This window comes from Rattus norvegicus, chromosome 17 (genome assembly GCF_021556685.1).
Source record: "Rattus norvegicus strain SHRSP/BbbUtx chromosome 17, alternate assembly SHRSP_T2T, whole genome shotgun sequence".
NCBI lineage: Eukaryota > Metazoa > Chordata > Mammalia > Rodentia > Muridae > Rattus > Rattus norvegicus.
The window spans coordinates 25,707,270-25,768,569 of NC_141550.1; the positions used below are offsets into that span (position 1 = coordinate 25,707,270).

Below are 61,300 nucleotides of genomic sequence, written 5' to 3' on the forward strand. Positions count from 1 at the left end.
CCATGAGCCACCGAAAGAAATACAGTTGAGAATAGTCAAAAAAAAATTCCATGAGAATATTGTTTTTCTTTTCTCCTCCGTCCTTCAAGCATTCAGGATCTGGCTACCATGAGAGGCAGGTCTATGTTCACAGTAAATTACCTTTCTGTATCACCACCTTTTAGGTGATAAATATGCCAGGTTCGAATTCCTACAGCTGTTTGCAGCTAATTGTATGCACTCAAAGTTGTCTCACGCCTATTCTTTCAATTCTACAGACATTTCATTCTAAGCAAAAAAAAAAAAAAGTCACATTAAACCAATGTTTTCTGGGGAAAATATGCTTAGAAATAATATGCATTTATACGTGTATGTGTATATATCTTCCATGTGAAGTAAAAGTACTTAGAGGGAGCCAGAAAATGACTGCCCGGGTGACACTTAGAACTCAGATTGTGAATTTTTAACTCATTTATGTTCGGTTATAAAGCTAAATACTGATTGCAGCATAAGCTATGGGTCTTAGTCGACTCTCTGCACTGCTTTTAATAAATTTCGGACAATTACCAATACTTCTGATGGTGACATATTTTTCAATCATCTCGCAATTGGGTATGGCCTTTCTCGCCCTCTTTATATGACTCTGCCATAAAGAATAAAGCCCAGGGTGGTTATTATTAGCTTATTATACTAAACTCCCACCAAAGAGAGAGAGAGAGAGAGAGAGAGAGAGAGAGAGAGAGAGAGAGAGAGAGAGAGACGCTCCTCAGATTTTACTTTTGGACTCTGTTAAAAGGCGTGTAAAGCATGCAGGCATTGGCTTTGAGAAGAGGTAATTGTGATATTAAATTTTATTGAGATTTCACAGGTCCTGATTTGTGTACAGCCCTGTGCTCCGAGTTCCCACGAAGCAGTAAAACGTTTAAAATACTGTCTGTGCAAATGCAAAATTTATGAATTCACACATCTCTGGTTGATTTATGTGAAATAATAACACACTATTTAATGCTTAAACATGGCTAGGAGCGATACTCGCCCATCAAGATGTACAATGGAATAATAGATTTATAAGACAGATAACCTTTCTGCCTACAGAAGCTTGTTTAAGGTGCTGTACAGATATATTAAACTATATGTAATTTTACACTAACTTAATGCTGTAGGCCTCTACTGCAAGCAATAAAAGATTACAGCCCCGGCATTTGCAATAATAGAATGATCTGGCTATTCAACATAAGGTATCGGAGGACTAAAAAGAGATAAGGAACTTGCTTCAAACTTTTGTCCCTTTTCATGCCTGGCACTTCGCAAAATATTTCTTTTTCCTTTATGTGGCCAACATAAATCCAGGGCCAAGTGCTTGCCTCCCACTGCCTAGCAGAGGGGAAGAGGCTCTGTGAGCTCTTGGAGGGTGGCAATCAAATGATTTCAGGAGGCCTCCAGGCACATTTACTTGACTCCTGATTTGCTAAAAAAAAAAAAAAACAGACTGAAGATGTGTTCACATAAAGTATGGCAGATACAGTGGGAAGTTCTCTGGTAACCTATCCTGTTTCTTACCAATTTTAGGACATAGTAAAAGTATTTTTCATCGTTATTTATTTAGTGTGTATGTGTGTGAGAGAGAGACAGACAGACAGACAGACAGACAGATGGCGGCAGTGCGTGTGGGACAAGGTGCTCCTGGTGAGGCCACAATACAGCCTTGCAGCCATAGTTTTTCTGCCTCCATGATGTGAGTTCCTGGGATTGAACTCATATTGTCAGGTTGAGCAGCAAGTCCCTCTACAGAGCAATCCATCTCATTGGTCCATACATTTATTTTCATCATAGAAAAAAATGATTTTTAATTTTTGGATCATTGTATGGTAAACACTGTAATTGAACTAAGCAAATTTTGATGTTCAGATGTGTTAAAAGATGCAGAAAACAGTAAATATCTTAAAGTATGGCATCCTCTCAGATTTCAACCTTCTTTCCCGCACTAAGCTTGAGAAAGGACAGAATATCCACCTAAAATACATAAATATGGAGATAAACATATAAAAATTATTCCCAGTCACATTGCTGTTGTGACCAAATTTAACACAGGCATTCATTTATAACCTACAAAGAGGAATTCAGCATGATCTTCGTAATCTGAGTAAAATTTGATAAGAAAATACCCATAGATAATGCAGAATGTTAACCTAAGCTCTTTCGAAGGGATTGTAGTTTGGTAAAATATCAATTTGGATGCACAACACTTTGCGAAGATTGCCACATCTGTCAAGATTGCCACATCTGTCAGTCAAGAGCAGTGGTTCCTAACCTTCCTAATGCTGCTTCCCTTTACTACAGCTCCCTCTTGTTATGGTGACCCTCAACTAAAAATCATTTCATTGCTACCTCATAAATGAAATTTTCTGCCGCTAAGAGTCGTAACTTAAATACCTGATTTGCAGGATATTTGACATGCAACCCCCAGTGAGGGTAGCGACTCACAGCTTGAGACCCACTGGTGGAGAACCTTACTAGTACACCAGCCCCCCAAAAGAACGTATTCCTTCCTTCGTTTCTGCAGTTTGGAATTCAGAAGCTCCAGTTGCAACCCATTAAAAACTGAGTGACATTTTCAAAATGCTCAGGAAGAACCATTTTCACTCAGACTTCTAAAACTTCCTCGTATGTCTTTGTCCACAGCTCTGGCTGGAGACGAAGCTTCCCAGGACGAAAGGAATGTCACGTGTATGAATTTCCAATCGGCTATGTTTGCCTGGAAACTACCTGCCAGTATGTTCACTGTCGTCTCAACTCCCTTTCTAAAAGCTAAATTTCAATAGCTATCATTAATGGGGGTTTTAGCAACTTGTAGTCACCGTTTACAGTGGGATCGCATAGAACTAAAGCACGTCTGGGGGTTTACAATGTGGGCCAATCATTGATGGATGGTTTTCAACACTGCCCTAAGGCTGTGAATCCTCCCTGAGCAACCAGAGACCCTGTCGCCAGTTACAACTTGCCAAAATATGTGGTCATTCTGACTTTGGAAAACACTTGACTTTCATCCATTGCAAGCAACATCTGCTGGCTTTCCAGAGCCTTACCCCGCAAACGAGCTATCCCGCAAACGAGCCATGGCTGTAAAATTAAGATAGGCGAACAGAGACGGCAGAGCTCGCCAACCTTTGATTATCAAAGGGACACAAATGCATGCTTCTCCAGAGAAAGGAAAGAGCCAGCCCGAATACAAAGGGCAACTAGAAATCATATTATGTTTGGATTGTAAAAACAGGCTGCCTCTCTTTGAATAGCATCAGCACAAACAACGCTGCCTCCTCCCCATACGCCACCATCTTTCTCGGCCATCCCACTGGGCTGAATTGCTATGCAGTATTTTTTCCCTCTCTTTACTGTTTGATTCCCCCTAGTAACATATATGCTTCAGCAGATAATGCAACTCAATGGTAGAGCATTCGCTCAGCACGTGTGGGGCCCTGGGTTCAATTTCTAACACAGGAAAACGTAATAAAATACAAAATAAGAAACGTGAGTGCTGTGAGCCCGTGGATGAGCCCCTTGTGTTGGCTACTGTGTGAGACCACACTTGGCACCTCCCAGCGTTCAGTTAGGAAGTGTTCCCTAGTCAAATGCTTCCCTTCTTCTAATGCTGCAGTCTTGAACAAGTCCTAGAAATGGTCCGGGTTTCATTCTCCCTGTAATTTCTAGAATGATGTAATTAGACTGAGTGGTAGCTCAAGTTAAAAGGTTTTGATTTGAGTGAAGTGTTTTAATTTCATCCAATAGATCTTTACCTTTAAATTATAGGATGTTTCCATGAATTCATCTAGGCGATATTAATTTTCCAAACACGGCTGATTATGGTTGTTGTGGGAAATTAGAGCTTCACAGACGCTGACTTCTTCGTGTTAACGATTTACATTTGTCTTCAGTTATTTGGGTTTTGAAAACTGAGTGGTTGTGTTAACTAGCATTGTATCCCTTTCCCAAGCCCAGGTTTAACTACCCTTCCTCCCCCTGCACTATTCCTGAAGCTGGACCCTCTAAGCGGCTCTCCGGAACCTACTGATGCAATTCTAGGCATTGCCAGTAGAGGGGGCTCGACAGACATTGCAGGAGAAGCCCGGAGGCCTTCACCGCGGCTGCCCGCTGTGTGTTTTCCTGCCTCTCTTCTGCAATGTCAGCCAGGGAGGGAATGTGCTTGGTACTAAATTACCCGCCAAGTTTCAGCAGCAGCAGCCCTCCAGGCAGCATCACAGTAAGCTCAGCTGGTGCCAGAACCATCATCCCAGACAGACTGGTAGGCAGCCCAGTGTCTCCCTAGAGGTCCCAGTGTGCTATCCTCTTTTCCAGTGCTTTCCCTGGGCACCCCAGCAGGAGATTTGCTGCTTGTCAATCAGCAGCACCTCAGTGATCTTCCCCACCCAGTGAGCAGCAGCCACCGGCTCTCCTGTTCCTGAGGAAGGTACTATGCTGTGTCAGTCTTCTTGGGCACCTGCCTGAGCCACAAAATAAGCCCACAATTCTCTGTGTTCCTATCAACCACTTACCAAGGAGCCCTACTCGCTATTTTATCATTCTTGATTGTTGGTGCTGTGTTATTTGATGTTTTCCATTGATCAGACGCTCTTGCTATCTACAGCCCGCGGTAGTAGGGAACATGACCCAGGTCTCTTGTTCTCAATCCTCCTGCCCCTTCCTCCTGAGGTCAGAGATGACAGGAATGTGCCAGTACGCCTAGCTTTAACATTATAGGTTGTTTTATTCAATACGGCAACGAATTATAACTCTTTCGTTTATTTTCTTTAAAAAAATATATTTGCAATGTTGGAGTCCCCTGCATGCCAGGAACTGTAATCCCAACCCTCTTCTTTTAAGGTCTCAGTCTGATTATTATCTAACTGGCTTTGAACAGGTCTTGAAAGTGTGAGATCTTGCTTCGCCCTCTCAAGGAGCTGAGATGACAGACATGGACTCCCACAGGCATCACGTTTCTTGGTTTCGATTCATTTGTGCAGATCATCCCGTGTTTTCTATTTTCTGAAGGACATAGTGATTCTTTTAATAGATAAAAATACATGGATGCTTTCACCTTACATTGAGTTAATGTTTGTGATTGTATAGTTTGTAAAGACTTTGGAAGTTGATAGATTTTTTTTTAAATCTTTTTATTACCGTGAAGACCAACGAAAACCCTAAATCTAGAAGTCTATTTCTTTAACTTCTAATTTTATACACAAGTATTTTTTTTAAAGAGAGGTTTATCTTCTTCGTGAGCCAGCAAGAAAGACTGGGTTTTTAAAGTTCATTAATTCCTAGATTCCAGAGCTGGAGAGATGGCTCAGTGGTTAAGAGCACTGATTGCTCTTACAAGAGGTCCTGAGTTCAATTCCCAGCACCAGCATTGTGGCTCCCAACCATCTGCAATGGGATTTGATGCCCTCTTCTGGTGCATCTGAAGATAGCAACAATGTACTCCCATACATAAAATAAGTAAATTTTTTAAAAAAATAGAAATAAGTAAATCTTTAAAAAAAAATCCAAGATTCCAGTTCCCTTATAGCAGAGGATATATTAGGCTCCAGTGCACTTTACTTAAAATACAGTCTTTCTGAGATCCTGTGCATCTTACGGGACATCAGACATTTAATGCAGAGCATGCAATAGATCATATAATGAAGAATTTTTTTTTTCAGAGCTGAGTACCAAACCCAGGGCCTTGCGCTTGCTAGGCAAGTGCTCTACCACTGAGCTAAATCCCCAAGCCCATGATGAAGAATTTTTTAATCCATTTTATATCACATATTATTCTTATGCATCCCCTCTCTTTAATTCTCAAAAGCTAAAATATATTGAGACTTCTGAATGCTTGACAGTTTTCTCACTGATTGGGAGAGATGCTGTCATGTGACAAAACTACCCACACCCTCCCCTGTGTTTCCCAAGAGCTGTGCTTCAGTCTTTATAGGAAGTGCAGTTGTAATATCAACCAACCATTCCCCACCAGAACTCCTAGAGATTAAACCACTAACTGAGGAGTACACATGGAGGGACCCATGACTCCAGCCACATATGTAGCAGAGCATGGCATTGTCCAACATCAATAGGAGGAGAAGCCCTTGGTCCTGTGAAGGCTCATTTCCCCAAAGTAGGGCGGTCAGGTGGGAGTGGGTAGGTGGGAATGGGAGCAGCCTCATAGAAGCAGAGGGAGGGGGTTATGGACGAGGGGGGAAGGGGATAACATTTAAAATGTAAATATATAAAATAGCCTAGAAAAATAATTTTTAAAAAGAAGCACAATTGTGACTGGAAATGGAGAACCAAGCACCAAAGTAACCTCCAAAAGAAAACGGAAAAAAAAAAGAGTTGTTTTCAAAACCACAGTAAGACATGCTATGTATTATAAGCAGGGTGGATGGAAAACATCAGCAGGAGATATGGCACACGGGAGCTGCCGCTGCCTGAGTGCATGGGGGGAGATGAACGTGTTCCTACCTAGCAAGACCCATGATCCTCCTCCGAGGCCCCATCATCGTCTGATTGTTCCGGTCCTTCCCCTACAAGCCCCCTGCCATGTCACCATCCTGGCCCATGGCCCTCATTTTTAAAAAGGCATGGGGGAAACTAAGGTCAAATCCAGGTCATGACTGATTAATGGAAATGAATTTTTAATGCATTGATCACTATAGCCCTTGTCATCAAAATCATCCCAGGGGCACTGTGGCAGAGAGGCAGCGAGTGGCCTCCAAGAGTCCAGCCTCCTCCGCAGCCTTAAAACAAAAACTCAGTTCATAGATACGTTCATTGTCTATCTAAACATTGACATGAATAAAAGATTTTACGCGTGGATTCTAGGAATTATCATTAAAGGTATAAATTATGTCCTTTCCCACTTCCTGGATGTTTCTTGCCTAATCAGTTAACACTAACTATCTCTCATTTTAATATGACACAGCATAACAGATCTTTGACGTCATAGCAGCAGCCTACCAGCCTTGGACTATTCGCCTCAAGAACAAAATCACTGCATTTAAGCCACTAGTAGACACATACAGAAACTCTCGCCTTGGCCACTACTTGTGATTTTAGGTTTCCGATTCGTAGCTGCTTTTGCAAGCTAGAAAAACAAATCGTCATATCCCCGATACATGGGTTCAATGACCAACCAAGGCACTGTTACTCATAGTACAGTTCACCGGCTGGCAGCAATAACATCTGTCAGTTTAGCAGAAAGTTCCTATCGAAACAGAACCTGTGTGCTAACAGGATTCTTGGGTGACAACATCTATATACATCTAAGTCTACGAGGCACAGCTCTAAGACCTCTGCCTGTTGTAACCAACCATGGACAGGTACTGCTGGTATTTTTGGATGTGAGCAATTTCTCAGCAGGATCTTCCCGTTAGGATCAATAACAAGAGTTGGCCTTTGGCAAAATATCCAGGTTCTAGTTGATGTGTTTTAGTCACTGGTCAGTAGCGCTCTATCAAGGGCTATATTTTCCAGTTAACGGATATCAAATAAACAATTGCAAACCTAAGTGTTCTCTGTTTCAGAAAGCAAGGAACACAAATGTCACCAAGTAGTTTTAACACGAGGAAGTGTTCACCTCTTGCTTTGTTTTTGGCCATATACAAGACTAGTTTCTTACAGAAATGGACACACTGTAATCTAGAGGCAAGTTGCTTAATTCTAGGGCGAAAGTTTCCCCTCTTGCTATGGTTTCTTTGTACAGAAAGAAGCAGAAAGCATGTATAAAAGGTTGGTGTGTCTAGAAGACATCGGGTAAGTTTGGCCCCAATCACATAGCACACAAGATAGAAGTTAGACTCTCATGGGCCTTGATGCCAATGTTCTTTCTCTAAGAAAGAAAGAAAGAAAGAAAGAAAGAAAGAAAGAAAGAAAGAAAGAAAGAAAGAAAGAAAGAAAGAAAGAAAGAAAGAGAGAGAAAGAAAGAGAAAGAAAGAAAGAAAGAAAAAAGAAAGAAAGAAAGGAAGGAAGGAAGGAAGGAAGGAAGGAAGGAAGAGGGAGAGAGGGAGAGAGAGAAAGGAAGGAAGGAAAGAAGGAAGGGAGGAAGGGAAGAAAGGAAGGAAGGAAGAAGAAAGGAAGAAGAAAGGATGAAAGAAAGAGAAAGGAAGGGAGGGAGGGAGGAAGGGAGGGAGGAAGGAAGGAAGGAAGGAAGAAGGGAAGAAAAGAAAGAAAATTGAATTGCACCAATTTTGACTCTGCAAAATCTCTTCCAAATGCTATGTATATGTAAAAGCACAAAGCTGTGTGATGTCCATTTTTTATGGATAACTACAGGTGTAGAAATGTAGCCTTTCTGGAGATATTGCTTTATTGACGTCTTGGTCCTCTAATTATTAGAAATAATTGTTATCCGGAATTGGCAATGCTTAAAATTAAAAGTAAGATTTAAAGAGCAGCTTCCTAAGGGACCCCAACATGAATTTGTTTCCCCTTACTTTGTTTTGGGTTGGCTTATGCCTGCTCTTGTACCAACAGTTAGGGGAACTATGGTTAGATCCCACTCCTGCCCAGTGTTCTTAGTGAAGTAGCAGCAGATGAGGTCAAAGACACGGGAGCTAGGATCAGACAAACCTATGTTTATAACCCAGGATTTACAGTATGTTAAATAGACTATCAATTTTCCTATGCTTAGCTGTGCTTTAACGTGTATCAAATATGGCATATTAAAATGTATAATCTAATAACTTTGACACATGTGCACCCACCCATAAGACCATAAGACAATGGGTATACCTATTAGCCAGCCTCAAAGGTTTCCCGTGTTACTATTTAATCCCTGTCCTTTTCACCACAACACCCTGGTCTCTAGCCATGTCTGGTATTGCTTTCTGCCACTCATGTGAATCCCCTAGTAACAGCACCATGCGGCTTCTTTCAGGTACCCGATGGTTCTTATGATTGCCTGTGCTGGTGAAGAATGAATGACTGCTCTTTTGCTGTTAAATGCTATTCCGCTGTAAGACAGTTGTAGGCACCATCCCTTCTCCACTGACCCAGCCTGCTGCACATCTTATGACCACGGAGATCGTATATGCTGGGGCTGAGGAGTCTTTACTCTGTTCGCCAACACCACGTGTTTAGCCTCCTGTTTGCCAGTATTTTTGGCTCTTTCCAATGGTTGCTATGAGTAAGTCTTTGCGTCAACGTACGCTTTTGTTTCTTTTGATGGGATTTCCGAAAAATCGCACAAAGGAATACTTAAATTTCCAAGATACTGCCTAAGAAGTTCCCCATTTTAAACTCAGAATCTGAGAGAAGTCTGCCAAATCAAGTTTCACAGCTCTCTCACCAACCTTAATGTTCATTCATTCGTCTGTCCATTCACTCGTTCAATTTTTCAGTGCTGGGACTCAAACCCGCATGCATCCCAGGCACGCGTTCTACTGATTGATCTCGCTTCCAACCCGCTTAGCATCGGTCTTTCTTTTTACTGTCATCTTCGGGTAATAGTAATATTCCTTTCTATAATCACTAATGAAGTTTTTGGCCCATGTTTATGTGCTCTGTGCATGTCTCATCTCTTTCGAGTAAACTTTTAGTTCTAATCTTTTAACGTTTTTAAGTCCTGTGGCTCGTTCTGCGGTGGCTGCATTTGGGAGCTCGTTCATGCCCGGCTATAAGTGCTTTAATGCATTTCTTGCTTGTAAGTCTGAATACGCCCAGCCCTAACCTATTCAGTGCATCCTCTTGACAGTTCCCTTCAAATAAGTGAGTTCTATGGTGATAGAGACCAATTTGGCTGGCTTTTTTTTCTTTTGGGGGTTACGCTTTTGATTAGTCTAATTAGTGGCTACCTCGATTTCACAGTGTCTACCTCTAGGCATTTTGTATTTTTAGATGCTTAGTGCCACGGTGTTTGGGGTCCCCTTGGGTGGGTGCCCAAATCTCTTGTTGTAGGAACTGTCCCCTCTCCGTTGACCCAGCCCTGCTGAAAATCTTTTGACTTTTTGATTCCAGTGCTTGCTTTTGGAGGATGCTACCACTGCCAAACCGTGTGACACTGACCATGGCAAGAAACTTCTCCGAGAGCAGAACCAAGATTCCTCAGCTCCAATGTATTCTTTGCTGTTTCCACCGTTGCTCAAGGGCTGCACCGTGTGATTTCTGACTCTGTGCTCGTTTCCAAATCAGTGTGTTAGATTCTGCCAAGTGTCTGTGAGGATTTTGAATGAGATCGAATTGGATCTATCAATCAACTAAAAGAAAACACCATCCTAAGAATATGGCGTTCCCAAGACAAGGACATTGCTCTTCTTTCTCTCAGCTCATTTAGGTTTGAAAACTTCTGCCAACAATCCCGCCTCAGTTTTCAGGCCCTGACATTCGCACCATTACTTTTGTAAAATTTAACTCCAAATATTTTCTTTCAATGCTCATTTAAACTCTATTATTTAATTTCTAATTGCTCACTGCTAAACTGTAGAAATAAAAGTGGATTTCATTCACCTTCCATTTCAGTTGTAACTTTACTTTGTCCTGCTTTATAAAAATAGTGACGGCTGTCAACAGACATGAAGCCCCAACAGTGATGACAGTCACAGGTCTTACATGAGTCTCTTTGCCAGGATAAGCAATATTTTCTTTCTTTTTTTTTTTCATGTTTTCCTAAAAGCTGATCAGGAATCAACATTGAATTTTTTGTCAATGACTTTCCCAGTTCTACCAAGATGGTCTTACGCTCTGTTAATTTTCTTTACTTTCTTTGAAGTGGAAGGAGTGGTTTATCCACACAAAGAATTACGTGTATTGAGTTTTAACTGTTGCTAACTGTCTGCATCCCCAAGATCAAGTTAAGTGGATCAGGCCGTGTTACCCTTTCTAAAAATAATTGTGGGTTCTACTTGGAACTTCCCTTAATTCATTTTGTATCTGAGTTCACTGATCAGGCTGTAATACAGTTTCTTTTACCACGGCTTTTTTTTTTTTAAGATTTATTTTATTTATTATATATATAAGTACACTGTAGCTGTCTTCAGATACACCAGAAGGGGGCATCAGATCCCATTACAGATGGTTGTGAGCCACCATGTGGTTGCTGGGAATTGAACTCATGACCTCTGGAAGAGCAGTCGGTGCTCTTAACCACTGAGCCATCTCTCCAGCCCCCTTGTAATACAGTTTCTTATATCTTTTCTGGAGTTTGAGAGTTGAGTGAGGTCTCTCTCAAAGAAAAGGTCTGTAAATAGCTTCCCTTTTCAATTTTCTTCAAGTGTTCTCATAGACTTTGTATTGGAAAGGCTAGAGCTTTCTTTGTGGGCAGGTTTTAAACTCCAAATCGCTGTCTAAAGGTCATCTCTGGAATGCTTTCTATTATTATAATAGTTTCATAGAGGCCTCTAGTCATCTATCTATTCTAGGGTAATTGTGACAAGAAATTGAGCCACTGTGGTTTAATGTCTGTCAGGGTGGGTGCTGACAACAGACCAAAGAATCAAGACTGCCAAGTGAACCAACGAGGTTACTGGGGTGTCTTACAAGCGCATCAGTAACTCAGGTAGTTGTAGCGTCAAAAATCACCATTATACCAGCACTGGCAACTCATGAAAGCCAGGTCCCTGGAGTCCCCACTCCGGCTTGCAGGCAACTTCCCCAAACTCTCCTCCACAGCTGGTTTACTACTTCTCTAACCCTGGGAAAGAGCCCCATGAGTCTTGTAACTTTCTGGCCCTCCTGTATCTTGTAAGTTGGTTTTGCCTTCTAAGCCTCCCTCCTTCTTTAAAATGAAATATTTCAATTTGAGAAAAGAGCTACTTGACAGTGTCATTAGATATAAAGTGGACTTTTTTAAAACAGGCAGTATATAAGGGAATTTTTCATCAAATATTCTTAAGTATAAACTTCTGTCTTACCATTTGCTTCTCTTTGGCCTCATCTGCATTTTTGCCTTTCTCTCTGCCTTTGTTTTTATCTTTCAATGGTCCCGCTATATTTCTTTGGTTAGCTAAAACTATACAGCTTTGTTTTGATTCTTTTCAGTCATTTATTTGCAGTTTGGGGACTATATACTGAGGATGCGTATCCCAAGAACAACGTAAGAACCGTACAATTGTTGGTTCCTGTTTCCACCTCCTGGTCTTTGTGCAACCAGTTAGTTTTCTTTCACACGTTACCCACTCCAAATTTCTAGTTTTACTTTATTTGATTATCAATATGGTGAACAAATTAAAGGATGGTGCCACGGCTGGCCCACTGTATCTTTCCCATATAAAAAACAGTGGCTGGATTCAAATCTAATTTCTGCCTCTGACTTATGTACTCTGTGTGTGTGTGTGTGTGTGTGTGTGTGTGTGTGTGTGTGTGTGTGTGTGTGTGTGGTTTGTTTGTTTGTTTTGTTTTGTTTGTTCTTTTTTCAACTTTAATTTCATTTTTCCTACTGGTTCACTTTACATCCCACTCACTGCCCCCTTCTGGTCGCCCCTCCCACAATCCCCCCACATCTTCCCTCCCCTCCCACTCTGAGCAAGTAGGAGTGACCCCTGGGTATCCCTCCACCCTGACACTTCAAGTCTCTGGGAGGCTAGGCACTTCCTCTCCCACTGAGACCAGACAAGGCAGCCCAGCTAGTAGAACATACCCACGTGTAGACAACAGCTTTAGGGATAGCCCCCATTACAGTTGTTCAGGACCCACATGTCAAGCACATGTGCAACATATGTGCAGGGAGGCCTAGGTCCAGCCCATGTATGTTCTTTGGTTGATGGTTCAGACTCTGAGAGCCCCAAGGGTGCAGGTTTGTTGACTCTGTAGGTCTTCCTGTGGAGTTCCTATCCCCTTTGGAAGCCTCAAGCCTTCCTCCTATTCTTCTATAAGAGTCCCCAGCTTCCACCCACTGTTCAGCTGTGGTCAACTGCATTTGTCTGAGTCAGCTGCTGGGCGGAGCCTCTCAGAGCACAATATCCCCCTATCTGCAAACATCAGGGAATATCATTAATAGTGTCGGGGATTGGTGTTTGCCCATAGGTTGGGTCTCAAGTTGGGTTGGTTATTGGTTGGCCATTGCCTCAGTCTCTGTTCCCTCCCCTATGCCTGCATTACTTGTAAACAGGATAAATTTTGGATTGAAAGTTTTGTGGGTGGGTTGGTGTCTCCATAGCTCCACTGGGGATCTTTGCTTCTCTGCATGCTCTTTGGATGATGGTTCAATCACTGTGAATTCCCATGGGCTCAGGTTGGTTGACTCTGTAGGTCTTCTTGTGGTGTCCTTGACCCCTGCTGCTCCCTCAATCCTTCCCCCACTCTTCCACAGACTCCCTGAGCTCCACCTAATGTTTGGCTGCAGGTCTCAACATTTATTTCTATCTGCTGCTGGATAAAACCTCTCAGGTAAGATTTATGCTAGATTCCTGTCTACAAGTATAGCAGAGTATCGTAGTGTCAGGGTTTGGCTCTCTCACAAGGGATGGGTCTACCTAGCCCCCTAAATATTTGGAGCAGATGTATCACTTGATGTTCATAGGGGTCCCCTAACAATTGGAGTGGGGGCTCTCTCTGACTCTGTTGCCTGCCTTTGGATCCCATTCCCCTAACTGGACTGCCTGGTTGGACCTCAGTGGGAGAGGACATGCTTAGTCCTGTTGTGTCCAGGACAGGGTGGTACCCAAGATGGGCTTCCCTTTCTCTGAAGAGAAGGGGAGGGGGTCATAGGGATAGAGGTTAGTAAGCATAGGACTTGGAGGAAAGATGGGAGTGGGACTTCGATCAGAATGTAAGTGAATAAATAAGTTAATGGAAAACCCTTTGTTTCCCCATTTCTCCAAAGAATACCTGAAAATCTCACACAGAACAGTCAGAATTGTCGCCTGTATTAAACATTCAGTAAGGATGAGAAAATTGTGTCCCCAGAAATGAACTCTTTTTTCCTGTCACCAGAAAGACCAATAGAAAGTAATTCATAAAATTTTACAAAATATAAATATACCCATGCTATTATACGTTTTACATACACATCTATTGTTCTTTGTTTTGGTCTAAAATTGTGCTTAAGAAATATCAATTAACTGTTTGACATAATTGTGGCATTTTGTTACCTGTGGGGAGAGACTTATGATATAGTTTGTTTGGGTAAATATTTTCTCCTCTTTCCACCTTGAGAATGATTATAATAGTGCCTTAGACAATCAGTGCTCTTCCAACAATATGTTACACGTGAAGAGAACATCAGCCCTAGTCATGGATCCCCCACCCCAGTTAAAAGTCCTGTTATAGGAGACGGTGAACTTACATTTCAGTTACCAGCTTCATTGGGTCAAGTTCATTATATGAAATTCAGGCAAATACAGGACATGGGAAAATACGGTGAATTTTTATTTACTACTTTTAAAAATAATAATCTCACTATCACAGTACTTTGATTTATATGCACTCGTCTGTCAGAATTCTCTGTTCTATGTTTTAAAAGTTAATTGCATGCTGTACTTTTGCAAACCAGGATATGCCATATTTATTCCTATTCATTACAGCTCCTCATGTTTTTATTTGTGGAACAATCTTGAGCTCAGGGAAAGAGGAAGAGACCACTGCTGGCAACTGACAACTGACTGAAAGCCAGCATGTATTTTGGAAGTCTTTGTACTGGGGAGGGGATGCCAGCAAGATGACAATAGCAAAGGCTACTAGTTACAATGGCTGACGTGCCTTTTCTAAGTAATAGAAAGAACTAAAGTGGAAAACTGCTCAAGATGAAATTCACTGCGAAGAATTCATGTTGAACGCTTTGGAATTTTTCCATGGCAACCAATGGAGCGCGCTATTGGGAGGTAGTGACTGATTATCATGGCCTTTGGCTTTTCTCTAGATTAAACCATGTTATTTAACCAGCACAAAGGTTAAGGCCCTTTCAGTTAAACCCCAGTACCAAGCTCTTGGCCAGTACTTTCTTTTGCAAGAAACTTGCCTGTCACTTTGATCAAACCATTTGAAATCACACAGCAAAGCAGTCTCTCCTTACAGAAACTAGCTGTGGTGTAGTGGTTAACATCAATCGACACAACCCAGAATGACCTGGGAAGAGTCTTCTTGGAGGACTGTCTCCATTGAATTAGGCTGTGTGCATGTCTTTGGGGGTTGTCTTCCTTGATTGATGTCAGAAGACACTTTCTACTGTGGGCGGTAGCATTCCCTATGCAGGGTGCCCTGAGATGTATAACAATGGAGAAACATAGGGGAACGCAAGTGAGCAGGTGAATATATGTGCATTAATTTATTTCTGATTTCGACTGTAAATATGATTAGTCATATATGAAGTTTCTGCCCTGATGTCCCCAAAATGACAAACTGTAATTTGCGATTGTAACATAAAATGAAACCTTTTCTCCCCTAAGTTGCTTTTCATCAGGTTATTTTATCATAGCAACGCAAATGAAACTAGAACACGTGACAGTGAAATTAAACTCTGGAGATTGCTAATGGGTAAGAATTAATGGAAGACAAAAGTGATAAGCAAGAGCTGAGACATCCTTATCAAAGTTTAACAGAAGCAGAATTTTTCCAAGATAATGAATTCTAAGATGGTTGGAATTAAAGCCTTGCTTTTAATTTCATCTTAAAGATTTAATAGTTCATAGAGGATTTTGGTTAATGTTATCATTAATTAAAACTAATCTTATGAAACTCCTCCATAATAAAATAAAAGCCTTAGATTATCATAACCCGGGAAAAGAATTAACAGCATATTGCTTATTTATTTTTCTAAGACAAGCATAAGATTCAAGATAAATTAGATACCCACCATAAAATAATGATATTTTAGTAGTAATGAATTAAGAAAGTACAGGAGTTTTTCAAAAAGTTAAATATTTCCTATAAAGTTTAAAAATAATTTTCAGGATTTTTTAAAATTTGCATAACCACACAGAAGATATTTTAAAACAAAACAAAAAAATTAAAGACATTCATGCGTTATAAAATATTTCTATCTCCAATGATGAGAAGAAAGGAAGGAGATTAGTGGCATTTGAATGGAGGGGAAAGAAAAGTGATGGGAAAAGCAATTGTCCTTTGTAGTAGGAGACGGAAAGCACCCATCCCTTGGTAGTAAGTAAATGAGAAAGCACTCATCCATCTTTGGTAGGTGGGAAAGCATCGGTCACTTAGTTGCAGGTTGCTCCTCCTTGCCTCTCAGCACTGCTAAGTGAAGACATCAATGGGCATCTTGTTATCTCTGTGGCTGCTGAGAAGTCACAAGATTCCCAGGACCTCGCTCATATCAACCAACTCTTATGCACAATGTCAGCTTCATGTTTTTTTTAACCATGCCCACTCTCCCACCACCTACCTCCTGCTTCTCTCTCACCCAGAATCCATTTGCTCTGGCTTTCTCTCCTGCTCTCACAAATTTCACTACCTGAGCATAGAAGTAATTGTCTTTGAGGAGGTTCATCCGATGAGAGTGGTGCTCTAGACAAAGGAATTGCCTGTAAAGGCAGGATCCAGCCGGCATACCGTGACTGGCTGTGATCTGGGCGATTGTAAGCATCTGATCTCACTTTTCAGTCACTGCTGAAGGGACGTGGCTGATGCCTTTCTAAGTCCTGACACCAACCCTGGCAGAGCTGTGTGTGAGTCCTGACAATATTTAGTCAACAGCTAAACCAGAAACATCATTCCTAATCCCTGACAGTTGCTGTTTCTTTGAATTCTAATCCATAACACTTCCCATCTCCTTTTAAGCATCTTAGAGTAAACTGCTCATAGTCAACTTAATGTAACTCCTTAGTCTTTTAGAGGAAGGGCTTCTGAGCTCAGCAACTTAAAAAGAGGAAGTTTGAAAGGAAGTTAGGAAGTAAAAGAGAGAAGGAAGAAGAAAAGGAGAGAGGAAGGAGAGTAAATAAGACATTGCATTATATTGCTTTTCCTCCAATGGATATGTTGACTTTTAAATTACAGACGTGTTCATGTGTGTACGGGTTTGCATGTGTGTAGTGTGAGCACAGTGATGTATGTAGACACCCATGCACACTTATACAGAGGCCAAAAGAAGATGTCCAGGTTCTTCCTCTCTGCCTCTCCATCTCCTTCTTTGAGATTCGTTCTCTCGCTGAACCTGAAGTTCGTCATTTCAGCTAGGCTGGTCAGCCAGCTCCCAAGATGCACCTCTCTCCATTTCCCAACACTGGTTTTAAAGGTATAGCCCAGCTTTTACATGGATGCTGGAGATTTGAACTCAGTGGTTTCTGATTTCACAGACAGCTCTCTTGTCCTCTGAGCCCTCTCCCTGAACCAATGACAGAATTTCCAGAAGGTGAGTTTTGCAGGCCTAGGTAATTTCCTTTACTACAGAGACACAAAAGCTTTCCCAGAGTCACACAATTCATGGCAAAACTGAGGGTGCTTTCCCCACTCGCTGTTACAGCTTTATCTGTATCTGTCTGCACTCTCAAGCACAAACCACCTGAGCTGTGTTTACTCAAAATTTATGATTCATAATTTTTAACCACTTAAGCCATATGACATATATAGGCATGATTTTCTGAAAACTACTTATTAAAATTGGCTGAATTTTAATTAATAAATAATCTAAAAAAAGAAATTCTCCAAGATTGATCATCAGTGGTTTGTGTGTATATGTGAGTGAGAGAAAGAGGGAGATAGGAGAGAGAGAGAGAGAGACAGAGACAGAGAGACAGAGAGACAGAGACAGAGACAGAGAGACAGAGACAGAGACAGAGACAGAGACAGAGACAGAGAGACAGGGACAGAGAGACAGAGACAGAGAGACAGAGACAGAGACAGAGAGACAGAGATCTTTCCCCAAAGAGTACACTAATGAATTGACAGACACCTAGAGTTGATTGTGGAAATGTCTATCTGTCTCATGAGATAGTCCCCAATGACATTTGGGATTCGTGAATGCATTAGGAAATTTAAAAATTCTAAAATTTCTGTCTCTAAAAAAAAACAGTCCATTGTATAAAATTTTCACATTTCTATTTGATTTATTTTACTTTTTATGTGTTTATTTCTAGACCTAAAGAGAAGAGAAAGATCTTCAAAGGATGCCAAACCTTAGATTGAAGGGGACATCAAGGGGTGTGACCTGGCTTCCTGCTTGCTTTGGAATTAAGGTGAACCCCAAAGAGCAGCTTCAGAGAGCGACACGCACGCTGGAGCGCACACACACACACACACACACACACACACACCCCTGACATCCTGCATTCCTCTGTCCTCACTAACATAAAGCTTGTCCTCAGGGCAAGTCAAATGAGCTCCGAAGTTACTCATCTGGACGTCAGGAAGACGCCTTGACAGGTGCATACTCTTCAGTACACAAAACAGCTCCACAAGTACAAACCAGTTCAAAGATGCCCTGTACAGCAAGTCAGCTCGCTATCTTGACACGCACATTACTTAAGCCCCGGATTAACGTCTACATTCCAGGATGATGTCACGGTGAAAGGTTCGTCCTTTCCTTTTCAAGGACTTCTTGGGGTTTGGAATTTGGATTAAATTAACTGCGTGCAAAAAATAAAAATAAAAAACCAATAGTTGCCATGATTTGGGAATATTATTATTCAAGCTTCATATAACTGCAAACAGGGCAATAATGTAAAATGTTAAGTCTGCACCATAGCAATAGAAAGAAAGGAGGTGTGTGGCTGTGCCTTGAGCCATGTACAATACAGAAGGAGTTATAGTGTCCATGCTAGCAATTTATAGTAAAAGATGTAAGTGGCTCCAACTGAAGCCATATTAAGACACAAAGTTTATGTCCTTCCTGGTCAGGGGTACTGCCCTGTTGAGCGTTGAGAACAGAAGATGTTTATGTATACAGAACCCAGCTTGAATTCATTTTTCCCCCTATATTAGATTTTTATATTGTTTGAAATGCAGAATTCTTTGTGAACCATTTTCTGGCTTCCTGGGTTTACCTAAAACTTACTTTCCTCACTATCAAAGATATCCATTTCCCGTAGATTGATTAAAACAGATACACGATGTTTGTTTTCTCATGTCAACCTGATGAGAGACTGACACTAGCTCTAGATGTCCCTTCGTGCTTGTCATTCTCTGTTTTCTCAACCTGTTTATCTGGTAGCTGAACCTGTTTTCAGTTCCTTCTAGTTTACCTGTGACATTTATATACATGGTGTGTGTGTGTGTGTGTGTGTGTGTGTGTGTGTGTGTGTGTGTGTGTGTGTGTATGCACACGCGCGCTCGGGAAGTGTACCATCTGGGGGACAGAATAAGAAATTATTTTCCTGGAATGATCATTGTATGTTAACTAGGTGAGTTCTTTTGTAATATGTTGTCCCAGTCTATAGATTCAAATGACATAAAAACTAACAGCACATTCATTGATTGACACTTAAGTTTTATTTAGATCATGTGTATTAGTTAAGACAAAAGACTTTCCCAAAACCACTGCATTTAGAAATGGTTTCAAAAGAGCCCTAAAGGTATCTTGCGGGAGGTTCCACCTATTCATCTCTTACCTGTTTAACTACTGTGGAGAAAACATTTTTAATCACAATAAAGTAGCAATGATGACTAAAAATAGTTCCTTATATACTCTTCATCAGAAACAGTATCTTCGTTCTTTTCTTAAGTTTACTCGCTTCGAAACAAAACTGCACCAGCCTCTCTCTCTCTCTCTCTCTCTCTCTCTCTCTCTCTCTCTCTCTCTCTCTCTCTTCCTCCATTTGCTTTGCAGTGGAAAGTGTTGGTCAACAGCTACATAATTGGATGGGAGGGCCGAGTTCTGGCACTTTCCTGTTCAGTGGGATCACACCGTTAACAACAAGGCATGCCCCACAGTAACCGGACTGTTTTGAATGTACTCAGCATGGCAACATTCGAGGTGGTAGATATGTGAATCATATGCTTTGCTTATTATATTACATTGCACCGAATTAATATGTGTAAGTATTATGCCCATAAGAAAATAAAAATAAGGGACAATGATCTCCAGCTTCCACTGACCCAGCTAACTCTGTCATATCAGAATATGGCGCGGCTCAGGAGTCACCTACCACAGAAGGACCCCCATGGATCCCAAGAGGAGGCAGTCGCCCTTCAACCAGCTTAGTGGCTGACTCACAGGAGTCCATGAATTTTTGCTTTTGAGATGTGTCTAAATATGATACTTTAGATAACAGGGATCACTAATCTATTTCTATTTATTTATTAATTCTTTAATAGTTTCATCCAGTGTATTTTGATCATCTTTAATTCCCCTTCCTAACTTCTTCAAAATCATCCTACTTTCCTAGCCCCCTAACTTAGTATCCTATTTTCATATAAACCTGTTTTGTGCTGGCCACATACTCGTGGGTGTGGGACCATCTCTTGGAGCATGATTGGCCTACTAGGTGCACACTCTTAAAAAAATATTTAAAGGTCCCCTAGCAGCTATTAATGGCTGTATGTAATCTGTCCGTGTTTCCTTGGGTATGGAAACATACCTAATGGTTGACCTACCAAACGCTCACCCTTAAAGAATACCAACTCTCCTCCCATCACTTATCAATTGCTAACAGCTTTACAGCTAGAGGTACGACTTCATGTCCACCTCCCCCATCTATGCTGGGATTTCTGTCTAGCCTGAGCTTGTACAGGTCTTGTGCATTTAGTCCATCACAACCACTGTGAGTTCATGTGCAGCTGCCCTGCATCCAGAAAACAATGTGTTTAGTCATTCACCATCTCTGGCTCTTAGAATCTTTGCACACTCTTCCACGGTGTTCTCTGAGGCTTTCATGCATAAAATATGATACAACACTTAGAGCTAAGTACTCTGATTGTGGGTCTGTGTGTTCATCTCCACATACTACAAAAGAAGAAAAAAGGCTTCTCTGATTTAGTGAGGTAAGAGTGATGTCTCACTAAACACAAATATTAGTGATGCAATCCTCCTCCCACCCACCCCTGTGTGTGTGTGTGTGTGTGTGTGTGTGTGTGTGTGTGTGTGTGTGTGAAGCAATTTGGTCCTGAACTTTGAGGCTTTGATGACTCTTTGGCTTGACCTTCCCAAGCAATTGCAACTACCGACACATGCCACCATACCTAGCTTTAATCTTCAAATTCTAAAGAAAGGATGCTATGCCTAACATTTGTTGTGCCTTATTTCTTTCAACATAGTAGCTCTTGGTGTGCATCAGCATCGCCTGACAATTTGTTAGAAATGCAAACTCCTGTTCTATAGCTCATAATCTACATAAGAGGAGCTCAGGATTGGACCTATGAGGTTTTTATTTTGAAGACTCATTCATTTGTTCATTTTTGTACATGGGCACACACCTGATAGGTGGATGTATATGTACCAAATAGATGTGGTGCCCCCACAGGCCATAAGAGGGCGTCAGATCTCTGGAACTTGAGTTATAGATGGTAGTGAGCGCCCCTGATGTGGGTCCTGGGAACTGGCCTCGGGTCCTCTGAAAGTGATCACATCCACTGAGTCACCTCCTCAGCTCTTCAATCTGCACTTGGATAGGCCCTCAGGCAATTCTGAAGCCTGCTAAAGTAGAAAACATTATTTTTGTTCTCTAAAAGAGCTATTTTATAAGATTGTCCATGTGAACGTGAGAGTGTGCCTTCTGAAAGAACCAGATTCCCATGTCTTCTAGCTCATTCTGAAGACGCTTTCAGTGAACAAGAGAAAAATACTACCCGGCTCTTGCCACTCTCACCTTCAGTTGTTCTCTGCCAATTCAAGTTGTTGAGAACAAGCTCTGAACACCATTATACAATAAACAAGGAGGTTTTGTTCTTGTTCATTAGTGCTTCTAAAATGCATTCCAAGCCTTTTGTTCACATGAAGTGTTGCTGTTTTTGCACATAAATGATGGCATGACACGATTCCATGCAGGGTATAGTGTACAAACTCTAAACTTACTGGTTCTGTCCAGTGGCAATGAGGCAATTAACACGGTAAGCCTGAAGTGTTATGCAAGACAAGCCTTAAAACTCATCATGGCCTCCTCTCTACCCTAACACTGGTTACAAGCCTATATTGTTCATTTTCCTCCCAGGGCTGGCAGAGGCATTAGAAGATGTGTCAGATTAATGTCATGTGTCGTGAAGAAGCATCTTTGAAAGAAGATTGTGTTTTTGTTAAATAATTATATCCAGTGTATAATGTTATGTATCAAACTAGCCTAAAATTTTAAGGCTAGAAGCAAAAAAAATTGTTGTGTAAAAGATTCCTTCAAGATGGAAATATTTCATCCTGCAGGAAGCTCCATAGGCAGGAAGGTAAACAACTCAAATTAGCTTCAGGAAGTCCCTGAAACGAAACATATTTACTAGGCCCTTCCCTGCCAACATAAGGAATAAAAGCTAAGGAGTTCCCTTCAGAAAAGGAAGCTGAACAGCTAAGAAGATTCAGACAAGCTGAGTTGCAAAGATTTTGAGACCGGACCAGCTGTCTGGAAGAGATTTAGATCAACTCAGCCACCTGGGAAGGACGCTCTCCAACCTGTTAAGGTGCCGGCAGGCTGTGCAGCTTGCTCCAGGTTCCCAGCTTTGTAAGCTGTTGCCCGTGCTGGGGTAGCCTTTGGTGTTGCATCTGCCTTTGGGTAATTTCCATTCCTCTAAGTAACCCCGCATCCATATTCCTATAAGTAACTCCAATAAAACTCACTGGTCCACCAAGTTGGTGGTACCCGTATTTTCATCTGTCATGAGTTCCCTAACTGGTATGAGTAGTCATGTGTGTTGCATCTCCCCAGAGAAAGCTTTATCACACAACACCCACATCTGGCTCCTTTTAGCAATTCAAACAAGGCCAATCTGTCTCTCTAGTCCCAAAAGATGAGAGGAGCCTGAGAAGGCAAAACCACTTCTGAGTGACGGTCAGTTAGGAAACCATCAAGACTGCTGCTCTGTTAGGACCTTTCATTTCTCCATCTGGGTCTCCCCCACAGTACACATGGGGCTTCCTCACCAAGTGGCAGCTGGAGTCCAAGAGTCGGGGCTGCAGGAAGCAGCAAGCAAGAGTTTTCAGAATCTGAAGGCCATAAACAGAAAGCCAACTCAGTACCACTTTTAACATATAGTATGTGTCACCTATAGAACCCGCATGAATTCCAGGAGAGAGAATACACGTCCCATTTCTTTTCTGGGAGTAATCTCAAAGAACTCACGGCCCTCTTTAATTTGCTATAAACCCCTTTATTCACTCAGATATAGATTTTGAGCTATTGATATTGTTAGCTTTCTTTAGCTACATGTTATGTGTTTTATGTAAGAATTTAGTCAGTGGAATGAAGAAAAAACTTTTAAACGCTGAATATACATGAGGATTAAAAATTAAAGTTGAAAATCATGATCTTCATTGCTCTGTTAAAACTGTGTCTGTAACTGAAGAGTCAAGAACAACTCACAACCCTGTTTCTACAAGGACTAGGTGACCACAGAGCATCTTTGGACCCTGGAAAGACTATCTGTCATTCAGTCATATTACTGGCTGGTTTTGTCTCAACTTGACACAAGCCAGAGTCATTAGAGTTGAAGGAGCCTCAGTTGAGGAAATGCTTCCATTAGACCCAGCCATAAGGCATTTTCTCAATTAGTGATCAAGGGGGGAGGACCCAGCCCATTGTGGGTGGTGCCATCCCTGGGCTGGTGGCCTTGGGTTCTATAAGAAAGCAACTGAGCAAGCCAGGGGAAGCAAGCCAGTAAGTAACATCCCTCCATGGCCTCTGCATCAGCTCCTGCCTCCAGGTCCCTGCCCTGCTAGAGTTCCTGTCCTAACTTTGTTTGGTGGTGATCAACAATGTGGACATGGAAGCCAAAGAAACCCTTTATTCCTCAACTTGCTTTTTGGCCTTGGCGTTTTCTCAAAGAAACAGAAACCCCAGCTAAGACAGTTATCATAGTTAAATAGATCCAGCAGCACTCAAAATAAAAGTAACAATTATCAACCTAAAGATACACCGACTCCTCTGCTTAATAGCAGACACTCTGTTTTCTTTCCTTCAATAGAATTTCCCAGGGGTGGGGGGAGAACAGTTTCCAATGTTCAAGTTCACTTGGCCTTTGAGCACAAACTCATTGAGGGAAATAGTTTTTCTTCAAACCTTAAGTATTACCAAATCTATTAGAAACAACAGATAATAAAAGAGCTACAAAGAGAGTCGTTACATACAGAGGTAAAACAATGTAACATATACTTTTAGTTTAAGTATGTATTGAGGTCAAAATAGAGCAGTGTTTGTCCCTGTGGGCTTGGATGGAACCACAAATTAATTAAAAACCATTTCCTCATGTCAAAGCAAACATAACCACCCATAACAACATCGCTGGCTTTGTGGTTGCTTTATTGTTGATCTCCAGATCCATCAGTAAAGCTCCGACTCAAGGCAGAGTACCATCAGCATTGAATTTCACACAGCCAGAGTCTGAGAGAAACCACATAATTTCAAAGGGTAAATGAATGGCAAGCCACATATATGACTGCCCCACGTATAGTCTTACAAAGTGACGTGGGATTACTGTGTGGTGCTTCAATCATTAACTTGGTGAGTCCTAATTAATCTAAGGTGCCAAGTTTTTGCTGGAAATCCTGCACCAAGCCTCAGATACAGTCGGCTGCTTCCCCCTTCTGGCCAAAGGTGGAGAGAATTTTGATTTTACTAGTTTGAGCAGGACTGTCTTCCCAGGCAGCCTTTGAAGTCGAGTCTGAAACAATGAAAATTTACTATACATTCTCTCAGAGAAATAAAGAGTGCTGTGATCCAGGAAGCATGGATCTAAGATCCAGAAATCGTCTCCTAGGAAGACGAAGAAGCATAGAAGTGAGATTCCCTTCCGTTTGTCAAACTGCCTTCAGGATGGAAAAGGTGAGCTTTGTTGCTCTGAGGTCACTGGAGGCTCAACTAAGATTGTCTTGATTGTCAACTAAGATTATCCATACAGAGTCAAATAGGCATTGATTGTTCTACAGAGAAGAATATGAAGTTATACAGATAAAAGCTGCACAGATTTTACTTCAGGTTCTAACTCAAGTCAGTGCCTCCTCATGGTCCTGCAAGAACGGTGAAGGAGTCGTTAGGTGCAGAGGCTCAAAATATGACACTTAATTGGGATAATTTAAAGACTTTCAATCTCCCTGTAGGTTTGTCTATATTTGTCCATAGGCCTCAAAAATAAGAATTTGAAATTAGATTCTACAAAATGTCAAGAGAAAAGAGATTTTTATAAAAAAGAAGAGAAAAAAAAACTCTCATCCAACAGTCTTTGCCTAATTTATATTAACATAAGTCTGCAGGCATAAGAAGCATCTTATGGGTAAAAATCACTATCTCATTCAAAGGAATGAAGTTTAGAATAATAAATTCTGCTAAACTTTGCTTTCGAAAAGTGTGTGTTTTGAAATGTTGATAAGAAATATGAAAAAGTTATTAACTGAGGAATGTCTGAAAGAAAAGAACAGCCAAACTTTTCATCCTTCTGTTCCATGTGTAATTTTCTAAAAATGTAATAGAAGCTTCCCAAGGAGTCAGAGAAAGTGAGTGATTCGAAATCAATAAACTGTGCAAATGCCAGATACAAATAAGAAATCAAATACATCCAGGGCGGTCTTCTAAATTTGTTGTAAGTTCTCCCAATAACATGAGCCTGCTTGTTTTTTCTAAAGACTTCAAGCAAGTTAAGCTGAAATAAGCTGCTATTGGATGAGGAGAGAGAGTGTGGGTAAAATGGAGGGAAATCTCCATCTCTGTATCAATCCACTGTGCCTCAGAGGGGGAAGACACACCCAGCGTTGTACAATGCTGCGCTCACGCAGCCATTCCTAGAGGCTCAGCCCCAACCATTTTCATTCTGTAAAAGACAGCAGCACATTCGCCACCAGAGCTTGCTAATTGGACCTTAGAAAAGTGGATAGTAAATGTCTAAAGCATTCAAGAAATGAGGTCTGGTGGGACCTGAGGGGTTCCCTTGGAGAGAGTCATGTGTCCCCACCCTGAGAGGAAGGATGATGCATATTCACTCTTTACTTCCCATGAGCAAAGGGCACATTAGAACCATTTGGGAGGCTGGGGTATAGGGAGTGTACTGGCTAGTTTTGTGTATCAACTGGACACAAGAAAAAGCAGCCTCAGTTGTGGAAATGCCTTCATGAGAGCCAGCTGTAAGGCATTTTCTCAATTAGTGATCACGGGGGGAGGACCCAGCCCATTGTGGGTGGTGCCATCCCTGGACTGGTGGTCCTGGGTTCTATAAGAGAGCAAGTTGAGCAAGCCAAGGGGAGCAAGTGAGTAAGAAACATCCCTCCATGGCCTCTCCATCAGCCCCTGCTTCCTGACCTGCTGGAGTTCCAGTTCTGACTTCCTTTAGTGATGAACAGTGACATGGGAGTTTAAGTTGAATAAACCGTTTCCTTCTTAGTCATGATGTTTGTGCAGGAATAGAAACCCTGACTAAGACAGGGGGCAATGTTCTCATGTCTGACTTAAGCATTGGAATCAGTATCTATCTGAGTATCTATCCTGAGTGTAAACAGAGAAATAGCCCTTCATAGAGAGTGATCTGGCCTCTGGTGATCTGGCTCATGTGAGCCTCTCTTGGACCTTGAAGGCACAAGATGAAATTCACCAAAGAAGGAACAAATGGTGGGGCACTTGTCCTTCATCTTACCTAAGCTAACACTTTGTAGGGAGAGCCTACAGGAGAAAAAATGGAGACTAACGCTGCTATGAACATGGAGATTCATAGACTCATAGAGACACCCAGACTAGAGTAGTGACTAGATCAGAGGGACACCATGCAGAAGGTGACTATGTAGGGAGATAGTATGGCCACATTGAAGGAAATACAAGCTAGTGGTTTCCAATTAAGCAGGGCTGAAGAAGAATGTCCTGGATAAATAAATAAGTTATAAGGAAATCAGTTTGAACCCTGCAGGCCTTTAGAAGGCAAAACTTACATGAAATGAGACTTCATGGCCACTGAGTGCTTGAAAATCAGATTGAGACATTTTTTAAAGCCCAGTTTGTGTTAGGAAGGAGTTCACTTTTCAGACTCCTTGGGCTGCTTAGATGACACTGGCTGAAAGCACTCACCCTGTGATTTGAATGACATGAGTTCAATCCCAAGTTCCCTAGCAACCCTGATGAAAGCACAGAATAGTTTCCTTCCAGCCTCCATATGTATACCATCACACACATACACACACACACACACACACACACACACAGAGAGAGAGAGAGAGAGAGAGATATTCATATGCAAAGACACACAGATAAACAGATGCATAGACACATACAGATAAATACACACACTACACACTAGAATTTTTTAGACCCCTTAGCAGACTCAAATTAGTTCAATACTTAGCATCATTATCATCACATAGACCTGTTTACAGACTACTTCAGACTTACTAGTTCATGATCACTACAATAGTATGGCCTATGTACGCCATACTATGAAGAATTATCAACTTCAAAATGCCAGCTGAGCAACCACCATAATGATTGCTTGGCTTCTACTTCTTTAATAGTTCCTTAACTCACTCTCTCTCTCTCTCTCTCTCTCTCTCTCTCTCTCTCTCTCTCTCTCTCTCTCTCTCTCTCTCTCTCTCTCTCTCTGTGTGTGTGTCTGTCTGTCTGTCTCTGTGTCTGTCTGTCTTCCTCTTCTCTTTGCTTTCAGAACTAAATACACCTTACCTTCTAAGAGTTGACACTAGCATACATGAATGCCAAGGGGATTGCTCATCTTCTACCTCTCCTCTGCCCGGAATGAAATCACAACATCCAGAGCCACAGCAACTATGCTGTAACCATGACGTAAAGTGGATGAGGATAAATGTCATTGTCTAGAGATGGCAGAGGAAGAGACCAAAGGAACTCATCTTGTTGAATGAGCTCCAATAAGGACTGGGAGCTGTATTCTTTGGCCTGGTAGCTACACTGGCTGTCTCCAATAAATAATCCACTCACTCGCACTGCTCTAATCAGTGCTTTAGCTGCCATATTATGGCTAGGGTCCAAAACAACTGAACCCATGAACTCACCTGGAATCTTCTGGGTGAAGAGAGAGGAGTTTTACATTACAGTTCCTACAGGCTTGCGTGTGGTGTGGAGGGAGGGGCAGCAGAAGGTATAAGACTGAGAAGTGGTGACTTTGGAGAGGAAAAAGGGCTGAGGATCAAAACATCCTGAGAGATAAGAGTCAATGAAGGAAGGGCAAAAAAAGAAAATTTAAGTCATTGTAGAAAAACAAAACAAACAATTTAAAAGATCCTGCTTTTCCACGGGAATAGAAAACAGTTGGAAACAGACAAGGAAGTATGATCTTAGTCATAGAATGCATCCCAAAATTTGGATGCCCTCCATCTTCCCAGGATGCCACAGTCACTGGGCTGCAGCAACAGACCACTGGCCATCATGGCTGTCCACGTGGAGACAAGCCCATGAAGCTTCGCTGGGCAGACTGTGGCCTTCTCTGAAGCCTACTAGCCATTGTAGGAGACAGCTGGAGGATGGGAGAGCAGACAATAGGGACCAGGAAACTGAGGCATGGAGGTAAAGAGGGAATGATTTTGTGAACTATTGTCGCTCCTCTGATTAAGGACACTGCTGTGGTTTGAATGTGAAGTCTGCCTCATGAGGCTCTCATCTTTAAACACACAGTCCCCAGCTGATGGCTTGTTTAGAAAGCATGTAGAACGTCCAGGAGGAGGGTCCTGCTGAAGGAAGTGGGTCACTGAGGGTAAGATCTGGAAGTTGTAGAGACTGCCCCCACTTCCTGTTCATGCTCTGTTTCCTGACTGAGGATGTAATGTGACCAGTCAGCCACTGAGGAGAGAAGCTATGTTCCAGCTCACATTTTAGAGGCCTGTGCCCATTCTCACATTGCCCTGCTGCTTTGGACCTGTGCAGCACAATGCACAGGGGACAAATGCCAGGTGAAAGTGGCCTGCTCATCTCACGGTGGCTAGGAAGCAAAGGCAGCAAGCTGCAAAAACCAGAATCCTGACTTCTCCTTGGAGGACCCACATTTAGTGACCTAACTCACCCCCACTAAGACCCACCTCCTAAAGGTTCCTCCACTTATGATCCAGACTACGGACCAAATCTTCAACACAGGGGCCTTTGGGAGACAACCTAGAATGTAAAACACTGTTTCTCAGCATGTGGGTCTCGACCCCTTTGGGGCTCACATATAAGATATCCTGCATCTGAGCTATTTACATTAGAATGTACTTTTACACTCTAAGCCCAGTGGATCTCAACCTGTGGGTTAAGGATAGAAATGGTAGACACCGTTTACAAAGCACTTACTATAGGCCAGAAGTAGGTCATTTAATCCTTGAAACTCATGAAAAAGGATATTTCTCCATCCCAAGCTGAGTGGAAGCAAAGAGGTACTGTGAAGATCTGCATTGACCATAGGCTGGGAGAGGCAGCTCAAACCTCCCACAAATGATACCATCACTCTCCAGACCAGCTTGATACAGATTCACTGTGTGTGTTCTGGTGGAATAGCATGCAGCCCAGAAAAATGATGCAAATAACACACTTATCATCCACCTTCTCCTGGCATTGGAAAACTGTGACTTCCTCACCTCATTTCTGTACTACATTTCACTTGACTTTCATATCTCAAGCACTAATTTCCTTTTTAGTTTTGGTTTGGTTTGGTTTGGGTTGATTTGGATTTGGTTGGGTGGGGTTGGATTGGGTCGCATTAGGTTGGGTTAGGCTGGATTGGGGAGTTTGCTTTGGCCTGATCAAGATGAATTTCTATGCCTTAAAAGGCACTCATGTTTGTTGTAAACATTCAGTGATTTTTTTTCTCTTTGGATCCCCACCCCTCTCTGTTTTCTTTTATTCATCTCTGCTATGTGTTTGCTATTGAGTTTTCTTAGATGGGCAACATTTGCTCTTTTGTGTCTGTTTTTGTTTGGAAAGCTTTTTTCTTGTTTTACACCAACTGGAGATTGGCCTCCTGATGTTTCCCACACACCCAAAGCTACAAATATCCAACAGTAACTGTGACAAGTAAACCCTCAATCTAGTTGGTCTTATTTGGAAATATCTGATCTCCTCCAGTTCAATCCTTAAGAAGCTGTGTCAGAGGCCAAGTTCATGTTGTCCGTACCACAATATCATTGTTGGTTTTTAGGACTGTCTCTGAAGAATGTTTGCACAGGCACACACACACACACACACACACACACACACACACACACACACACACATTCTGATTATATTACATATATATGCACATATATGCAAATGAATTTGTAAATTTTATACACACACAATGAATGTATCTTCATACCATGATCATGACTTCTTAGATGTTATCACCTTTGTGTGACAAAGATAGACTTAAAAGATTTACTTGACACCTGAAATATTTGCAAAACATATTGACTTTCATTGATACTTAAAATACTGTGGCTGAGACATTTTAGTTATTTATTGTTTTTGGTGTTTGCCTGTTTGTTTGTTTGTTTGTTTGTTTGTTTGAAACAGGGTTTCTCTGTGGAGCCCTGGTAGCCCTGGTAGCCCTGGTACTTACTCTATATATGAGGTTGGCTTCAAACTCAGAGATCTACCTGCCCCTTCCTCCGAAGTGCTAGGATTAAAGGCATGTACCACCACTGCCAATGTAAATATTTATTTTTAATATGTAATTTATATACCACAGAAATTGCCAACTGAAGTGTGTTAATTGATCTTTAATCACCCTAGCTTTTTTGAGACAAGACTTCATATTGACTATGATGCTGTGATACTCACTCTGTGTCCAAGGACGACCTTGACCTCTGCCAAATATACTGAGATTCCGGTGTGCACTGCCACAGCCAGCTTCAGTGGTCACTACCACTCACAAGATTTGCAACCATCCACACCGTCTAATCCCCAGGCCCACTCAACGTCCCGCAAAGAGGCCACACACCCGTTACTGCTCACACATTGCTTTCTCCTCTCCCTTCCCTGGAAATCACTAACATTGTGCCTTGTGCCACTAGGGACATGTTTTTGCTATTTCATACAGAGGAATCATATAGCACGTGCACCCACAGAGGTGTCTGGTGTGTTCCATTAAGCAAATACCTCTGTCATAGGGTTTCTACTGCTGTGAAAGTATCATGGCTATCTTATGGTTGCTATTGCTGTGATCAAACACTGTGACCAAAAGCAAGTTGAGGAGGAAATGGTTTAGTTCACTCATAATTCATCATCAAAAACAGTAAGGGTAGAAACTCAAGCAGGCAGGAACCTGGTAGGAGATGACACAGAGGCCATGGAGGAGAGCTGCTTACTGACTTGCTCCCCATGGCTTGCTCAACCTGCTTGCTTCTAGCACCCAGGACCACTAGCTGCCCAGAGATGGCAGAGTTGGCACCACCCAAGTGAGTAGCCCTCCCACATCAATTATTAATCAAAAGGCTCAACAACCTTGCCCACAGGCAAATCTTATAGATGCATTTTTCTTGTCTGAGAGTTGCTCTTTCCAAGTATCTCTAATTTTTGTAGAGTTGGCAATAAACTAGCCAGGGCAGTCTCCAAGGCTCATAAGTGATGGAGCATGTTATCAGTTCTTCATTTCTTTTCATTGGTAGGTAATATTTCCTTACATCATTATATTGATATACCATATTTGATTTATCCATAGACCAATGAGCCAACACATGGATGGTGAAACCAAACCTCTATCCTGTGTAAGAGTAATCAGTGTTCTTAACCACTGAGCCATCTCTCCAACCCTCAGCTCGTTCTTGATTTGTCTTTCAAATCCTGCCTTCTGATCCCTGCTCAGCAAAAAAAAAATGTTTTATTTGTAACATGATTTTCCATTTAATTTCATGTTGCTTTCATGGAACTGACATACAGACAACAGTCATTCTCATTTTAAAAACAGACACCAGGTAGCAGTATGGTGAGTTGCTATGAGGCAAAGCTAAGTCTTCTTAATTTCTAGATCATTCTTTCTTTTCTTCATAAACTTTCCAACTTTTGAATTCATTCCAAGTTCCTGTTAGAGTCATGATACTATGACATTAGAGTAACTGGACTGTTTGGCTACCCCGGAATATTATTTCATTGAGGAGATGGTGAACAAAAACGCTAAGCTATTCAAAGGCAATAAATACTTAAAAGATCAATATTTAATAGCCACATAGAAAATATGAAATTACAATTTAACTCCAAATAAAATGAAAACATATAGATCATGGTAAAAAGAGAGATAACTTGAGAAACTGATATTTGAAATCTTTCAGGTCATGACAATCACAGTCTAGGGAGTATTCATTCTAGAATATTCATACAGTATTCATTATACAAGAGTAGATGAAAACACAAGGACTAACAGTAACTCCTATTCTACAGGCTCAAACACATCCTTAACCAGTTGGTATTTTATCATTAGTTTCAGTTTTAAACATCAACGTGCTCTGTCTCCAAATCTGCACATCGAGCTATGCATGAACATTTTTCCATAGCCAAAACTTAATGCTACTGATGTTTATGTTTTTAGCCTTTAATCATAGAGTTATATGTCTTCTAAACCTTTTGTCTTTTACCAAATCAATAACAGCATGTATTCCCGCAAAACTTTGTGCTCAGAAGCTCATTCTGGACACCTCTCCAAGGGAGAGCATAGCAGATACATTAGTCTCAACAGAGCAGACACGCTTTGCTAAAAATAAGGAAACGACACACAACAGAGCTCTGACGTGGCTGAGAAAGAGGTAGACTCTTTTTAACTGGGTTAAAGTACAAAAGGAGTAATAGAGTCATACAAAGGGGCCAGAAATTAGGAGGAAGAAGAGGCAGCCTGAGACAAAGAATAACAATAATTTCGATGCTCTAATTTAAAGTTTCCTTGGGCCTGCGGTTCCACTGAAGATGGAGGAAACAAAATGGAGGCTTGATGGAAGCAGAGATTACGGTGAGGCTTGACTTGGGGATGGTATATGGAATGATTGTCTCTTTTGCTTCCTGGCTACCACAGGCGAGCACCTTTGCTCCACCCCCATATCCCAGCAGGCTGTGCTGCCTCACCACAGATCTTCGAGAGGAAGGAGGTTTTCCTTCCTCTTTTTAATTGGTTTTCTTAAATATCTTGTTATAGCAACAGAAATCTCACTAGTGCATTCTTCTAATTCAAAATCATAGTTTCCAAAGTTTAAACAGAAACCCATTGCTGGGCTAACAATCAGCATCCAAGCCTGTGAGGCCAGGAATGGTGGCAACTGCCTGCTCCCCAACATTGAGGGAGTAGAGGTAGGAAGACAGGGAATTCAACAACATCGTTCCTAGTTGTGATGTACTCTGCTGATTTCTCTAGAACGTTGAGCTGAGATTCCAGAACATTCTTATGCAGTAGTAGTGAGTTCTGTTCCCTGCGATGTTTACACAGTTTATGAGGTATATGTGCTGTGTCCAGTCATTTATATGATATAATCATTACCTTCTTCTAAGATGCCATTAGGAGTTATGATTTGAAACTATAGAAGTGAAATAATTCAGTACGAACTTAGTGTATTAATACCAGTTCAGCTTAATTCAGTGAGTCCTATAATTTTCATAGGTGAAACATTAACCTGTCCTTAAATTTTTTCTTAATTTATTTAAAAAAATTAATTTATGTTCAAACATATTGCTCAAGGGGTTTAAATTATTATTCATTCTTTAAAAGACCCTATCGTCCCAACTTTGCCATCCTTGTGTCTTTAATTCAGCCTGAGGGTGGCCTTTAGCATTCGCTGACATCGTTTGATTCTCTCTCTTCAGACCTAAGTAATTCTGATGGTAGTTCCTTATCCTGGCTGGACCCTGACTGACAATGTGACTCAAAAACCTTCCACGAAGTATTTGTCCTATGAAAGGGCTTCTTTCCGTACTTTTGGTTTTCACAAAGTTGACTAGGTGATTTTGTTTATCTTACTGTAGTTTTTCATTTTCTTAATCATGTATACTTACATACTTCAGTAAGTCATCTGGTCATTTTCTCATCATAATTTCTGCCAACATTTTATCTGAGCCATTCGACTTCTGTTCTCGAAGAAACTCAATCACATAGAATTTAGACATTCATACATTGTATCTGCATAAAAATTCCAATGTGTGAGTGTGTGTGTGTGTGTGCGCATATATTTGAGTCTGTGCGTGTGGTGTGTTTGTGTGTATATACATGTGTGTGGGGAGGTGTGGTATATGTGTGTGTATGTGGTGTGGAGTCTGTGGTGTGGTATGTGTATACATGTGTGTATATGTGTGTATGGCAGTGTGTGGTGTATGTGTATGTATGTGTGTGTGTGGTATGTTTGTGTAATGTGTGGGGTGTGTGTGGTTATGTGTGTGTGGTGTGGTATGTGTGTACATGTATGTATACATGTGTGTGGTGTGTGTTTAACATGTGTACAGATGCTTGTAAAGTCAGAAGAGGGCATGTGATCCCTTGAAGCTTAAGGTACAGGTGGTTGTCAAATGACATGGGTTCTGGTAACTGAACTCAGGTCCTCTGGAAGAGCAGTAAGAGCTCTTAACTGTTGAGCCATCTCTCTGCAGTTCCCTGGCTTCACAGGTTCTGTTTAATTGGTGGGAGATTTTTAGATTTCCTGTTCCCTCTACTCCTTGTCTCTCACATATGGACAAACTGGTAGGAAAATCTTTGCTGTCCTTCTCTATGTCCCAGGAGGAAACTCAAATTATTATCTCCTCTCAGCTCTCTCTTCAGAGCATACTGAAAACACAGTCTAACCTATTTACCCTACACAGCCCTGGTTTGTGAGTAATAAGCTCTTCGTGCCATCTTGGTACCAAATACGCCATAGAGACAGAAGCTGCTTAAAAACTGGGAGGAATCTCAGTTCACCAGAAAGCTGGAGCAAATCGGCATCTGAATAGCACATACTCTAAGCATATAAAGTTTAAAAGTTTGTAAAGTATGGCCACTACAAGGGGTTTTAACATGAATTAAACATCAGTGATTGCACAGATGAAACCAGCCAGAGTCTGCAGAAGACTCCATGGCTGAGAAACACGCCAGGCTGCAGTTGCCCAACAAAAATTTTTAAGAAGTTAAACCACATTGAAGAGGTTTTGATAAAAATAAAATTACCCCAAAACATAGAGTAAAGCTAACTAACGAACTAATACACATTGGTGAAGCTTAAAATACTCTAAGAAACCAATGGGTCAATTCAAAAGAAGATTACATTTTTCTTAAATCTCTGGCTGGGGGTGTGGACATGTATACAGTTGCTTGTAGAATCAGAAGAAGGCCTCATGACCCCTGCAGCAGGAGTTGCAAGCCGTTGTGAGTCATCTGATGTAGGTGCTAGGGTTTGAAATCCAGTCCTCCGTGAACACAGTCCATGCTAAATCTCTGAACCATCTATCCAGCCCATAAAAATAAGATTTAGAACCAACACATGGATTACAAATGAAAAGATATACATGATCATAATGAAAATAATAACGAGTATGAAGCAGTTAAAGTATGAAACACTAGAGCATGAAAATGTGCACAGAATGAAATGTTGGGATGTACAAGAGAGAGACCATCTGTGATGCAAAGAACATGTGTGGTTCATACGGAGCAGACGGACCATGAAAAGCCAGTTCACCACACAAAGAGCTGGTTATCAAATCATTGGCAAGAGTAATGGTAAAGGACAGATTTTAGATCGTAAACACTAAAGCCTGAACAAAACTTGGGGCTAAAGCGACTGCTCAGTGGCTATAATGCTTGCTGATTCTCCTGAAGACCGCAGGTAAGTTCCCAGCACCCCAATCAGATGGCTAACAATGGCTTGTAACTTAGCTCCAAGATGTTGGACACCCTTCCTGGAATCCACAGGCACCCTCCCTTCCCCTTACACACAGACAGACACACAGATGCATAAATCTCTTTTTTAATGGATGTAATTTGGGAAACTCATGGACTGAATGTATAATAAAATTATGAACAATTTGATGCTACCCTACAATTATTTTATTGTATAATATATCAGTGACACTAGAGAAACACGCTAAATATGAAATAAAAACACGTGAATATATTAAGTGAGCTCATTTGTGAATATCAATGCCAAATTCATAAACTGTTATCCAATCCAATTTAGTACTAATTCTTAAGTAGACTCTGAAACAGGACGTAATTGGACTGGATAACAGGACGACATCACTGTATCTATCATCCAGCAGGTGATACAAGGCAGCAACACAGCTATGGAGCCAAACACAACAGGTTCTCTTAGTGTTGTGGAGGTCAGAATCTGTGTTCCAAGGAATGAATCCTTAAAGGGAAGGTCTAGCCTTCACTCTCTCAAGTTATCAGCTGAAGTTGTGATTCATTTGAAAAAATCAACACCTACCCCACCCTACCCCCACGGTAGGTGCCACGTAGCTGAGAGTCTTGCGTTCACAAGTTTAGCACCTTACAAACAAAAAGTCTATAAATTGAAATTCTATTTTAAATTTATTTTATTTATACGAGTACACTGTAGCTGTCTTCAGACACACCAGAAGAGGGCATCAGATCCGGTTACAGATGGTTGTGAGCCACCATGTAGTTGCTGGGAATTGAACTCAGGACCTCTGGAAGAGCAGTTGGTACTGTTAACCGCTGAGTCATCTCTCCAGTCCGTATATTGAAATTCTTAAGTAGACTCTAAAACAGAATGTAAGGTCTAAATTATAAGTGGACTAGTGAAACAAAATAGAAAGAACAGAATGGAAAATAGTTTACAATGTTTGCTGTGAGTCTGGAGCTTCGAGCCAGCCAAATACTAATTACATCGGCAGTGATAAATTAACTGAAATATCTGATGACTCATGGCTTTATTCTACAACTCACGGTTTCACTCTAATTGTACAGTTGAGGACACCTCTTCAGTGGGTATTCAAGTGTGTACCTAGGCATGGTGGTAGCAGCCTGTTGTGGTTTTGTTATTTGGTTGGTTTTGTTTTTCTTTTAAAAATCCCAAATATTTGGTTTTGCCAAATGAAGATTCAGGAGTCAGACATTGTGGTAAAAGCACACTAGCTCAGAGAGGCAAAGAAAGCACTCAGCTTATCTTCCTCCTCCACCAATGTCCCAGAGGGAGAAACCCTTTCCTCCTTCTCCAGGCTGTCTTAAATAGGTTTCTCCCTTCTCCAGGCTGTCTTAAATACCCTTCAACTCCATGTCCCTCCTTTCTACTTCCTGTGTTCACTCCCTTCAACTGGTTGCTTGCTCCATCTCTTGACCTATCATTGACTTTGTTTAATCCTGTTTACAGAAAGCTCTTTGTGTGGGGGTTAGGGCTGAGCTACATAACAACCTGTTTACAATAAAAGGAAAGCTCTTGGCTTAAAGTGTGTGCTAGGGTTGAGCCACACCACAACAAGAAACAGATTTTTTTTTCCAGTTTACAATCTTAGGGTTTGCAATTCCCCAAATTGAAAATTCTGAAATGAATGCAACATCATTGTACTACACTGGAAAAACTATGTTGGCTTAATAGAACACATTACAAAGCAGTGGAAATGAACTATGTCTTCTTATGTAAATGAATATCCAAAATGTAACATTGAACAAAATAAGTTATAGGAAAAAAGTATCAACATTTAAAGCTAATTCATATTACTTGCATAAGTAAAAAAAAATAAAATAAAATAAACAAGAGGTAGGGGTCATCAAGCCGTAATCCCGCTACCATTGAAAAGAAGAGAACGCTAGCAAAAACAAGACTGTTTCAGCAGGAATTAGTCCAAGGTAGTACGTACGTATTATGGAAGCTTTTTAAAGTTCTTGCTTTCTACATGGATCATGAACTTTCATGAGTTCTTTTACATACAAAATTCATTCCACGGTTTTAAAAAACAATAAGCAAAGGGCAGGGGTCAGGAACAGAAAAGGCATTCTGAATCGGAGTGTGTTTGTGTTTGCATGAAAACTCTGATGCGATAACACAGCCCACCTGAGTCATTACCTCTTTACAATAATACTCTTCCTTCCCTGTACCCAGAGCCACAGACTTGGATTCCTGACTGATAAGGGCTCAGTACGGCTGGGACGCCACCTATGTGCTCCTATCGGTACTGCATAAGCTCTGCGTGACTTGTAATATCTAACACAGTCGGAATGGTCATTGGCATGTCAAATCCTGCACTCCTCTGTATCAGGCATTAACACTTTTACACAACGGTAACAAAGTAAACTGTGGGAACAGGGAAGCACAGCAAAACCACAGAGAAAATAGAGCAGCCTGGAGCGAACAACCAAGAACCTGTCCCACACATGCGCTGTGCATTCGCAGACCCTGGGAAAGGACTTTGCTAAAACTATAGGAACAGGAAATAAGTCAAAAGTGTAGTGTGCTAATTAAGTTTCGTCAACTTGACACAAGCTGGAAGCCTGTGGGAAGGGGAAACTTCAATTAAAAAAGTATCTTCATCTGATTGGACAGTAGGCAAGTCTATATATAGGAGTAGTTTTGGGTTTCATGATCCATCTGTGAAAGCCCAACCCACTGTGGGCGGGGTCACCCCAGAGCAAGTGGTCCAATGGAATGCTTAAGAAAGCAGGCTAAGCACGGCATGAGCCAACCAGGAAGTAGCAGTGCCCCATGACTTCTGCTTCAGTTCCTTCGTCTACACTTCTGCCTTGAGTTCCTGTCCTGACTCCCTCTGAGTATTGGGGTGTGAACTGGAAGCCAAGCTTTGAGCCCTGATGTTTATCTTAATGATGGGACACAAACTAAGACGTGGGCCTGCTTCTTACTTCATTACTTCTGCTTCTGAAGAGCAGAGAAGGTACCCAGAGCCTCACCTAGGGCCTGTGGCTGCATTTCAGTCCTTCATCAGATGGCCCAGATGTTTAGTAAGTCACTAAAATGGGGATAAAATGAAAGCACACGGGGTTGGGGATTTAGCTCAGTGGTAGAGCGCTTGCCTAGCAAGCGCAAGGCCCTGGGTTCGGTCTCCAGCTCTGAAAAAAAAAAAAAAAAAAAAAAAAGAAAGCACACTTGCCTTTCAGCCTGTGACAATTATGCAACACACTCAAGCCTCCAGTATCTGTCAGTTCCACATGCACATGCCTGTAGCAAGCTGGTCTAGACTTTGTTCCTGTCTCTATTCTGTAAACGATACAGTGGAGCAATGGCCATTTCCACTGTACAACGAGTTATATATGTCACGTGGAGCTGACGTGCATGTGTGGAGTTCCAGCAAACCTGAGCCATTATCTGTCAGGAATCCCAGAGCGTGGCTCCTGGTATCTGAAGGGTTTCCCAGAAACAGAAATCCCTGGGTATATTGTAGGAAGAATGTAGCCCATCTCAAGTAGTAATAGAAATACTACTCATGAGATGAATTCTCACTAAGTAGCTAGCTTCCAGACTGCCAGGGTTCCAGTTTCCCAGATAAAAGGCTCAGTGTGATATCGCTGAAAAGATCCGTTTAAAATCATGTTTGTGATTTTACATTTATTTGCCGTGTATGAGAGAGAGCTGTGTGCACGAGCAAGTGTGTGCATTGTGTGCAAGTGCATGTATGTGCATGTGTGATGAGTGATGGTGAATGTCAGAGAACAATTTTCAGGAGTGGGTTCCTTCTTTTCTACCATATGAGCTCCAGGGATCGAACCCTGCTCCTCGGGTTTGTTTGCAAGCCCCTTTACCTGCTGAGCCATCGTGCCAGCCCATTGTTTGTCATATTTCTGTCTAAAGTCACAGGCTTTGATTTTGAACAGCTTTAAGAGATGAACACATATCCTAGACTTCATATATTCAGTACCCAGTATAAAACTTTGCGGATAATGACTTCTTAGGAAGTAAATAGTGTCGCGCTGATGTAAATCAAAGGAGGAGAAAGCCACATTACTATAAAGAGGGAAGGAGGCAACACGGGCGTTGGAAAATGCCACAGCTTTTCACTGCTGTGTGGGGAAAAAAACAAAGCAGTATTTTAAAGGCCAAATTTAATGGATTCCCAAGGCCGTGCCACTGTGAAATTATGCTACTGTGGAAGAAGAATTCCAATCAGATCTTCCAAAATGTAAAATATCACGAAAGATAAAGTAATAAAACACAGTATACTTTAAGTGAATAGTCCAATTAGCCAAACACCTGGGAGAACTTGAGAAAGAACATAACTTTATATGGGCCGAGAAAGGGGCGGCCATTAATGTTCACCGCAATGACGGGCCAGAGACAGCAAGCATGTGCTCATGTGACATTCTGGCAAACCCTCATCACCAAGCAGCACCGGCCGTCTGCTCTGACCTCACAAGTCCCCGTATCCACAGCTAAAATCATCCAAATGCAGAAAAATCCAGAGAAACAAAAGCTGTGCTCTGTCCATCTTCAAAGAAGAAGGAATGAGCCTGAAGAACTAGCATTAGCTCAATGTCCAGGGTCACCGTATCGTGTGCTTTAGACACTGACTTGAATATCTATCTGTCAAAATGACGTGTCATGGGAGAAACACATGAGCTCATGGCTGCCGTTCACTGCTAAAATACTGAAGGAGATATTTCTTTTGGAATCCGTATCATAAACACTTTTAGGGCACGTAAAATTATAATTTTCCATTAGTCCTGTTGAATTTTTGATTAATTACAAAATTGTCAAATTAGTTTGTCTTTTTTTTTAATATGTGACTGAGCTGTTTAATTGTCAGAATTATAATATCATTATCCTCTAACAAAAGTGTGGGTTTTTTTTTTTTTTTTTGGTTTTTGGTTTTTTTTATTACTATGATTTCTCGACTTGGAATATCAGAAGGCTTTTTCCTTCTGCACTTCCGTTATCGTTCTAGGGTGATCAGAGGTCATATATCAAAGCTAGGTCTCCAAGCTATTACATCTCCCTGTCTGGTTAACCTTATCAGGAAAGCACATGAAAACCAGCCCCACAGATTAGAATTCATCCGCTCCGTGAGTTATCCTGGCCATAAAGGGCTGCACAAAACTGGGATAAATTATGATGGAGACCAGAAATGGGTTACATTAACTCTGGGTGATTGAATTGGGCTGGAAGAGCTGAGTGAGTGTCAAGTCACGGAGTGCAGTGCGGGGGACAGTGGCGCATAGATAAAGAAGTGCGGGCTCAAAGATGCCTGTCATTCAGTTTACTCTGACCCAGCCCTGAAGGAGAATGCTGAAATCGCCAGCTGCAAACACATCTAGACTTCAGGGTCTTTACGAGTAAGAGTGTAGGACGGGCAGGTGTGTCTCAGAACTCTGAATCTTCATCCTTCTACCCTCAGCTCCAATATTTTGAATCAACTCAGATTTGATGCAGACATTATGAGGATCCTAGAAAGATGCCGGAACTCACACACTCGCGTGTAGTAAGAACTCACGAAAATTTGTGAGTGAATTTCCATTAGGGCTGACAGCCCAAAGCACAGTCTTAGAAAACACACCTCTCAGCCTACAGAGTACACGAAGTGATCCCAGCGGGTGTCACTGGTGTTCACAGAAGACACAAATACCCTCCTCTTCTCTGCTGGCACTAAGTTCAGGTAGGAGTGGCTTTGCTAGTAAAATGATAGCCCAAAAGAAAATTGTTAGTGCTCTACAATATTCTGGAGATAAAGAGTTGCTAAATTTTAACAGCGGTGAATGTGCCTGCCAGAAGATGCAGCTTGTGGCTACCTCCCTCCTCATTTCTTGCCACAGTGAGAAATCTGTTCCTCTCTCTGAGACACCCATCCCATCCCTTCCTGCTCTGTCCCTGCATTCCCACGGAAAGTGCAGAACTTCCAAAATGCATTACCATGCAAATGTCTGGGGTGCTTTTTGCCACACATTTATATTGCAAGGTAATCAATAAATTATTATTTCAATATTTATTGGAATCTCAGAATAAGAAAGGAGATGGATTACACAAATTCGTCTTCTGTGATTAATGGACGTTCCAGCAGAAGGCAGCGCTGATGGAGGAGGTCAGTATGCAGACTATATTACTGAATATTTCAGCCCAGGCTGTAAATACAGTGTCTGTTTCTCTTAGGGACTGTCACACTGAGTGCAGTATAAAAGGTAATAAATTTCAACAGATTAATTAACTCTTTGGTTACTGGGGCTGTGTATCACCTACCCTGTCACCTAATAAAAATTCCTTAATGCCAGGACATAAAGAAGGGCCTCTTTGGAAATGAGTTATTAACAGCGTTTCGTGAATAGATGGAGAAATTGTAGCTGAGCCATTTAAGTGTCATAAAGAGCGGCAAAGGCTGCTGGAGGCCTCTGAGGGACGCCAGGCAATACCATAACAATCAAATCTGAGATGGAAGAGGGATTGAGCTGTCCACTCAGAATTTTTATATTGTCAAAGAGCGGCGAGGAAATAATATGATCAAGAAGTGAATTAACCTTGTGTGTGAAAGAAAGGGGATGATCTGGAAATGTCAGTAAAGGAAAAATCGCTCCATAATGCCGACCTTGCCAGAGCACCACACGCACACGCCGAGCGAGGGGCGCCCCCGATGTCTCCGCGCCGTTAAGGAATGATTCCCACCCTCTACCTGTCATAACCCCATTACCTGCTTTCATTTGTACTAGAAATGCACTCGAGGATGAGATTTGACTTTTTCCCTGTTGTAGGCTCACAGAGCACTTACTCCTGTAGACACCCTGTTTTCCGCAGGCTCCCGAAGAGCTAGTCTTTGTCCGGAACAAAAACTCGAAAGATGTGTGCCAGACCCATCTGCCCTCCACCTCGCTCTGCGTTGCTCCGTTTAGCAGCTGGGCTGTGCCCCCTACACATCCTTGAAGATTGTTTGGCCACCGTATTGTAATGCTTTTATTTCAGAGCAAGAGTTTCCAGCAAGTAGAAAACGGTCAATTTCAAATGCTTACCTACTAATTAACGTTCAGGTCTTTCATTTTCTCTCTTGAGGTTAGACTTCAATATGGCACTTGTTAAAAAGCAGTATAGCAGTTCAAAAAGAATAAAAAAATTGGAATGAAGTTTATGTCCTGGTATTTTTTTTTCTGAAGGCAGAACCTTTAGCCTAAGTTATTTAAGAAAACCAAACCCAGTAACAACTAGCAGATAGGTGCTTGGCACGCAAACCATCCTTTGCACACCAGCCTCTGATGTGACCGAGTCATGCAGATATAGGCGGTTGCCCTCGATTAAGATCCTATAAAAACAAGTGTTACTTATTAACTAGGGATCTGCAACGCAGCCAATTCCTCAAGCCACAAAGCTAATTTGAATCCCGCCCTAAAATATTTCTACAGGAGTGTGGGTCCTTAGGCATTTTGTAAAGTTTCCTCATCAAGCAATAGTTAATTAATACAGGACCCAAAAGCTGCTCCTTGGGTAATGTGTTTGCTACAGGAGCATGAGAACCTGAGTTTGTTCCTCTGTGCTGCAGGAGGAGGCTTCTTGTATGATAGTCAAGTGCAGCCCTGGTCTGTGAGTACAGTGTAATGACATTAAGAGTCATGTTTTGTTTGGAGAATTGTAGTATTTGGATTTACCTTCGTCCCCTCGGGTTATCATCTAGCTAGTCCCAGGTTCTTGGTCATGAAAGCAGTGTTGGGTACGGGTTCCATCTCATGGTGTGAGCCTTAAATCAAATTAATTATTGGTTACTCCCACAAGCCACCATTGTGCCTAGCATCTCTTGGAGGCAGTACACCTGGTTTGAATAGGAATGGCCCTAAAAGACTCAGGTGCTGGAATGCTTGCCCATAGGGAATGGCATTATTAGAAGGTGTGGCCTTGTTGTGGTAGGTGTGGTCTCGTTGGAGGAAGTGTGTCACTGTAGAGGTGGGCTCTGAAGTCATATGTGCCCAAGCTATGACCATTGCGAGGCATAGCCTCTCTTTCTGCTGCATATGGATCAAGCTGTAGAACTCTCCTCCAGCACCATGTCTGCCTACACACTACTATGCCTCTCGCCATGATGATAATGACTAACACTCTGTAACTGTAAGCCAGCCCCGGTTAAATGTTTTTCTTTATAAATATTGCCTTGGTCTTGGTTTCTATTCACAGCAATAAAACCATAAGTAAGGCAACAGCACTGGAAATCCAGATAAAGGGTTCGTGGACGGATGAAGGCTCCATGTAGACCCCAGTTCAACATCTCCATCTTCAGTGTAGGTGTTGTCCTCCACAATGGAGGCTTACAGTCAATCTGTGTAGAGCAACCTATAGTCGGGAAGAGCTGGGTTGCTTAGGAATTTCCATGGAACCTCTTTGACCAACAACCCTAGATGCAACTAAACCCTGGCACTGGAAGCTTTGTTTAAAGACAAGAGATGTCCAGTGAGCACTCTGTCTCCCCCAATTATTTGGAGATCTCATTTTGATTGCTTTCACATATGTGTGTATTTTAGGGAGATCCTACTGCATTAAGCTTACACACTACCCCTCAAATACCATCCAGTTTTAGCTGTCTCTCACCATATCCTCTCACAACTCCTTTCTCCCCTCCCTCTCCTCACTTAACCATCCCATTCCAGCCACTTCTCCATCCATCCGTCCATCCGTCCATCTGTCCATCTACCCGTCTGTCCATCCATCCATCCATCCATAACTATCCTTCCCATTTCTCTTCTAATGAGATCGATCTGTTCTCTGTAGTCCCTCAGTTTGTACTCATCCACAGTCATTATGCAGAGAGTGAGAGACCTTGGAACATCAGCCCTAAATGGGACGCCCTCTCCTCAGGTCTTCTGTGCCTATATTACAACTCAAGTTTAGTGTGCTTGATGGTATTCCTGGGTGCGTGAACGAGTGACAAGTGAGCCTCGGATTCCTGCGTCCTCCTCTTGAGCAATCCTTCCTCAGTGGGTTCCTACTGTCCAACCTGATGTGGTAGCTTTTGTTTTATCTTGTGTATTATTCTGTTATACTTTTAAAAAATGAAGGAGAGAGAGAGAGAGAGGGAGAGAGGGAGAGAGAGAGAGAGAGAGAGAGAGAGAGAGAGAGAGCCTGCCTAGCCACTAGGGAAAAGATTAACAGTTTATAGCTGAACTGTCGCCAGTAGAGTGACACTGGGTATATATATCAACCACTCCAGGGCAGGAGTAGTTCTACATATAATTAACTCCATAGGTTTTGCTTTTGTTTTTGTGTTTTTACTTATGATTTTGGTGTGTTGTGAGTGTGTGTGTGTGTGTGTGTGTGTGTGTGTGTATACACGTGCTTTTATTTTGTTATACTTGGGTGCTTTTTGTTCTTTTGGGGTGTGGTATTATTTCATTTTCTTAGTTTGGGGTTTTTCATTGCGTTGGGTTTTTGTTTTGGGGTAGGGAGGAGGAGAGGATTTGGAAGGACTTGGGGGAGAGGAACAATATGATCAAAAGATATTTAAATTAAATGTTTTAAATAAGAAAAATACAATTAAAAGTGGGGAAAAAAACAAAAAAAGAAAAACAACGCTGAAGGAGGATGTGGTACTGCAAGTCAGTCTTCCTGGAGCATAGGAAGATGGGAGGCTCCCTGCACGCTCCCAGGCCACTGAGCCTGGTGTAAGTCCATGGTGAACAAGAGACCCTGTCTCAAAAGAAGCAAGGGATAAGGACTGACACCTGCGGTTGCCCTATGACTCCAACAGAAGAGCTGTGAGCTGCATGCACCTGTACTCACACACATGCACCTACACACACACACACACACACACACACACACACACACACACACACACTATTAATGAACAGATCCATTTAATACCAACTTGGACAACTTCCCCATGAATATATTTCTATACTAAGCACTCACCTTAAATTCTACATAAAACGATTCTTGTGCATTTGGGGCGTGGTGCAGGTTTTGACTCCTTCAGCTGTCCCTTACCCGTCTACATGGTTGGTCGTTCTTTTCTGTGTGGGAGCATCACCACTCGCCCACTCATCTCAGCACACATACCTTAACTGCCCTCTTCTGATCGTCCCTCTACACTTAGCCCCGTTCTCTCCTTCAGGAAGACTGCTCTGAGTTGTTCTCACTATCTGACTTCACTTCTTCCCCCAATATCCCCACCCCCAAAGAACCCGCTCTAACATGCCAACCCCCAGAAACGGCTGCACTAAATCCAAAGGTCACTTTTATGCCTTCATTTTGTTCAACCTTTAGCAAACAGGACACAATTACCCACCCACGTGCTGTTTCCTAGACAATTACTCCCTGGCTAGCTGCTTCCTGTTACTCTCTCTCCATCCTGCTTGGTTTTCCTTCTTGTTCCTTGCCCTCCTCTCCCCAGCTGTCAGTTACTGAAGCTGTTTAGATCCTGCTGTGGGTTTCCTTCTGTTGTTATCATCCACTCCCGTGGTCAAGTCATCAATTAAATAGATACAAAAAACCATCCTTTGCTGATCTTACATACTGACGCCACAGCAACAAATAAAAGAAAACTTTAAGTATACCAGGCTGGCCATAAGCTGTTTGTATAGCTGAAGATCTATGAATTCTGGGAAATGGGCATACACCAATGCACCATGCAAACAAGATCGAACCCAGCCCATGCTCTCATTCTTATCTCTTCTTGGTCCATATCTGAATGTCAACCTGATACCTGTGATATGCCAACTAGAAGTCTTTCAGGCTGCTCAGATTAAACAGATACAAATTGGAACTCTTGACTTCCACGAATGACTCCTGGTCTTCCCCTCCCTACACACACACACACACACACACACACACACACACACACATACACACACACACACACCACTTTCATCCATGACCTTCCATCCAATTCCATCATCCCAAACTTGTTCTCTTCTATTCTGCCTCTTTTCATGCTCATCTTGAGGCCACTGATTGACATGTTTCCAGGTCTAGCTGCTGTGACTGGGAGATTTTTCTTTGTCTCTAAAAAGATCATTGTTCTGTGCTAGGGAAGATTCAAACTTACAATTGTGTGGTTCTGTGAGGAAAACTTAGTGAGGATGGGGTAATGTTTCTATTTCCGTTTGCTACCAAGCAACTTCTATTACCTGGGGGTTATTTAGCTTACAATCCCAGATTATTCAGTCCAGTGTAGCAGAGAAGTCACAAAGGTAGGAGGTTGAGGAAGGTGATCACATAACATTCACATCAGAAACAATCAGAGCAAGGAATGCATCCCAGCATTCAGGTCACTCTCTCCTTTTGATTCACTATAAGACTCCACTCCCAGTGGAGACTGACTCAAGGTGAAGGCTACTGTGGCTGGTTACTTTCTCTGTCCTGCACATTGCAAGTAGAGGGTCTTGATTCTGGATGGCTTGGAGCATCTGCCATGAGAAGTGAGGTACTAGCAGACCAGTCCATTGTATGCCTCCAGAAAGCTCTAACTCACCTTCGGGAGAAACGGGAATTAATTGGGATTCCAGAGGAACAGAGACTACAAAGAACTGACGTGGTAAAGAAGCATATAATGGATCTTCTGGGTAGCACGATTGCTGAAGAGGAGAGCCCGTGAGGAAGGCTTCTCAAGAGCATATCCACCTGTCAGAAGGAGCTGAGTACCCTGTGCAGTGAGCTACAAGTGAAGCCATTTCAAGAAAAGAAACAACTGTCTTGCAACTAGAAAAAGATTTGCACACTCAAATAGAATTGATGAGAAAACAGAAAGAGGAGAGTAAGTGGGAACTTAAGTTAAAGAGCAAGATCAAGAACTCTGTGAAATTCTTTGTTCGCCTCCCTGGGATGTGGACAGCACCTCTGTCCCCACCTTAGAAGAGCCAAACCTATTCTGACAATGTGCGGCAACTTTGAGGGAAACAAAGGAATTGAGGCATGAACAATTTGTCAATGTTAAGAGACAAATCATACTGCATGTGGAAGAATTAGAGCACACTCTGATACAAGCTTTGCAAGAGATGTGGTGTATGAAGGTGAGAGCGCCTTTTGTTTACTACTGGAGAACACTGCAGCATTACAAAAGCTGCTAAGGCAGCCGGGAGTGAAAAAAAATCACAAAGTGAAGCAGAATGCGAGGGGCTCCTGATCAAATCCGAGAGCTCTGGGATAGGTCACCTTAAGAAGAGAGAGCTCTGGGATAGTACCTTAAGAAGAGAGAGAACCTGTGGCTGCAATTATGACTGAGTCAAAAACTAAAATCAGGAATGCGCTGAAATAAGAAGTGCATTGGTTAGAAGAACTGAAAATGCAGAGCATAAAGCAAGTGATTGAGTGCATTCGAGTGGAGCTGGCTCGGTTCTGGGACCAATTTTTTCTTCTTCTTCCATTTTTATTAAATTGGGTATTTCTTATTTACATTTCAAATGTTATTCCCTTTCCTGGTTTCCAGGCCATCATCCCCCTAACCCCTCCCACTCCCCTTCTATATATGGGTGTTCCCCTCCCCACCCTTCCCCCATTACGCCCCCCAACAATCCCGTACACTGGGGGTGAACAATAATGCCAACCAATCAGAGCTTCCAGGGACCAATGTTTTTATAGCCAGGAACAGAGGCAGGCTTTTGGCCTTTACTATTCTGAGGACTACACAGAAAACCCTCTCCATCTTCATGACGTTGAGATTATAAGGTTAAGAAACTACTACAAAGTTCACAAGGTAATGTTTGAAGGGGTCCAGGAATGGGAAGAGAGCTGTAAATTTTTCCTAGAGTTTGAGAGAAAAAGCTTCAGATCCAAGTCAGTTTACAAACCAAGGCAGGTGAGGTGTCTTTTAAAAGAAGACAAGGAATGAGCAAAGCTCCAGAAAACACTCCCTAAGCTAGAAGAGGAGTTGAAAGCACGGATTGAACAATGGGAACAAGGGCACTTGACAGCATTTGTGGTGAACAGGCAGAAATTCATGGAGTATGTTACAGAGCGGTGGGAATTACATCAGTTGGAGAAAGAGCGAACCAAACAGGAGAGACAACTAAAGAACAAGATCCAGACAGAGATGCTGTATGGCAATGCTCTCTGGACACCTAGCAAAAGACCAGGACAGACTCCCAACGAGTCTGGCAAAGTACGCAAGATGACTCTACAACCATGTCTAGTGCTACACCCAATAGTAGCATTTGGCCTGTCCTTGCTGGATCAGTGTACCATTCACCCATGTCTCGATTACCCCCTTCTGGCAGCAAGTCAGTAGTCACTTCTATGTGTTCTGGAAAGAAAACACCTAGAGCTGTCCAGCTTAGGGTCAAGAAGGAGAACTTAGACCTCAGTGGTCCAAGAGAACTTTCAAAGGCTTCCAGATCTGATGCTACTTCTCGAATTCTCAATTCGACCAACATCCAGTCCTGAGACTCCTTATCCAGTTAGCCAGCTGTGGCTTCCTGTGCCTAGACTGGGCTGACGTATGTGAGGGGTGATTTAATACATTTTCATCAGATTAGATGTTTTGCAACAGTCTTGGGCAGGTTCTGTTAACTGCACCTGACTTAGACATGAGCACAATAGTTGGAAAGCCTTTGCAGGCACAGTGAGTCCACAGAGACTTGTTTTTGAGTCAAGAGAGCCCTTAAAGGCTGGTTATGATAGTTAAGTACAAGTTTTAACATCTGGTAGCTAATTCTCTTCTCTACCCCATAAATCTAAAGAATTCTAAATCTAAAGAATGATCAAAGATTTGTCTTATTTCAATACCATATTGGGAAATGAAAAAAAAATATTGTGTTCAGCTTTGGGGTACAGCATACGAGACATGAAGTAATTCTGGCTTGTAGACTTGGAATTAACATCTAAAAATATATTTATTTTGTTCATGGATATTCTATTAATGCTGTAGCTATGGTAGCTTTGATCTTACCCAGAGGCCTGTACCTGCCACTATCCCAATGAGGATTGCTTGGGGTTCAGCATTTGAGATGGCCTGACCTGCGGCCAAAGAGTAGCAGTGACAGTGGTTTCTGTAGTGCAGTCTCTGAGGTATGTGTGCGTGTGAACACACATGCTTGTCTGACCTTTTGGTTTTTCTCCAGTCTTCCATCCCTGTGCTCACTAGCCTAGTTTATTCCTTGTAGTTAACCAAAAGAGGCTATCTGGGTGGATTGGGCGATTCTGTCATGGGCTCAGCAACTTTGCACATCTACAAGTTATCCATGTAATCATGTCCACAACGAAGCTCTTTCTATGCCTACCCAATTCATCACTACTCTTCCCAAAGGCACTATTACTTATTCTTTCTCTGTCTGTGCCAGTTCTGCCAACACAGTAAATGATTCTTTAAAACTTGGTCTGTGTCAGTATATTGTTTACTCATACATATACATATACATGTACATGTACATATACACATACATGTACATATACATGTGTGTGTTGTTGTTGTTGTTTTTAAATATATTAAAATAAAATGTATATAGTTAGCTTTCAAAAAATACTCCAGGCCCAGGGAATGGGGCTGCCCATGGTAGGCAGGTCCTCCAAACATCAATCAACATAATAAATATAGTCCCTCACAGACATTCCTTGAGGCCAATCTAATGAAGTTAATTCTTCATTGAGACTCCCTTTCCAGATGACTCTAAACTTCCACAACTGTCACATACCAACAATGGTATGCACATGGATACGTGTCTTGAGTGAATAAGTAGAACACAGGCTTGACTAACCCCAAAGTCGTCCTGCCTCTGCAGTTGGTGTGCCTGAGTGTTCTTCTTAGGTGCCATCCACCTTGCACTTTGATAGTCTTTCACTGACCCAAGGCTTGCCAATGAGACTGGCTTACCACAGAGTCTTGGAAATCCTCATGTCTCTTCCCTCAACAGTGGTTCTATAACTGTATCCCATACCAGTATTGTTATATGAGTTCTGACGTCAGACTTAGGTCCTCGTGCTCCCATAAATAGCACTTAACAGACTGAGCCACTTATCACATGATCTAACAAAGTCCACACTGGCTTTAGAAATTTGTAATTTGTTCTCATGCCACTGGAGTTAAATGTCTTCCAATCATCTCCCCTTCATATATTTGCATAACAAATCACCTCAAACTCAGGGACTTAGACCAGAACTTTAGTATGTCTCAGTTTACAGTTTAGTATCTACTGTTGGCAAAGGCCTCATTTCCCGACCATCGGAGCTGATTAGAGACCTCAACCATGGCAGGTGGCTTTTCTGAGTGGCCTTCCAAGTGTGAGGGAGCTAAGACTAAGCTATCTTCTTTAGGACCTAACCTCACAAGTCACAGAGCTTCACTCCACCACATTCTATTGACTTAGAGGAATCACTAAGTCTCAACCAGACTTAAAAATTAATCCGCCATTTAGGAAGAAGTTTGGAGACATTTTAAATCGCAGGTGCTTTTTAGTCACTGTGGTCTTGTATTTCCTAGAATTTACTATCTTTTCTGCCTCCAATGTCTCCACACATGCATCTGCCTTTCTAGAGGGCATTCTCTAGCTCACTGTACCTGAACACTGCTCCCCACCACCACCAACTGATGTTGTGTATTTCCCTCAGATATTTCAAATGGAGGACTCACTGTGGCTCATTTATGATCATATCCACAGTCTGTGTCTTTTAGAGAACAGGCATGCGTGCACACACACAGAGAGAGAGATAGAGGGGAGGGAAAGAGAGAGGGAAAGAAGGAGGGAGGGAGGGAGGGAGGGAGGGAGGGAGGGAGGGAGGGAGGGGGAGAAGGAGGTGGAGAGGGAGAGAGAGGGGTTTGTGAATGAACAAGTGGAGAAAGGTATAAGGTATGCATTCACAAAATGTTTTTAAAGAACTACAAAGCAAAGCCACTCAGAGGAAAATGTCGAAGATGATAAGGTAGTTAATAAGCTTAATGTGAGAAGTGACATTACAGTTCTCTTTAAAATATTTAAGGGGCTACTGTGAGGGAAAAGATTAAGTTTATACTTTATAATTCATGGGGCTGAATTAGAACAGATGAGTAAAAATTATGGGAAAACAGAGCTTAGTTGAATAAAAGATGGAGCTTTGTAATGACTAGAGCGATCTGAAAAAGAAGCCAGTTCACTTCCCAGAGCAATTGTCCTGTCATTCAAAATATTTAAAGATAAGTAAGCTATAACCAATCTGCCTGCACTGTAAGAGGGAAAAAAAATGCAGATCCAGAGAAAGGCTGGACTAGAAATATTTTTACACCCCAAGACCAGTGATCTGATTCCTTGGGGAGTCAATGACCTTTTCACAGGGGTCACAGACTAGATATCCTGCATATCAGATATTTAATTACAATTCATAACAGAGCAGAATTATAGTTACAAAGGAGCAACAGAAATAATTTTATGGTTGGGGGGCATCACACGGGGAACTATATTAAAAAGTCACAACATTAGGAAGGTTGAGAATCACTGATCTGCAACTTCACGCAACTTTTCCTGGGGAGATATAAAACAATACACAAGTGCGTATGTGTGGGCACATGCACACACTCATCTACTCACCCCAGAAAGGGAATCCACACCAGATGAAATACAGAAGCCACTAAAGTCCAGTTTGGAGAGCCAATAGGTTTTATTAGGTTACGGGAATGTAAGTGAGGGGTTGCTCAGGGAGCAGAAGTGACTGAAAGACAGTTGCACCTCCAAAGTCCACCCCAACATGGGTGACAGTTTACAAAAGCTGGGAACCTGAAGCACACAGCACAGCTGTAAGCAGCTCAACAAGTTGAAAGGTATCCAGCTTAGCAGGCTGGAGAGTGGTCTTTCTAGTTGACCAGTTGGTCTGGCCTCTTCTGGGAAGTACAGCTGGTCTTTGTTCTTCTGGACAGTTCACCTGGTCTCTGCTTTTTGGCTGAGATCAGAAACAGCATGCACCTGTCTTTACTGCTTATATACTCCTGAGGAGGAAGGGTCTTAGTGAATCTGGTTAATTTCTTGGACTTCCGAAGCTATTTTGAGTTGTTTACTTCCTGTCTTAAAATTCCCCTGAGGGATGGAGGGAAGACCTCCCACTAAAATACCCTGTTGTTTCACCTGCTTGTAAGTTACCTGTCATAAAATACCCTGGTGTTTCACTTTCCTTTCCATGCCATGTCTTAAGAAGCTTCAATCCAGGATGGAAGGGTTTCATCCTGGGAGGAAACCACTACAAAACAGATACCTTTAAAACACACACACACACACACACACACACACACACACACCTATTAAAATTGCTAATGTTTGAGTGAGGTAGAATAGAAAGAAAATTATAATCTAAAAGATGTATTTTTACTTATGACTTAAAATAACTTAGTTATGCAGAAAAATTTAAAAACATGTTTATTTTTGTGATTATAAAAACTGTATTTATTTTTAAGATCTAAATGCCTCAGGTTTCTTCAATATAGGTACCAGACTTGGAGCTCAAGAGGCTTTGATTAAACTCCTCACTATGAAGCACATTTTAAAATATATCTGGAAGTAAACAAACTAACATTTAATTTCTACTCATGCATTGAACCATAACATTTCTACCCATGCATTGAACCAACCTTTTAAAATTAAATAAAAGAAAATTATTCTTTAAAAAAAATAGAAATATTCTTCGTGGGTAAATTAAGCAACCTAGAGTACATTTATATGCACTAGAATATTATATAATTATAAAAACAACTAAGGAAAAGCCTGGCAGTATAGAACTGTAACCCCAGCTGCTCAGGGCATTGAAGCAGGAGTATTAATCACAAGTTTAAGTCCAGCCTCAAATAGAGTAGTTCAAGGCTGGCCTGGACAGTTTAGTGAAGCCTTGTCTCAAAGCAAAGATAAGGGAGAGGGCTGAGAGATGCTCAGTGGTAGAGTGCTTGTAAGCATATGTGCACTTTTATGCTTAATCCAAAAAACAGAGCCACAAAGTGCTGGAAAGTGTAAATGAGCATTTCAAGAAGACAAAAAACAAAACCAAGCTATAGATTGCATGATTCTAATAACATGATCATCTTTTTTAAAAAAAAGACACGGTAAAACTGTCTAGATAGTTAAAAACTCAGTTACTGCCCAGAGCTCACAGGCAAAGACGGTTAGAGAAGGAAATGACAGAGGGCACCTAGGGCAAGGGGGTTGTTCAGCACAATATTCTCTTGATGGCGTTCTCATCACTGTACATTTCTCCAGACCCATGATGCACAGCACCAAGTGCATTCCCTTAATGTAAACTGTAGATTTGAACCAACAATAATGCGTCACACTGCCTTGTCAGTGTAGCCTTGGCAGCATGATAATGTAAAGTCTAAAAGCTTTACTATCTGCTCACCTTCTGGTGAGGCACATAGATTTTATGCTCTACATAAAATAAAAGATACTTAAGTGTAGGCTGTTTGAGTCAAGTATTTATGTGTTTGTATCAAAAAGAGAAAGAATCTGTAATAAAGTATAAGAGACTAGATTCCAAATTTGCAGGATTGCAGAACTTGGAGAAAAATTGATGATCATAACTGGAGAAAATAAATGAAAACTCAAAAAGGATGAATGATATTGGTGATGTCCTTTCTACTGCCAATGATAAATACAATAATCATGTAGGACAACGCATTAGTCTAGTTTCTGTTTCTATAACAAAACACCTGTATGGCAATGCCACATAAAATATCTGTATACCAGTCACACTAGCCACAGTCATGAACTGCTGTGGGCCCATGAAAAGTATTCTTGTCTGTTGGGAATGGAGTACCAAAGAGACTTGTAGCTCTCAAGTGCCCTTAACAGATTGGCATGGTTATACAAAGAGCAGTGATCTGGACAAGGTCATCTTAGGGTCAGGAACCTGGAGGGGATCTCTAGTTGGGATCCACAGTCTAGGGTCCCACGTACAGTAGCATCCTAGAGGATTTTCACTCAATATCTGGCTATGACCTCATGGCACAGTCCATTTTGCCTTGGAAAGCCACCCTACACCCAGAAGAACAATGTCATATCTCAGTTTAGTTGTAATTCCACCTTTGTAGCCACATAAACATATTTTCTTAATTATTTGAAGACAATACAGTACAGTTGTTGGACATATGTGTCCTTTGGTTCTTTCTCCATCGTCCGTTTCAAAGGAATAATTGGTAAAACTGAATGTCACAATTGAATGCAGAATGACTGCTTAGACCAAACTATATATGAAAATATGAATGTAGGAACAGCTCTAAGTAGTACACAAATGTGTGTGTGTGTGTGTGTGTGTGTGTGTGTGTGTGTGTACCAAAAATTAACTTATGCACAGCAGGCAGGCAAAGGACACACAGAGGCCTGTCTGCCGCCACACAACACAGGCAACACAGCAAGGGAGGAAGAAGACATCCAGAAACCCATCCACCACCATGCCATTCTGAGCAGGCAGGGAGAGATGCCCAGAGACCCACCTAGCAATGAGATAGGCTGACTCCATGACAGGCTTCAAATTGGCAGTTCAGGAGACTAGGCCTAAATTTCTGTTTCCAAGAACTGATCAAGTCCAGGCAGGTCAGTTACTGAAAAAAACCCCAGGCCTCAGGCAACCAGTCAGAAACTTCTCTGCCTACTGCCCTGCCATCTGGCCTGAGGCAAGGGCAATGAATCAGTTTCCAGACTTCCTCAGCAACAGTTTCCAGACTTCCTCAGCAACAGTTTCCAGACTTCCCCAGCAACGGTTTCCAGCCCCCCACACTTCAACAATGGTTCTAGAATGTCCCTAGAGATAAAGCCAACAGATTAACACAAAGGTCATCTACCCCTTTTCCTCAGAATTCCCCTAATGTGCTTTAAATTGAGGCTGTGAGCTTACTAGGGCACCTCTATCTTGGTAGATGGTAGGCTCCAGCATGCTATACTTCTACAGAATAAAATGCTCTTTGCTTTTGCATAGTACTTGAGTCCAGGCATCCTTCTTTGGTGAATCATGGAGCCTTACACTGTGACACACATGGGTGTCCTATAGATACCTAGGGGCAAAGGCAGAGCAGGTCACCCAGAGGCCTGACAGCTGTGAGGTCCACCCACAGGAGGAGCCACTACAATGTGCAAGTATGAGGTAGATAGAAGAGAGAGGAAGAGAAGCAGAAGAGTTTGAGCACTGTAAAGAGAGGGGGAACAGAAGATCAAGGCTGGAGAGGAATAACTTATTATGAGCAGCCAGCCCTGCCACCTGAGGCCATGGTGAAGTCCCAGTCTGTGGTGCTGAGGGCCACACCTGGGTCCATGGTCATGCAGGGGAAGGGGTCTGAGTGGATGTCTGTGGCTTGTACTACCAGTAGAGACCATGTGTGTGTTCCCACTCTGGGCATCCTCCTGGGACCATGTAGATGTCCAAGGACTATGCAGATCTGGCCCCGCACCTCACTGGCTGCAGCATCCTGGGCCTCCTCACCTTAGCAGCACTGTAGAGTTGGCTCTGAATGATGGGAGGATTAGGGAAGGGGATGGTGTAGGTGAGTGGGCTCAGAGGACGTGAGCACTGGATTGCTGGCCTAGCGCCTCACTGGCTGCAGCAACTTGGGAGAGTGCCTCAACTGGGCAGCACACTGCAGCAAGTTCTGGTGGCACTGGAGTCCAGGTGAGCCCCTGGAGAGCTGACTCTGCCCCCTACTGTGACAGCTTTGAGTGAGCTGGCCAGGACAGTGCTGGAAATCCTACCCTGCTGATGAGAATACCAGAGAGCCAGCAGGCTGACCAACTTAGCTACCCCACAGACCCAGATCTGGGGCTTTGAGTTGGCCCACCCCCAAATCCACATCATCTATGAAATGTTGGAGCATGTGAAGGGGCCAGAGCTGCTGATCCAAAGCTGCGGGATCTCCATGACACGAGGTGGAGTCTCAGTGAAGATCCAATATTGATAGTGTAGCAGAAGCCAGAGTCCTCAAACCAGACCAATGAACATTTGCAAGTAAAAAGATGTGGACAAAGGGGTATACTGTGGGGCACACTAGAGCTTCCAAGATGAGATGTTTTCTATGCTTTCCTTTGTCCGCAAGGGCAGAGGGCAGATATGAAGGGACAGAGAAATGAGTGGGACTGGGGTGCATGATGTGAAACTCACAAAGAATCAATAAAAGTTTTTTTAAAAAGGAACTTATTTCTTCTCTCCTCTTCCCTGTTCTCTTGTCCTCTTCCCCTTTGTCCCTGTCCCTTCTCTCCCCATTCCCCTCTCTGCTTCCCTCCACGTGCTCATGGCTGGCCTTTATTCCTCTCCTCTTCTATTCTTCTTCTCTCATTAAACCTTTCCACGGGGGAGGGGGGAGGAACTTCTTACATGCTGCACAATTTAAACAGGTTTTTTCACCTATAACCTAAAAGGAATCTCAAAAATGTAACTTTAGATAAAGGGAAGATACAGAAGGTCATCCATTTTATGAATATCTTACGTTTTTAAAAAGTAAAAGCATTGGCTGGCATTTCTTATGCATATGCTATTGCAGGAAGAATATGAACCTCCAAGTTCCATCAGCTGCCACAGGATAGGAAAATTCAAAGAACTAAATGTGTGATTAGACTTTTACCACTTGTGCTTTGATAATACAAATTTTAATTATGTGAATATGTTTTAAATGTAATTTTACAATTATAAATAGCAAGTAGACTAAGAAGGTTACAAAATACATGCTGAATTTAAAGTCTCATCAGTGGATAAATCATGGCTGTTGAACCCTCTTTGTCCTTCAGTGTCATTTACCGGCTTACTTCTTGACTGTAAGGAGATGACATGATCTAGTTTGATTCAGTCCTTAAATTGTTCTCCGCCATGAAAGACAAACCAAGACATAACTACACATGTACAAATACAGAAGTAAAATAAACCCCCCATTTGTCTGCATTTAATAGTATTGTCTTTACATTTTCATCCTTTTGCAAATTTCGTCTAGAATGACACCATATGACAGACTAGAGATTTCATGAAAATGTAAAACTGTGAATGATATCATGGGTGCTTTCAACAATGATAGTGGACCTGCTCTAATAATTACCTCACTACCTGCTGCACATAAGCCCAAGCATGAAGACCAAGGGTAAGAAGAACACCATCTCCTTCATTACAGCGGGGTGAAGTGGAACAAATCCGATGCTGCCATTCCTCTTTACTCCAAGCTATGTTGGTCCCAGCAACCTTTTCTTTTTCTAGAGGAATCCAATAGACTTACGTTATAAGAAGGCATATGAAGTAACATTTTCATTCTGTATCACAGAACCTAAATGCCTAGTGAATACATGTGATTCATAGCATTTCTATCAGAAACACTGGCTTGTGTTGTCACTAAGACCTAAAGCATATCAAAGTAATCACAATGTGGAGAGACAGGCAGACATATATACATACCATATATACATACATATACATAAATGCATACACATATACATACACACAAGCATATACACATGCATACATGCACATAAACACACATACACATATATACAATACACACAAACACATATACATATATACATATACATACATGCACATTAACACACATTTACATATATGCATATGTATTGATTGCATAAACATATACAGACACAGATAGAATAAACATATATACATACATACACATATATAGACATAAATATAAACCACATATAAGTACACGTACATACACAAATATACATAAACATACTTATACATATGCCTAGATACACATTAACACATATATGCCTAGGCCTGCAGGGATTCAGTGGAGACCTGGGAGGGGGCAAAAGAATGGGGGACAGGAGGTGCAAAGGAGAGTAAATCTGTGTTCTGATCAAGCTCTCAAACTTGAGAAAACAGTGGCCTATAAAGACCAGCAGGGGACCTGGGGAAGGTCACCCAGGACCCAGGACCAATTTCACTACTGTCACCACTCTCCCTAAAGCCCTAAACCGTAAGTTGCAGGTACAGTCTGATAAGAACAGATGGCTGGAGATGGAAGTTGTAAAAGTGGTAAGAACGGACACTAGTCCCAGAGGGTGTAAGTGGGCTTGATAGTCCTGAAACATTCCTGAGACAGAGGTTGTGTAAGCGGCTTGGCTCCCGGCACATATACACATACACATAGATCTAGTAAATACCTAATTCCTAATGAGTACATTTAAACACTTTAAACACATGCATACACATAATCACATATACATACATATACATATGCATATACACACATACACCAAGTGGTTACTTTGTGAAATGTTATTGTTATCAAGTTAAACTCAAGGCACAGGGTCTTGCAATTCATTGCATTCTTTTTAAATTTATTCATATCTTCTTTGAGATCACTAAACATTTTTCAAAAAACATTTCTTTGTAATTTCTTTTATATCACTGCTACTGCAGGCCGTCGCTATGAGATTAGTGATTTTTGGAGAAGACAGTCTTGGCTTCTCACATTGGTGTGGGTGGCATTTATGCTGGGTTTTACTGGTGCAGTCTGTTAGCTAAAACTTTCTTGAAACCCTGGGTTGAGTGCGCATTTGTTAAGGTGCACGGCGTTTCCTCTGCTCTGTGGGTCTTGACTAAGCGTTGCTGGAGAGCATTGATTGGTGTTGACTTGTGGATGGAGCAGCCGTGGCTGATCTTGGCTTACTAGGGAGACAAGGCCTATGAATTCATAAGCCATAATCACTACCATGAGTGCACTGATGCTGTGCATCTTCTAACCTCAAGGACTATGGCTCATAAAGTGTCGTAGGAACATTTGTAAGGGCTGGGGTCATGTTTCCTCTAACTATGAGCCAGGGTGTTTAAAGAGTATGGCGCATGTGTACCGGGTGTGGGTGGGTTTTGTCTCTTCACTCGCTCAGTTGGGGAGTGCACATAGAGGTAGGGATGTGTACTGGAGGAAGGAAAGGAGGTGTTGCCTTTAGCTTCTCCAACTGTGGTGGAGGAAATTGTGGTTGGGTGCTGGACACCCTGAAACATCCAACATGCTTGACGAGGATTTGTCTATTGGAAGGCAGAAATCCATTGTAGGGAAGAGGGTTGGGAAACTCCAACCTATCCAGTCAGTGCAAATGCCATGTGATGAAAGTTCATACAGGAGGAGGAAGGTCCACTGCCTTTTAACCTGTTTGTGTGGGGTGGGTCGAGGGCAGTGGACCTGTACAGGAGAAGAATAAAGAACTCTAAGCTGACCAGCAGGAGCAAGCAGCGCTCAGCAGACTATGCAGCAGGGACTCATCCAGGCTGGATGCTTGCTTACAGGGAGCAGAGTATGCTTGGGAACTGGAAGGTCTGGACATCTCTAACCTATCCAGGCAAGGTGCTTTGTGGGAAGCCTGATGTAGAACTCTTCTTCCACAGAAACCAGAACTTCTGACCTAGAGAAAGAGGTGACACAAATTCTGTTACCGAGCCATTGGAACTCCCAATGAGAAGAGCTATTCCTTTTCTAAGTTTCGAATCTCAGGCTGTGACTACTCTAACTACTGGAGAGTACATTCTTCTGGTTCTGTATCTCAGACAACGGCATCAGCATCCTGCTAAGGTCTTTGTTCCTGGTGAAGGAGCATTGTTGGTACTCTAAGAGGATGCTCGCCTAAACCAGTGACATTCAGGTGTTAATGTGTGGCAGAACCAATGTATCCCTTAGTTATATGCCCCATTGTGTCGTCTTCTTACCAGGAGTGTTGTCTGTGGTCAGTGGTGGTCTGTCAGAAATGTGTGTATGTTTATCAGATTAGAGCACTGGCAGAGGGACTGTGAACAGAACAACTTCAAGAGTGCTAGCAATTTCCTTTAAGGCAAACTACTGATCTCTATACAGGAAATGCTTTTGAGATTTCAGTCCTGATAAAATTACACCCACTTCAAAGGGCAACAACCTCCATAAAGAGATTTGGAATGCCTTTCTTCTGAATGGTCTCTCCCTTATCTACCTTCTGCTACCTGCACACTTCTGTCTCAAAATTGTTGGTTGAGATAACCAAAATAAGAATATGTTGAACCTGGGCCAATAGGACTGTGCTGTGCTGTGTCCCTATGCCTGAATTTTTAATTGTGTGAGAATCATTACATCAAGGAACATCTAGATTCACAGAACTCACCAGAGCAGAAGGAGAAAGAAATAGGAAAGTCAGATATAGTCAGATATAACAGAATAATTATGCACATCAAGGCCAACTGAAAAGCAGTCATGCACAAATGAAATCTATACAGCCGTTGTCCAGGGCTAAGGTTAGGAGAAATGGGACCAACTTTCTTTTGCAAAGAGCTGTTGCAGGCTACTGAGATGTCTCCATCCCAGTCTACTGTGGACAGTCCCTTATTTCTGATGGCAAACCCCCTGGAGGGATGTGTTCCTGCTTCTCAGGGTCCCAGATGCCATTCTTTTTTTACAAGGAGCTGCTGTGGGCTTCTGAGATGTCTCCACCCTCGCCTGCTGCTGCTGATAGTCCCTGTCACCATATGCTGTCCCCAGCAAGAAACAAAGTAAGCTGCAACCCTTTCCGTCAATCACGATTCCTGCAAGGCTGGGTCATTAGTGCAAGCAGGATAGTTTTTCTAAGCCTAGAAACAGTTCGTGCATGCAGACTCCAGTTATTTTCATGAAGGAGCCAACTGATCTTGTTCTACGTTACTAATGGAGGATCTGCCAGCTCATAACCA

The 61,300-nt window shown here is 42.0% G+C and overlaps 1 long non-coding RNA gene and 1 pseudogene across 1 annotated transcript; one reads left to right on the top strand and one right to left on the bottom strand.

The window, feature by feature from the left end:
* Positions 1-35,817: 35,817 nt before the first annotated feature.
* Positions 35,818-43,031, bottom strand: LOC148000080 (uncharacterized). The gene is made up of 2 exons (XR_015641235.1): positions 42,769-43,031; positions 35,818-36,591 (listed from the first exon to the last, which is right to left on the bottom strand). It is a non-coding gene; the product is annotated as an uncharacterized LOC148000080 (long non-coding RNA).
* Positions 43,032-47,159: 4,128 nt separating this feature from the next.
* Positions 47,160-49,074, top strand: Prc1-ps1 (protein regulator of cytokinesis 1, pseudogene 1; annotated as a pseudogene).
* Positions 49,075-61,300: the final 12,226 nt, after the last annotated feature.